Below are 72,089 nucleotides of genomic sequence, written 5' to 3'. Positions count from 1 at the left end.
TTACTGAGCGTTGTGCGTGGAATCGGCATCGATATCGATTGTTTCTTCCATTTTGTTTACCTCGCGGATGGTGCGGGCTTGTGGAAACCTGGTTCCAATTGTGCCCGAACGCGCCATCCGAGTGACGCAAATGATACTTACGCAATGGGTTCGATTTATCTATTAAAAAACCCGTCCCACATCGAAATCGCTATCGATCGCACCGTGATGGAAATTGTGGTGAGAAATACAAATTGATTTCCGAAAATAATCATCCTTGAATTGCCTCATTGCAGCAGGATTTGTTTGATTCAGAAATGTGTGTATCATGTTCATAAGGTCTATGGCATTTAATGTTTGAAGAATGATTTTAAAGTTTTCTATTTATGATTCACATAAAACTCCAAAATAAAATCTCTTTTCGTTTTGTTTATAACAATATTATTACTAATCAAAAGTATAATGAAGTAAGTAAAATAATTTAAACATCGTCCATAACATGTTAAGAAAAAATGCTTTGAGTTCAATCAATTTCTCATTAAGTATTCTTAAAGATTCTTTGAAACGTAATAAATACCATCGATGGTACGGCATGAACTCTGACTCATCAAAGCATTGTTCCACGTTGCCTTTCAATCATCTTGGGAATCTTATTCTTTTTATGAGCGGGAAACAATGACTCAATTAGCAATTGATATAATTTCCTTTTTTCCCACTCCTCCGAACAACGCCCCTCGGACACTTCCCTTTTCCTTCTTCATCGATGCGCTGACGTTGGCTCTATATTTTGCTACCTCTCGAGCGAACCAATTTGGAAGGAAAAAGAAAATGGGCATCGTAAACCGAAGCGCCCGGAAAAGTCTCGTACGGTGTATCGATACAACAACGGATAATTTATGCCAATCACACAAACTCAGACACATTTCTTTCGCCTCGCGAGGGCGGAAGGAGGCGAAAAAAAAAGTTCTCTTTTGTCCACTTTGTCCAACCGCACTCCCCCTGTCCTTCCCTCCTCCGTCTGGTGGAGCCGAATTTTCTTCGTCGATCCGAAAAACGATTAGTGATAAGTGAAGCGTTTCAGCACCAATCAAATGGCGACCTATTGAAAAGATGGGCAACCCGCGGAAAATGGGCGACGGAAAGGAAGCGCAAGCAAAATGAAATAAAGTAATGCACATCAAGACGGGAAAATGCTTCGGCGAAAAACCTTCCACCACTGATGGGAAGGGAGAGGTGGCAGAATGAGAGGGAGAAACAAGTATGGCAAGAAATCAAACATGAAGCAACGCTAATGGGCACCCTTTTCAATCATTTTCTCAATTGCGACACTAATTTCGATCCCATCGATCCAATTGGCAAGTGGAGCTGGAAGTGGGAAACTCGGCGAGGCCAAATGGATGTATAATGCGCTGCTCGCCGGTGGCAATAGGTGACTACGCGCGCACACAGTGACAGGGCCATTCGGACGAAGGAAAGGAGGTAATCTTGGGGAGGAGAGGACGAGTTTTCATCGATTGGTAACGATCGATCGGGGAAAAGGCATCTCGGAAAATCGGGGAAAAAACACCACCACCACGAGCATCACGCAGTAAATGTTGCCAGGGGGTAAGTAACGTCCATGGCTTTTCTTCCATTTTCCGTCCTCTCGAGAAAAAATGATGTACAAGGAACGCTTAAGACGTCTGCCAAAAGCACACTCGACGCCGTCACTCTCAAGACCGTCGTGTCGTGGCACCGAGAGACAATTTTCATCAATTTCCACCCTCTGAGCGGCCTCTTACCGAGCTCGATCGAGGGGGAACAGCGTGAGCGCGATGAAAATGGAAACTTTCCTCCAAGAGGACGCTGGTTGTGGCAAATAAATCCCACTGTGGGGTAGAAAATTACATACATTTTCCTTGCACCTTGCACGAGATACATTTTATCCGCCCTCTACCGATTCTAGTTTCCATTCGTTCTTTGGACGATTTCCTGCTTCCACGAAGAGATCGTCCTTCGCTTCCGGAGAAAGCTGCTCTTCGAGTGTGACAGTGGATAATTTTGCTTTCATTCTCTGGGGAACGAGAGGCGTATTTTTTTGTGATTTCGGAACTTCCTTCACTATGTTCGATGATTTTCTGTCGTAATATTGACTATCTATCTCTTTGATTTTCCAACGCGCAGTTTTTCTTTTTCTATTTATATTTATTTTCAATGGTCTAAATATTTCAGAATCAAACATTTGAGACTGTTAGAGAATAAAACACACAAACAGATTGCTGTGAATAGTTGTAAAACATAATTTTATAAAAAAAACCCTTTCTTCACGTCCTCAAACAGAGAGTAGTTTATTAATTTGATTGTTCATGAAAAAAGCAAAATCGTTATAGAACGTAAGTTTTAGCCTTTTTATTAATTCAAAGTTTTAAACCTCAATGTTAACTACTTTCTGCAAACTTGACAAATAATCGATTTAAACGTGATAAGTTTAACGCTTTTCTTTTAATCATATGATTAACTTCCTTTCGTTCAATTTAAAATCATATCATCATCGAAATGGAGCCTCATGGTTCTAATTTACATGCGTTTTCATCTGAAAAAACTGTCGAACGACTTTTGCTCATCAAAAAGCAACACCATCACCAACACCAACATCATCGTCGGGATCGTTGCTTGATCTTTGTGCCAAACGAAAACACTGCCAGTTTTCCACTTCTACGCGTCGCGGATCGTTCGCGATCGTAATTGCGCTCGTAAAGCGTGAGGAAGCATTTTCTAATTGCACCTAACGAGCTCCTACCCCCGCCATACTCGCTCCCCTCGTCACCAGCCATCATCCCGATCGGCCATAATTTTAGTGAGGAAACAATTGAAAGTGACTTAAGACGGTACTTGTAAATATTTACAGTGGAGCATTTTATTAATATTTTCCTAAATGGCGGACGCGCCCGTCCAGCGCGTTTTCCGACCGTTCTCCACCGCCCTTTACGCGGAGTCTCTCCCGCCTGGTTCGTCCGGCCAAAGTCCATCATCATAATTCATTCACTTAAGCGCAAATTTTAGAGGAGGATGTGTCTGTTGAAACTAGCTGTCTGCCGTCGCTGGTTTGCGCAACGGCGGAGTGGCCACGGTTTTGGGAGGAAAACGCTCAACGCTGACCGGAAGCGTGCTCGTTGGGAAACATTTCCATCCCCGGCCGAGACCATCGAGGGAGGGGGGATTTTCGGGCCCACTCAAACCCATTTTCGGATCGATGAGAAGGTCACAGCAGCACGTAGGAGCACACGCCATGCCAATCTGCATTCGGTTGGGGTCGGTGTTTTACACGCGAAAATCCCCTTTCGATAGAAATGGAATTTTTTCACGGGACGGAAAATTAAGCCGAAGATGTTTTCGTCTAGATGATGGTAGGGTTAGAATGGCGGAAAAAAGTGAAGAGAATTTAACCGAAAACCTACACGGCGGTAAAAATGCTACACCGAGTGTCGCTTGTGAAAACATTGGAAAATCCTTCCGAGTGATGGGAGTTTAGATTTTCCTTTCGCGGGTTGATGATACCTCACGTTGAACAATTGACTTTTCGCGGCTTCATCATGTCTCATCCTCCTCCTTTTCCCCCTTTCATCACCTTGACCCACATGGTCCACCCGACGGTCGCGCGATGTTGACTTTTCCACATGCCCGCTGCGTAAACAAACACCATTATTTTCCCGTGTTGTTCCCGTTCCATTCCCCCCTTGGGTGTACGGGTCGTTTCGGAGCAAAACTGCCATTTAACTACGCGTTCACTTGACTGTAATAATAGGATCCTGTACACCATCCCCCGCTCACCCACACACACACACACACACACATACCGCACCTGTAACAAGTGAAAATTGGAATGGAATTGGTTGGGGCACGGGCCGCGGGAAAGGTGTAAGTATTTTCTTTACCCAAGAGACTCGATCGCCGCTCGCTCCACTCACGAACGTGAAATAGTAAACGGAACGGGGAGTGTTTGAAAATGGCTTTTTCATGGTGGTGGCCTCCGTTTTCCCCCGTACCTCACCGACCGTTCGCGATCGCGGTGCCAAAGAGCGTCCGAGAAAGGCTTAGCAGCAGTCGGTGGAAAACTCAGCGCGCTGTCTCCCTGCCTAAGGGGGTTTCCGGGGACGTGCGGTAAAAGCACCAATTACGCCCGGGTGAAACCCGAAAGGCCCCGGGTACCATCATCACACATGGCTGCTTCTTAGAACAACATTTCGGGTTTTCGAGTCCATCAAAATTCTTCGACTTCGACACTCGTCACATCCGTCCGCCGCGAGCGGAGATGCGCTTTTTGTTTACACGATTGTTTTCTTGTAAAACGGCATAAAACAAGCAACGCCGGCTCGCTTCTCCCTGGCCCCCGCCCGTGTTCCTCACACCGGTCGACACAGGAAGCGAGGTTCTAGTGTGAAAAAGTGGGTGAAAAATCCGAGCTCCGCTTTCGTGCGCGGTCGTGAGTAAATATTTCGAAATTATTGATGAGCTAATTTTGACGCTGCACTCGCGGGTTTTGCGGTTTTGCATGAAGCGATCGAGAGTCTGCGGTTCCGATTTGTATTTGTGGGAGTAGTGCTTAGTCAGATTCCAGTGCACACACTTGCGCACTGTCGCCGACCCTTTGAACGCACACGACACTTGAGCTCACGGATCGAAATCACGCCGAGCTGATGATCGACGATCGATTTATGAACCCGTTTAGCGAGCACCGATTATAAATATTAATTGTTTACCATATCCCGCGCCGTAACCAAACAAACATTCCCCGCGTGGAAACACGATGCCAGTGGGGGGAAAAAGAACACGGAAAAGCCGCCAAAGTGTAGCTCTTGCTTGACAGACAGGCGGAGAGCGAAGGCTTCTATCCGCGTTCAAAGTGATCGTGGATTTTATTTTCCCGTTCGGCTTGGCTTAAAAATGCTCATTGCTCTTCGGTTCACACTTCATTGCGATCATCATAACCGGCTCGCTTAATGCGCTTTAATTATGTTCGATCTTTCGTCGGGCGGCTGGCCATAAAACTCCGTTGGGAGCGTCGGGCGTGATCTGATATCTGGAATCCCTGACGATCGACAAACAAAGCAGATCAATCGATGAGCTCTTTAAACAGGTTCAAAGGGAAAAGTGCGTTTCCATGATTGAGATGTGTGCTGTAAACAGGGAGGAAATATTTAATTGAACCATAATAAATATAAGGAGATGATTATGATCATACAGCGATGATGAACGCGATAGATCACACAGAGATTGTATATAAATAATCAAAACGGAATCTTTTAACGGTATCACATATCAAGTTTGATAAATAAAAGCAAATCTGTAGGTTTTACATAGCCAAAATCAGATGCAACATACATTTTCAGCCTTCGTCTTAACGTACTTTTTCTTGGTATTTATTACTTTTAGTTTAATATTCTTTCTATCGTTTTTGGTAGCTGTTTATTTTGAAAAAGAACATTTCGTCCTACAATAAGTTCTATTTCAAGTGCTTCAACGTTTTCCGAAAAAAATGTCACCAACTTCACGAGATTTGAGAACGATCTGTTAAATGTCCACACCCACCAGTCCAAACAATCTCTCCAAGCCTCTCTTATGGTGGTCCCTGCGTGAAGTGTCACAGACTAAACAAAAACGGCACAAAATTCCAGTGTCTCCGCGCGAACCGATCGGAGCTCGTCTTGGGTCAATTTTCCGGTGGCGAAAAGCGAAGAATGTCATGCACTGGTGATGCGATCAAAACCTACTCCTGACTCCGACGACGACGACGGTCGGGATAAACAATCGGGATTTAAGCCTCCGTCCGGCACTCGGAGCTGCCGCTTGGGACCACTGCCAAAAACCGTTAAGTTCGCTTCTCAAGATCTCGTTCACCAGAACGTAAACAAATGCCGTTTACCATTGGCCCAGCGGAGGTTTTTCCTCCCGTTCGCTCGTTTTTCGGGCTGTTTTTATTTTCCTATCCTGTTGGACGGCCAGTTTTTAAGGAGAAAAACTACTCCGGCTAACCAGCTTTTCCCGCTAGCGCACGAGGGAAACATGAGGTACGAAGAAAATTGGTATATTGAATTACAGGAAACCCTTTCTTCGGAGCGATTACATTTTAGTGAGTGCACGACGTGCCCAGTGCCCAGAAGCAGGCAAGCCCGGGTCGGGCTTCGGGATGGGTAAATATTTACATATATATATTTTCCCGTACCGCCTTTCCCTCCCCTCGCAACCAACGGAGTGCTCGGCACTTTCCTATCCAACGCGGTGTCGATTTTCATTGTGGCCGCGGCCCCGACACCGACGCCGAACTCGCCGAGCTCCTGGAACCGCCCGGCTGCAGACGGTAGCAGACAAGTGTAATTAAAGGATAACTTCGCCATTAACCTTTCGGGCCGTAGCTACTGTTGCTCGGGAATCGGAATGGAACCGTGGTTAGAAACCGGGTTGTAAAGTACGGTTCCGTGAGCGCGGAGTGAGGTGTGGAGGGCCGTATACTTACCGATGCGAATGAAATTCCATCTAGTTCTGGCACCCGGAGCTGCCAGTGTCGAAGAGTATTTTAAGCACTGTACACTCCTTGCCTTGCCATCGCGAAAATTCCAACACATTTTCCTTGACGTTGGGGCGCGCAATGAATTATAAACGATGCTGTTTTATTTTCAAAAAAAAAAATTCACTCTTTTCCGTAAACAAACTTGTTGTTCATAGTGTATTAAGAGAGAATGGTTTGGTCTTCCTATATGACTGTATCATTTTTAAATCATTACCATTCAAATTTAAACTATTCCATTTCATCCACACTAGATTTTATTCCGCCTTAAAAGCATAATTTAAAACAGATGCCTTTATTTTCATCAAGTTCAACAATCAAGAGAACCTTTTTGGAAGCAAAATCCATAAGAATCCTCAAATTGTTGTTCCCACTCACTCAGTGCACCGAGCTTATCAAAACACTGAAGCACTTGTCACGATTTTCCATCCCTCTAATGATTGCTTAGTCGAAAGGGTTCCGATTCATTAGAAACCACCACCATGATGATGTCCTTTTCTAGTGAAAGTCCCATTTACAAGTAATTAAACCACTTCAAGACAACCGCACGCATTATGAGAAATTTCTTTCTCTTCGCTGGGAAATGCTGGCTGTCTGTCGGAAAAATCCAAAGTGGGCGATCGAGGCTCAAGAGTTTCGTGGGGAATGTCACAGCGGCGATTTTAATTTGTTAACTGATAACGTACACTGACTGGTAGCACTTAATTGCTTACAAGTGGTGCAACGATCATCAGAATCTTCCCACGGATAGATTCCAACAAATCTATGCTTGATATCATGGCGTGCGATCCCAATTGGAATTGGTAAAATCATCCGTGTAAATTAACAATAAAACCTTCAAAATTTTGCAAACATTTTTCCATTCGAAAAAGCTAAGTGATTGAGCTATTTCAGTGGCGTTAAAGAACGAATAATCTCTTGATTCGATTTCGGTACAGACCCCTTCTGTTCGTTTTCAGGAAATTCTATTGAAAATCGATTGGCGTTGTCACATATGGTTGGCGCGAAAGGGAAATGCGAGTTTTGTTGTTTTGTTTATATTATGTTTCGGGATGTTTGGCTCTAGCAACGTTTTATCTTCTCTTCGTCGATCATGCTTTGACCTTGTTCATGCTTGTGCTGAAGTATCTGAAAAAGAACCATAGGAGCCAGTATTTGATTCGCTTTTTAATGATTATGAAATTTATTTGAAAAATATAACAGAAAATTAACAGAAAAATGAAAAAAAACATTCTGAAGTTTAAAACTAGTAGTTTAAAATTATATTTGCTCGGTTCTCTTAATTTGTACAACAAATTTAAACAATACTTTAGATTAAAAGTGTAAATCGCATTGCTCTTTGAATTGCATGATTTAGATCCGACTGAAAAATGATAACTTTTGTTAATGGTCCGGAAAAAAATAAAAAGTATGCTTTATTCAATCACCATTTTGTAAATATGCTGTATTAAAACCGCAACAGATCAACGCTTGAATATGAAATGAAATGAAATAACAGTCTTACAAAAGGAATAAACATTCTATCCTTCGATTTGCATAAAATAATTTGATTTAACATTGAAAACCAAGAAATAATCTATGAAGTTTTCATTAATTTTTTATAAATTATTATCAAGCGAAACCTTCAACGATTGATCTTGTGCCAAACATGCGCTTGGATATGCCACACAATCCCCAAGAAAGTAGTTCAATCCTTTTCGTACTATTCCGCTCTAACCTCCCCATTTCGAGTGGACCCCACATCCCCCGCGTCTGCCAACAGCATCCTTCTTCCAACTAACGTCTGAAATTTCCGCCAAACGGGCCGCAACGATTGAAGCTGTTATCTCCTCAAAACGTGCTCTAATTCCATTTCGTCCACTCGTCCACAACTTCGCGGTCCTTCCGCATCGACAACCGACCAGTTCTCGGTGGTCTCGGGTTTTTGCAAAACTACCAGCCCAGAGTGGCCTCACGGGTGGGGTTCTCCTCCTCCGCACAAACGCTCGTGCCCAGGGCCAGGAGCCGTTTGCCAGATCGCATTCGAAAATCCACTTCTAAGTGTTCCACTAATCTACATTCCCTCTTGACCCTGTTGCTGCTCTACATTGCCACCGGTCTGTACGCGGACGGGAGCACAGGCTTTCCCTGGGGTGGGTAGGATATCATCGAAATCCACTTCATGAGATGTTGCGTCTTTTCCACGGACTCTTCGGTGCGTTGTTGCGCTTTCCCTTCGACAGGAACACACACTCAGCTACGCAAAAGTGAGCGAATGTTAATGACGCTTCTAAGTCCATTGCTTCCATCGTGCACGATCCATCGAGCACGGGAAGCCGTTTACGCGATTTTAAGTCGGGCCGCATGGCGAACGGCTTTACGTAACGGGTTGGTGAAAAGTCTGACATCGTAAGCTGATTTATGGCCTCGTTCTGCTCAGAATTCTCGGAAGTATTTAAATGATACATTTTAACTGCTCCATTTCAGTTTTGCTTATTGCAATCAAATTTAAATTACGATGATGAGTTTAAAAAAATAGAAATTCGAACCCGCTAAGGCCCACCTTGAAGAAGCCACAGATGTCGACGTCGTGTAAACAAGCGTCAGGACATTCTCAAGGGTCCCGGCGTCCGACAGCACAATGGCGCCGACGGGACACACGTGTTTTACAACACAGCGGACATTGGGAAGCTGTCCCTTAGGGTTCGTAAATTTGCCCTACCATCGTGTCGAGTGTCGTGCGTGCGCTCGACGATTTATGCGTGAACTACTGATCTACACTTGACCACGAAACCATCTCGAATAAGTTTTTTATTTCATGACGACCTTAAGGAGCCAGGAGAAGAACGTGGGTGGTTTATGTTTTGACAAGCTGAAGTAGTGCAGTAGTTGAATGTGCACTGGACATTCTTGAGGTTGTTTGGCGTTGGTGGTCAAAACATATAAACTTCCAAAATAAATGTAGTAATATTTATGGATTTTCTATACTCCTGTTGGAATGCTAGAAACTACTAAAATTCCAGAGAAACATGAGCAGCAAAACAGTAATACGCTTTGGTGGGGACGATGTTATTGATTCTGTTGTTGACTTGCAGCACTGCAACTGGTTGTTTAATTTGTGCCTTCTTTTGAAAACCATCACACAAGCGTTTTTTGATAAAACGATGTTATTAAATTTGCCATCGTAATTCTAATGTGCTGTAAACGGAAAATTCAAAAGTAGTTTAACATCACCCGGAAACGGAAATCATAACATCACCAAGGGAAATATTTCATGAAAAATTTCGGATAAACATGTCGACATTCAAAAGCGCCATCTATACCTATGTCGACTTAACGAAGCCGATATTCGATTTAAAATATTCAACGGTTTATCAAATCTTTTACGTTACGAACAAGCAGGAAAAATGCAAGTTAACACAAAAATCCCACGTATTGTTATCGTTGATAAAATTTGAAAATCTGAAAAGAATAGGCTGAAATAATTGTCGAAGGACAGCTCGACGAAATTTTCGAATGATTTTTTTATGTTCCTGTATTCTCTGCAACATGTGATTGGTTTCATGTTGCAATACTTCCTTCTGGCTCTTATTTTCTTGCTTTTCAAAACAAGTAGATTGTCGTTGAAGTGATGGAGTTTTTAACGGCCTGCGCCATTACTTTTCCACCATTTCCTCATATTTATTTCATTAGTGGAACCCTACTTTTGCTTGCTTTTTATTACATCCTCTGCTACGTGTTTCGTTTGAGCGAAATGGCTAAGGAAAAGGGAAAATCAACCAGCGCTAAAAAGATAACAAACCCATCCGGTTAGGTTACTGATGTAAAGCGAGTTCCGAGAGGGCAAGCGCAACTCCGCGCAGAACTCGATATCGAATGGTGGCGTGTTTCCGCGACGATGGATGGGTTTTAAATAATTAATTTTCTGATTGATGTTTACGATGTGGTGATTCGCGCAAGCGTGCTCTCTCACACTTCCGTCTCTCAGACACACACAAATAAGACCTCAGGCAGCGAAGGAGCTTCGAGATCACTTTCCAAAAGGCAGCTTACCCACAGCAGAGTTCAGCGGGGCGATAATATTGACTGGCGGAGTTGCGGTTTGGCCATTTCGTGTCACACACACCCGGTCCCGGGATTCTCGGGTCATTGTCAAACCACCATCAGTAGTTCGCCAGCCAACATCGTCCGTTACTATGTTGCCTTTGCCGACCCCAATGCCAATGCCCTTCTCGCGAAAGCAAAGAAAAAGCTGCCACTACAATGGCGTCGTTAATTACGAATGTCGCCGAAATGGGACGCGTTCAAGCTCCAACTCGATTCTCGATTGGTCATGGTGTTCACGGTTGCTGTAAAGGAGGGCAGAAGAACTTGGGCAAATGGAGGAACAATCATCAGCCTGCAATACTTAGCGTTTGAATTCGTTTTTACACGGGCCATTGTCAAGTACAGTTATTCGACTTTACATTAAGAAATTAAAACAATGCACGTAGTCCTACAACTCTCAACCTTTAAGGGGAAATTTTTTTAATCTTGATGTATGTTTGTTGTTTAAAAAGACCGTTAAATGAAATGATCCTATAGCTGCTTCAATTACATTTTCTTCGTTGGAAAACCTTTTTATCATTCAGAAAACATATGGAAATATAATTCAAACTGTTTTGCCTTAGATTTATACCAGAAAAGTCCGTTTTATGCATGTGTAATTTTCATTACAAGAACAAAATTGCAATGTAAAAAAGTATGAAACAATTAAAATATATTATCGGTAGCTTTGCTTTTTCGAATAGATTCTATTAGTAAATACATTACAAGCAAACCTTCCAAGAAGGCATTTAATTTGTTTTTGATCATAGTTTAGCATTCGATTTATATTTTAAAATGGTTTATTGATATGTTGAAAAAATTATACCTTTCAGGATCTTTAGCATCTTCATGGATCCTGATATATTAGCAACTTTCATTTGATTTACAAACGATAAAAGCCAGATCGTCGTAAAGAAAAACGAGAGTTTGTCCCTCGAACTGCAACCGGCTTCTGTTTAGATACTTTATTTTCATTGAAACACATTCATTAGAAACAACAAAATGTCCACTCGAGCGGCTTACCCAGCGGGTCCCGGGTACGGTAAACAAACCCCCCGAAATCCCATTAGATCGTTATCCTGCCCTAATAGACGGCGTCCTTTGGCGGTGTAATTTTCCCCAGTAAACATTAATCCTTAAAAGATTAATCATAACAACGCTGGGTTGCGGTTTAGGTTTTTGACAAATCATTCCGAGGGCTGCGCGCGGTCGGGAGGAAAATAATGAAAAGGAAACTCAAACAACAATGCCACCCGAGGCCCGAGCCTGCAATTAGTTCACACTTTGCGGCGCTCGAAACCGAGGACCTTTTGGCCGCCACAGCCGATCGGCTGTGCTGGCCACAAAAGGACGGCTCGTAGGGCTATTAATTAAATCGCCAATCGCCGAGGAAAGATCCTTTTGGGATCACCTGTTCGGGCGGTGGCGGGTGCGTCATCAAACGCGATGTTTCCGAGCGAAGGATTTTATGAGCGGAAGGCTAAAACGAGCCGCAACCAACGACCGATCCGATACGGAAGCTTTGCTCATTGTTTTTTCCGAAGGTTTGTTAGGCAGTCCTTTTTCATTCAATTTATTTTTCTATTTTGAAAGCAGAGTTGAAAGTTGGTAAGTTTTTCGTTTTCCCCTTTATAATAATTTTCTCTTGCTCAAAATTTTATTTTGTCAAAATTCAAACATTTTCCCATCCACCCAAATTGGCCGCCTTTAATAAAACATTAATGATATTGTATCTGCTCGATGCGAGCTTCTTTGTCCAACATTAAAATACTGCACAGTCGTTTAGGCCAGAGGAGCCTTTAATTGTACCCTTGACTTCTGGCGCCTCGTCCAGAATGGAAGGCTGAAATTGGCGACTTCGAAGTGCTGCAAGCAAACCCCTCCACATCTTGACAGACTACGCTACGGAGTGGCAACACATCCAAGCTCTACGGGATGTTGCAGTGCATCATTTAAATAATTCGTCGATTAATATCGCTGATAAGGGCGCGTCACTCCTTACGCCCCTGTTGGCACCCACTAATTATGATCATTTTGGGAGTGCTGACTCCGTGGTTGTTGTTGTTTTTCCACTGCGGCTTTTCTTTTTGTCTTTGTTTGCACCAGGAAGCCCAGTTTTAGCTTGTTTTTTTTTTGTATGTTTCGAATCGCCCACCGGTTCTATTCGGTTGTCGGGGGTTTGTTTTTTTTTTGCTACATTTTTCTTTCATTTATCCTCACGGGCGTCGGTCATTCGGTTTGCTGGTATTATTTGGGTAATTTGTTACGGTTTGCTGTTTTAAAGGGTCTTTGTCAGTTTTTCTACCCAAAGGTTCCAAAAAAGGTACGCCGGGTCCGTACTTGAGTGCTGTTTGGTTTTTCTTTCCCGCCCTAAGAGGTTTCTTTGTGGCAGGTGATCCACTTGAGATTATCTACGGGTGTTTGCTAATTACAAGCAAGACCAACCAAAGGTCTGTTTGAAGTATTCTGCAAGGAACGTATAATCTAAAATAGTTACGGGGGTAATTTATTCCACCACTGCCTTATTTATTAAAGGTATAATGTATGTTCGACCCATACAAGCATAACAGTTTATATTAGGAAGACACATTTTGATGCTTCAAACGATTATCTTCACTATTCTTTCAGAAAGCTTATTTGCATTGCAAGCATTTGCATGATTTTTTTGATAAAAAGACACATTGTATTTACATACCTTCTATAAAAACGAAACGAATTCATTCCTTGAAGAAGATGTCATCAACATGTTCACCTTCTGTCATATTGGTTTGGTCTGTCTTTTGACGAAACAGAGGGGAAAAACCTCAGCAGGCCATGATCCATTGAACCACCAGCAACCCCACACTGAAGCCAATAATTTTCTGGAAGATTTCGGGAGGACACTCTCGACCCGTTCCGTTCCCTCTTCCGTTCCGACCAAATGGTTAATTAATTTCAAAACGGTTCCATCAAATAACCGGAATTAATATGGAACCCGGTGGACTTTCTGGCCTCTTAGAGAAGGGGGAGATGGGTAGTTTAACCAGAAAAGTGAACACAACCGCACTAAATAACGTCATCACGACACGACGACCCCTTTCGTCGGGAGAATCCCTTTTTACGTCGAATGTGTTCTTTAATGACATTTTTCTTGCACCAAAATGGTGCCATCGTTCGGAACGGGGTGGAAAAACGAAGGGATCGTCCAGGGAAAGCCCGCATACACTGCGAACGCCATGTTTGTTTTCGTATTCTTTTTTTTCTGCCGGCCTTGCTCTGCTCCTCTCTCCCGGGTGATTCTTCTTAATGATGACATTTGTTTGGAAAATTCGTTACCAGCTGTCAACGGAATGGGATGACTGAAGGGTGGGGAGGGGCGAGGAATGAAACCGATGGATGTTATTCCAGCGTGCAGCAAGCGAACGCATACACACACGACATCGGTTTGCAGTGGAAATGGAGTGAAAGGCCGTACAATAAATCCGGTGCGAGAGTACATGCGTTTCATGTTGGCGTGAAATCAAATGTAAACAGTCGGCTTCTTGGCTGGCGGGAGATTTAACTCGCTCGTTTGCCACCTCTCGGAACGATTTGCGGTGCAACGAGGCGCCGAAAAGTGATGAAGCTTGCGCTTAACTCACACCACGAAGCATACGGTGGACATTATAAGCATACAGCTAATTAAGCTGCTAAAAACTTACAACTTTCGATAACACACTAATTTGCCTATCATTGGAATTCTTTCACGACCGTTAATGAACACCTTCCCCGGGCCACGATGAAGAGCAGGCAAGAGCAATCGAAATGAAATGCGAAAAACACCATCAACTTTTCGAAGCGGTAGAAGCGAACCAATTTCCTTCGCCACCCGTTGGCGATCGATGTAACGGGAAACCGGGAGTGTCGGGATGGGAAGTCGGCAATAAATTAAACCATAAGCAAATTACATTTCCGAAAAACTCATTTACTGAATGACAAGATGGTTGGAAGGACGGTGGTTGGGGAGGTAGCGAAACGAGTTTGTATTTTCCTCGACATCAATTAGTATCGACGTTCGATGTTAGAGACCCACAAGGAAGCAAAAACAGAGCTGACAAATATGGCTTTTCACCAAATTGCATACCTTATTTTTCCAGATAAAATGAGTATAAAATATTCTTTAAACAGCCCTATTAACATATACATTTAAAGCCTTTTAATAAATTTGTACCAAGGACTTATCGTATGAAATTTCTTTTAAAAACAAACCATAAGTACGCTTTTTCTTCACTTCTGTTTTTCTTTCGATTTCCCAAACGGTAATATGGGCGTGTTTTGTTGCTGTGGAGGTCGCTGAATCGGTAATGGGAAAAGCAGTGACTCCGCCTACCAACATAAAACGCTCTGCAATGGTGTGTGTGCCACCATGGACCGGTTTTCCTCGATTTTTCTTTTATGCTCTTGATGCTACTGTGATTTCTTTCACTCTAATTTAGCATACACGGTCTCTTTCTTCCGTTCCTCTCAACCAACCCCATCTTCCTTTTCACTCGGACCCTGGGTGGTTTAGGAAATCGTTTTTCTTTGCAGTCTTGCGGAGGATTCGTTGAAGGTGTTCGAACGAGGGAAGTTAAGTGGCGGTGAAGCTCGTGGATTTGAGTTTCAATTAAATTAAAAGTGGAATTTATCGTTCGTTTCGTTAGCTTTCGCCGCCGAACGTGATACGAATGGAGGCAAACCTCTCCTCTTCCTGCCCGCCGTCACCGTTTCCTTCCGCCGGACTCTATTCCGCGCGGAACAGTTTTGCATTTTCGCGAGTTTTCTCGCACGGTTATCCTATTTCGTCTTAATAATCTCCGGTGCCCGCCCGTTGATACGTGATGAGCGATGCACCCAGGACCCATCCTTTCCTCCGGGCGGTCCAGGATTTGCAAATTCGCAGTCGACGCGATCGTCATTAAAAATTAACCAAGCTCATTCCGCAAACGATTCCGACAACGGTTCGGTGAGAGGGGTTTTTTTTTCTATCGATTTTTAAAACCCTACCTCTCCGTCCGGCTGACAGTTCTGGTGCAGGTGCTTGTCAGGCTCATCCCCATCGTAACGTTTCGCCGTCAAATGGGCGATTCATTCCGGATTCAAGGTTAATTTAGTTGCAGCTCGAGACGCCCGGAGACAGTGGCTAAGCGAAGGATGACTCAAGCTGATGAGCCGTTTGATCGTCCTTCCGCTGAAGGTGGCAGCTGCTTTTCCCAATTTGTGTTTTTTCGGTTGGTGGAAAACGTCCCTGATGACATAAATACAATAGGTACCTGTGAGTAGGTTAGTTCATTACATATGTTTATTAATTAAGTACAAATACTGACCACTTATAAGTTAATGTGTTCGACTACAAGGAATACAAAATTCAATTCTGTTTTATGAAATTTTTATCAATTTTAATGCAGCGGAACAAATTTCCACACTCCAGACATGCCTCTCTCTTCCCTCTGTTACGATAATCTTTATTATTTGCCCTCTAAACACAATTGCTGGTTGTTCAGCTAGGAATGCTCATTGAAAATCGTTGTAATTAAATTCAATGGGTGCTTAAAAAGGGAGCAAAAATATAGATTTTCATGAACAAGACCCTCGTTCCTCTTGACGTGAGCTTAACGAAATTGAAGTCAAACATGAAAGCCTGCAAGACGACATAAGGAATGCACTTACCATGGATAATTGTCGGTTGTAAATAGAATAATTGTCACGCTTCGTGTAGGTGCACCCCTGGCAAGAAACTTCCAATGTAAAGAACCATTAAGGAGTTTAGTACAAAATGTGATAAAAATAAATTCGTCCTATGTCAGCTTAGTTTTGTAAACTGTGAATTAGAAAACATTATATCACGTTGCATAACTTCATTTTATTTCATGTTTGATATTGGATAGCAATGAACGCTGTTTCTATATTCAAAACAACTCAAAACAAATGCATTTGTCTGCATAAAACAGTGTCCAATCATTTCCATCATTAGGCAAACGATTCCTTCGCCGTACCGCAAACTAACGTTAATGGGAAAAGGTGATACAAATTTGGACCGTCGCAAACAAAACTCAATTTTACGCTTTCGCTGGTTCTGCGGAAAATTGTCCCTCACTGGATACACCATCAGATCGGTGCTAAAAACCTCAAAACTAATTCAACGTCACCACCGAATGGTGTACGGAACGTTTTAACCTCCTATCAACCGTTTCGTTTTCGTGATCCTGCTCCCCTTCCTGTCTCCAAAAACCCGACCAAATTAAGCTTCTGCCCCGTTATCGATCCTTTTTGCGACGGCGCTGAGTCCTACAGCCCCACATTGCCGAGCGAATCCCCGGAAAGTCACCAATCTCATCATCCTATTTCCATCACGCGAATCCAATTTTCCTCTTAGCGAACGATCAATTTTCAGCTTGACAAAATGCCTTTTCCAGCGCTTTCCGCCCGCATTTTCTCCCTGGCGCCCAAACACCCGACCAATAATGGAACCGGCATTCGGTGAACGTTCCGAAAATTGTCATCCCCAAGTCGGGGTGTAACCGGTCTGCTTTTGGGGTGAGAAAACTGTCAAATCACCACCGAACATAATGGCGCTAAACATTGTAAACTTACCGGCAAACTTTTCTGTACCGTCATCCAGCGCTCGGCTGGAAAACGTTCCTTTAAGGTGCCCTCCCTCGAACTCGAGGGCTTCGGGCTTTGGCTCTGATACACTCCAACACCTTCCAAAGGGGGAGTTGGTACCACCAGCGAGGCCACCAGCAAGCGTTTAGTGTCTCGGGGCGTGCTCCAGTTGGAATCACCCTCCGAGGGGAACAACAATACACCCTCGAACACCAACGACCACTCAACCGTATCCGTTCACAAACGCACAGAGACGAGAGAGAGAGAGAGAGAGAAGGACACCCTCCAACGTGGGGACATTCCGGACGCTTTTCGGCCAAAATTGTCCATAAAAAGGTTGAGAAGAAAATGGGAAAACGGAAAATGTGCACTCACTTGGAAAATCAACTTCTTGCATCCGTCGTCCAACAATCTCAAACGAGAGGGGAACAGGCCTGGGGGGATGGGGCGCCGGAGAACTTTGGCAAGACCGTGATGGGCTTCTGTGAGCCCATTATCTGTGAGATTGACAAATTCTTGGTCCAGAGATTTCATGGTTCTGAGAACGGAACGGTTTGTCCGGCGTTGGTTGGAGGGTAAAAGGAGGATGTCCTTACGATTATCTGTTAGTGTTGTATTTCGTTTGACTGATGCCTTTTCAAAGTTGATACAGTGACAAACAAAAAGAGTGCTACCATAATAATAAATAATGTCTCGATTTTATAAAAAATTTGGTGGTCAACGAATTACTTTTCTAGACGGAAATACGATGTCCTTGAAGCGACAAGTAGAAGAAAACGAATTGTTCAAAGTTTTATATATGATTGTCATTTTATACTTTAGGGTTTGCTTAAATCAATTCTATTAAATTATAGCAGGAGTTTTTCCAATATTTAAAAAAATAATTAGATCAAATATCGCTTTTTTCATGATTCAAACTGCGGCAATTCGAAGCCAGATTGAACAATGTAACAATTAGAAGACTAAATTACAAAGACAAAATCTGCACCACATAATACGAGAATCCTTCCCCAACACCCTGAAACTCACGATATCAAACCGAAAATGCGCAATGCTTCCTTACAGCGCGCCCTCCGGTTCGGGGGTTTTCGTTTGTCGTCACGCATTCCAGGCGATTGGGCACGCCGCAACGAATCAACCCATCACGCCGGCAACCTTCCCAAGGCAATCCGTGCGGAATTTGGCACCGAAAGACAGCGCGCAGAAGGAGAAAGAAGCACACGGAACCGAACAGGAAAATCTGCAAACCCGCGTTAACCGAATGACCAAAACGAAGGACGACGGAGGGCGAAAAGGCCCTCGCGATGATGAACCCCGAGGCGCACAACGACAAACCGGAGGGAGGGAGTTTCTCCACGGTCCAGGACACGGCTGACGCTATGAACGCTCGGAGAGATCGCGAGTCCGGACTGGAGTGTGCGAGGCGTTGGCTGAGTCATTTTTCGGGACTCTGAGAGCCCACGAAGAGATGCTGCGGTTCCTTTTGCTTCTGCCTCAGCCCCCCACTTCGCTCGAATGGAGCAGCTCCGGCGAGCCTCCGAAACCGAGACGGGCGGTCCCGATCGAGCCAGGGCCGGGCCGGACTTCCATCATCTTTTTTAAGTGGTCAAAGGAAGCCGCGGCCTTAGGTGTCGGTTAAGCTAATTGGTAGAAGATCAAAGGCGCCGACGATGTGTTTAAGTACGATATAATACGGTAAAAGGGTTGGGGATGAAAAGAGGAGGAGAAGGAGGAGAAGGCGGGGGGTAAGGGGTGCTGGCCACGACCACGGACCACTTGCCGCTCTCAACAGGTAATAACTCTATCTCACTCATCGCGCACCAAACTGGGCGGCCTGAGCCCCGGCCGAGTAGGAGCCTCCAAATCTGGACCAGCGAACTCCGAGGCACTCCGGTTCGAGCGGTTTTTCTCGCTTTAGGGAGGGTGGGGAGGAAATAGTGAATACGCATCATAATGAAAATTAAAGTCAGAATGGATTGAAATATGTTATTAAAGAGCGAGCCCACGCCGCTCGAATCGGTGGCGAACCATGTGGTTCCGGTGCGTGGAATGCAAAACTTTGGCGTTCTTTGGAAAGTTATCCCAAGTATATCCCAAGTTATGGATAACTGTTGCTCCGGGAATCTACTAACGAAATTTATAAAATTTAATTTAATTTTGAACCAGTACAATGTAGACAAGGTGTTTAAAACGTCACTTCCAAATGCGAAAGTGTGAATAAGGTCAATTCCTTTTTTTACCCCATCATACAGCCTTCATTAATTAGATCCATATCGTTAAATAATGGTTTACTCGCTGGCTGACTACGCGCGTAGCTGTAAAGCGCCAACCGATTCTGCCCAAATTAAAGAACGGGATGAAGCCGACTGCCCCGGCGCGCACTGAACGGTTCTTAATTTCAACAATCAAATTTTTCCTTTTTAATTGCCCGACTTATTTTGCATGCCCACCGATTTGCCGGATCGTTTGGTGCGGATTGAACCGCGAACCATAATCCTTTCGCCGATCTGGTTCGCTGTGAGCGTGGGCTGCATGTGTGGTTGTACCCGTGTGTGTGTGTGTGTTAGCAGTCGATCCATCCATCTTCTTCGGGGGCAGCACAACAGGCCAGTTTCGGGCTACCAGGTCCGTGCGCCGGAGCTCTTCTGGCTAACATTTTCAGCATCATCAGCATAAATGGATAATGAATGAGCGGCATCACGAAATGAGCCCCTTTCTGCCGTCATCTTTTACACTTCCTACCTGATGTTTCCGTGGGGTTTGCCTTTTTTTTTTGTTTTTTGTTCCGTGTGTAAGGCTGAACTGATTTTCGTGCGAGTGGTGGTCGCACCGAGCCCACCGAGTGAGAAAAATCGTGCTCGTTTTCGGGTGGCCGGCGGAGGGCGCAAACGGTAAGAAGAAAAACAATCGCCAATGTTCGATAGCGAATCTGGAACGTTGATGGAAAATGTAGCATTATTTACTGGCCCCGCGAGCTACCGAAAGAGAGGAAGGAAAATCAACTGAGTTGATCCTTTAGTTTTGGTGTTTTTTGGGGAAAATATAGTTCTCACTTGATGTTGTTTATATCAACCGCTTCTGTTTGTTTTAATACTATCAGTTGTCTGTTTTAGTTTATTATTTAAGTGTTAAAATTGAATAACACAAGGTATTCAGGTTTCTTTATGATTTTCCTTATCATTTTTCCCATGATGGTCGCGCTAAAGTGTAAACAGTTTTTCTATGAGATAACGCTTTCGTTTTATTACTTTTTGAAATAATCATCGTGTCCAAGTAACGTAAAAGTCAATTATGTTCGATAGCATATCTGCAACAGTTCACTCTACATGAAAAAAAAATGACGATAGATTCCTTTGACATCGACCGAACCTGTTTCGTTTTCATGCGTAAAGCAAGTCGCGATGAAAAATAGTCGTAAGCGACTTAATTAAATTCCTCATAGGCAAACAATCGTAACAAACAAACGGGTGAAGATAAATTATCACCCATCATCAAGCCTTATCGCCTTGGTCTGCCTATCGCCCTGGTTGGTACCGAAATCGACTCTCCGTTGCTTCTGGTGCTGGAAAAGCGAAGGACCACCATGCGAAGGGAGGGGAGAAAAAATCTCAGCACAAGTGTCCGTAACAGATTCACCGATTTGCTCTGGCAACGCCTCCAGCAGGGAAGTGATAAGAATTTATCATCAAAAACAAACCAACGCCACTTTTTTTCCGGGGCCAAGAACAGGGAGGGTGCAAGGTTCGCGTCGGAACAACAAGTGCCCCGTCATTGGAGTGTCACGAATTTTCCCGGACTGCAGCCGGGCATTGGAATGGGTGAGATTGGAGGCAATTTTTGATGGTCGATTTCACGCCGGCTTTTTATGAGCTGCTGAAATGAAGTGCCCGGCCTATCGCGTAGCCGAAAGGGTGTTTTTATGAGCAACGCGGCGCATAAATCTCCCCGCCATCGGCTACCGGCTTGGCAGCGACAGTGCATTTTCTCGCCTCGGCCCCGGCGAGTCGTTACGCTCGCGATAGGAGCGTGAAGCTGTGGAAAGCCGATGCCGTGTCTCACGTTTTCCCCTGTAGGATCCTCGTGAAAACGGATCGCCTCGTAACGGCGCATGTGGGATCGTGAGCCAACACTTAGCAGGACGGACCACACAGCTATATTAATAGAAAAAAATTACAGACGCTGTTGGAGAGCGATCATGTTCCCTGTCGTTTGAACTGTCTACATACAGGTTAGAATGTTATGCTACAAACGACATTTAAGATTCCGTATACATGTATTCAAATCAACATCATGCGATCTTTGGGATAGCTTACTCGAACTTCAAAGTGCTTGTTATTGGAAATTCACAAGAAACGTAATAAATATTCCAAATAAATAACGAATGCTACTGTTGGCGAGAACTTCAGCCTTCGATAATTATTGAGCGCATTCCGAATGCATCCCAAATAAGCAAAAACAGATCCTTTTGAAACAACATCAACAATATCTTTTCAGCTGAACTCCTCCGGACTTGCCACTTTTTCCATGCTCGGTTACGGTAGCGACGATGTTTTACATCATTAAATAGTTGAACAAATAAATAAATCAGCTTGCCAAGCTGATCCGGTTGTCGCCACCGTGTTCCGTGATTCTGCACAAGGGTGAAAAATCTCCGCCCAATTGGAACTGGATGGATAGAAAAAGGTAGCTTGAGCTTCCGAAAATAGGGACTTTTATACTTGTGCTAGAATGGACCGTTTTCTTTATGTAGTCCGTTCGTAGTTGATACCTTTACCCTATTTCGCCGTGTGAAGGAGTTGCTCAATTTTTTTTTATTTTGAAAAACTAAATTTGTTTGGATATTAACAACCTGAGCATATTAATTTAAAAAAAAACCAACACTAGTGTTTTTATTAAATTAATAGAATGGGGAATGAAAAAGCATCATTCAAAAGTAACATCTGAGGGGACACCATGCACCATTCAACAGAGATGAGACACAGTTCATGCTTGTTTTTCGCATAATTACAGCATTCCCCTCCCGTGCAACATAGGAGAAAAGAAACCATTCTACAAAGTTCTGACACTAAAATAGAGATAGCCATTCTGGATATTCTGATTAATTTCAATTACCAAAATGCAGTTTTTTATGATCTCATCTATTTCCTATAAGTTAGAATAACAAGACTTAATCAATAATAATCGAAATAACGCTTGTTGACTACAAGTTTTAACTCCAGTTATTTAGATTATTTTTTACTATTTATTTTTTAATCGATAGCGGCTTACCATTTCCCTCTTACTTTCTCCCGTGAGCTGTATTAAATAAATACACCAAATAGAAAACAAATAATTAAGATCAAAATCTTTAATTAACGATCGCTTCCACCGGGAAAACAAGGAAAACGCACACTTGCCGCTGCTAATCGAACCGCACCGTGCTTCAGCGGCAGCTCGGAGCTGATCGTTGGAAATTGGATTCCGTGGTCTATGCTTCCGATCAAACCTGACGGACCGGGTATGCCACCGTCTGGCGCGACCGGCTGTTGTCGGGGTTTTCGGTGCGCATTATTTGTCGAATTTTCTCTCCGATATCGCCATCATCCTGTCGGGCTGCGGCTGATGATGATCATCGCACCAAACGATCACCGCTAAACGAAAGCAATTACCGACGATCGACAGCGAGCGGTGGCCGAGGTTTTATAGAACAGACATCAGATGCCGATGAGGTTGCGATCGTAGTTGTTTTAATTTTTTTTTTTTTCCTGAAGGGAAAGCTACATCGAACGTTATGGGTTTTGCGGCGGCGATTTTATCGATTGCCGACGAAAGTAGAAGCTCATTTGCCATCCTAGAGCTTCCAGCGGGAACAGGTGAACGGAGGGAAAATCCGTCCGGAATCGCGGTGGCGCGGAAGCGATATTAAACATATTTTCGGCAATTAATGAACTATGTACGAACGTTCGTGGTTCGTTGATCGGGGCGAAATGAGCACAGATAAATACGGTGAATAATTGAGATTTCGAGGGTCCTACTTTGGGCGAAGCGATCGTTCGGTAGAATCAACAAACCCAATCGCGCAACCAATCTCTAATTAATGCTTGTCTATTACGCTAATTTACCAGTGGCTCCATTTTTCATCCTTCGTCATTACTCATGCGCATGCTCGTTTTATTAAGATTGTTTTTATTGCTATATAAATTCATTTTATAAATATTTAGAATATATTTATTTGCACGATATATTCATTTAAATATAGTTCTTCAGGTTTAGTACATCAGTTTTGGACGGCGATGATCGATTTCTGTGCAGATTTTCTCAACAACATATGAGTACCGTAACCCAACTCCACGTACGCCGATGATGAATGAAGTTTTAATGAACACCTGACCAACGCCATCGAACCAATCGGTCCACCAACGACCACGAACACAACAAGGAGCAAAACGACAAGTACGTTCACTCGCGCGGGTAAACGCAACGAGATACTAATTATGCTAAAACATACCGATATTCCTGCCACCATTAATCGTCCCGCATTAATTAAAGGGCCGCGCGGGGTTGCGTGCTCCAGCTTCGGGCGGCACAGCCTTCTTGTTGTCGGCTTGACAGCTGTCAACTCGTCATTCGATTTTTGCCGGATGACAATGGACGCTACACCTGCGGCAGACTCGCGTCCTGCCCGGCCACTACTTACCAGAACTCGCAACTGTTTAGTTCACGTCGTTAGTATGAAGGTGAACGGATATACGTATACGTACTCGGATACGTACGGTGATGTTTGCCGGTGAAGAAAAATCATTAAAATGAATTATTCCTTAGGCAACATCGTACGGAAAAAATATCGATTTACTAATTGGAATTGAATATTCTTTTACCTAACGTTTCATTTACCTGGCTCCCCAGTGGTAACTCCTTCGAGGAGGAAAATCAACTTGGAACAAAGTTTGTTTGCCAGTGTGTGTACGTGTGTATGTTTGTAGAAGAAGAAAAAACAATCTGAAAAAACATCAAATTAATTCCGATATAACATGCACTCAGTCAATATTTTACATATTTAACGAAGCAGCAAACACAAGGAAGAGCCTTGCTTCACCAACGCCATGGCATGGTTAGTTCCCATATCAATTTCCATCTCGACTTTCCCCCTTCGCCCACCCAGCGATTCCCAACCGTTCGTCTTGGATTTTTTGTAATTCTTCCGAGCAAACCGAAGTTACGTCGTGTTCCGAAAAGGGGTTTGGATAATTTTTCAATAATAAGGCACCGGTGGTCGACCGCCGCTTCCGTCGCCCCTGCGTGCGGTTATTATTTTTTTGTGAAAACAGTTTTTCACACAAACAAACAAGGTAGGTTTGCATGGGTTTGATAACGTTGCTGTCTTTTCTGTTTTTTTTCCGAAAACACGGACGGATCCGACGAAAACTGGAGCAGCTTGAGTTAACAAGGAATCACTAATGGAGCGCAAGTGAGAGAGAGAGAGCATGCTGGGAGTGAGAGTGAGATGCCGAACCGAGGAGACACGTGGCCCCCAGCGGGACGCAGCAGAAGACGAAACGTGAGCCGGCCTCGAGCGGAGGTGCGCGAATTAATTAAGGACCTTCGGTCTCGCTCTCGCTCCTTCCGGCCCGGCTCCTGTTGACGCAAATATCGCTAATTTGTGACCCGGCCCGGTGGCGATTGGCCACATGCCAATCTTGTTGCCAACGCGCTCCATGATCCATGGTGGTAGCGTGCCTGGATGAGAAGAGTTTTCTGTTCGGGCTTTCCCGCTTTTCCGCTCTCCCAGGCCCAACCGGACGCCGGCGGAGCAATGTTTTAATTAAAAGCCGAACATCAAACACACTACGCCCCGAATACCGGCGCAGAGCCGGGCCCGGAGCTCGAGCGACGCACCGGAAGCCGAAAGGGCCGTTCATCACGTGCGCCAAACTCCCACCGGGGAGTCCATAAATAATCGCATCTACATAACAGATCGTGTGACTAAGATGGTGTTTAAAAGGCAGTTTGTCTTTATTTATGGCAAAACGCAGCGCACTGGAAATCACGCCAAGCTGCGCCACTCTCCCCACCTCACACCGTCCGCCCTAGTTTCTTACCACCCTCGAGCCAAAGTCGGAAGCGGAAGGATTTCGATCGGGCACAAAAAGACAAAACGAGCCCGCGCAAGTCCACCCAAAGACAACAAAGTAATTCGCCGGAAAGGTGGAAAGTTGTGTGATTGAAATTGATTTGGCAAACAAATAAATCCGACCGCTCCTGGCGGCCCTTTTGTCGGTCACTTTTCCGCACTCTACTTCAAGCCCTCGGTCGGCTCTCGTGGAAGGGATGATTTGTTACGTATTAGTCACGGCTGGCTGGGTGGAGTTCGTGCAAAGGGATGGAAATGAATCATCCGGAGCGGATCTAAACCAATACTCACGGTTTCGGTGTGCCTTTCGTCAAAAAGGACAAGCTTTTTCGCCCGCAACGCTTCTATAAGACAAATGATTGTTTGCCTAATTTATCGCCAGCGCACCGATCGGAACACGACTGGATGCGTGGGGTAATAAATTTTCATCTCATGGGGATATCATTAGACGTCCGTAACACTTTTGCTTCCGTATTCAGTACCAGAATGCTTTGGAGATGTAATGTCGGTTGGAAATAAGCATCGAAATAGTTCCACGCACTCAGACGTGACGTAAGCAGATAACAAATATCAATACAATATCTTTAAGCCCTTCGGCTTTAAAGATTAATTTAATAAACAAAAACAAACATAGCACTGGAAAGAAAAAGTCACGTGATCTTGTAACGAGTTGAAGTATTTCAGAAATAGGTAAAACTACATCGCTTTTAAAGACATTTTCTGATGAAATTTTACTACACCAAGGATCATCGATTGCTGCAAAATTTGTTTTATTTCAGGTTTTGCGTCTTTAGTGAACATTCTCCCATTATTGAATATTTTTTGGTAAATTATCTCATTGTTTTCACCGGTCCTATAGAAATTGAATAATTATTTATTTCCGAATCTTATGCGGACACGGTCATAAAATACAATGTTTACATAAATATGTAAAAGACCCAATAAATAACTTGTTGATTAGTGAATATTCATTGAGCGCCGCTAAATAAAAACACGATAAACACACATTGTAGTCGATGCAAATCTATGTAAATTCACTCCATCTTTTATTTCGCTTTATTCGGATATTTATGCAAACTTTCGTGAGCAATAAAGCTTGGTGAATGGGAAATATAGTTATTTCACCAACTGACGCTTCGTTTCCTTTCGATACGGAAACCATCACTTAACGACATTTACTTTCCTTGTGCTTGGGATCCACCGACCGCATATACAAGAGTGTTTTACCCCGTAATTATTGCACTATTGAACCGTCGAATGCATCTTCATTTGTGGTTGAGGAAAAAGAGGTTAAAAGTGTCCCCACCGAAAACGAAAACAACCAAACACCATTAAAACGATCCATGCATTCGGATTGGTTTTTGAGGGACCGGGTTGGCTGTTTTCCAGCATACGATACCCTCATGACCCCGAGCGATAAAACCGATTATTTGCTAAACATAAATTAAAAACACGTCCTCTCCAGCCCTCGCCCTGGTATCACATTGCCTCCGTTTCGTTCAGTGGGTTTCCAATTCGAAATTATCGAAGCATTTCGTCCCTCCTATGTGTGGCCACAACGTTGTTGTTGTCTTCCGGCCGTGTCTCTGCGGCTGCGGCCGGCGAATTATAGGGGTCACGTAATAAAAAATATACAAACACCATTTTGAATCGATTCCGGGGGCTTACCGCAATCACACGAGTGAAAAGCAAACAGCGTCCATTCGTTGCTCCTTTTTGACCTTTTCGGCTGGAGAAGGGGTGACGGGGGCGAGGCTTTGTTTGGATGAATGGATTAAGTGTAAAAACGATGAAATTGGTTCAATTTGCTCTCGTTCGCTGCCACCAGCACCAGCTGGTCGCTTTCCCCGGGGAAGAAAGGGAAGAGTTTCCACGCTGGGCGCAAGGAAGCTCCATATAGATTTATTATAATTTTTCCGCCTGTTATTGCTCAACGAAAGCGAAACGGTAAGGAAAGGATGCGCGTTGTTTAAGTCGGCGGTGGCCAAGCAATGGTGTCGACCGAGGGCGTTTCGATTAATAACAACTTCAGGACTCCTTCGCGCTTCTTCCCTTTTTCTCCCGAATCGGCCGTGTACCGGGAACATTTTCACTCCCGTCAATCCGTGGACACCGCCGGCGAAGGAATCGTGTGTAACGAATTGTTATTAAATTTGATAATTTTCTCAGTTCACGTTTTTTCCTGCCAGCTCTAGCGAACCGCGTGTGGTCTCCCGAAAACTCAACCCTTCGCGTTTGGAACGCGTTCTCTCAAAACACGCTTAGAACAGCCCAAAAGACGCGAGGCAGAGAGAAGAAGCACGCACCCAGTTGGATGCCAACCGCACAAGCGAGCACCAGGTCGAGGATCGTTTTTCAAACCCATTACCCAAAGGGCGGCTCCGACTCAATTATTTAATAAAGCCATCATAATCCACCCCGGCGGTTTGGTGGGTTTTGTTTTCGAATATCATCCTCAACAACATCATCTCGGCCCCGGTCCCGGTCTCGTCATCGCCAAGGTGCCGGCTTTGGTATTGCGCTTGCCAACGCCACACCGGGCGGCCGCCGAGTTTCCGCCCGCTTTCCCGCGGTGCACCGTGGAGGTGTGCTTTCGACCACGCCGCGGTAGGATAATAAGCATTCATTACGACCGAGAGGCTCATTTTCCCGAGGAGCGTGTTTGGGGTTAAGCAGCTGGTTGCTGCCAGCGCACGGATTGGGAAAATGTCAGCTGGCCGATGGCGATGCCGCGGTCCTTTGGGAAACCCGACACTCCTGGATCCCTTCCATTGCGAGGGGGGGATTGATGCTTCCTGGTGTTTTGTTTTTCCCGACCGAGCCGTCCTTAAACGAACGAGTTAATTGAGATCATAACCGGACGGTTGATTGGATAAACAGGGAGAAAACCAACGCGATGGGTGGGAAGTTGAGTTATCTATAAAGGTCAGTTCAAAGGAGCTAATTCCTAGCTAGGGATATTATTTTTCACTCAAAAAGTAATTACTTTTTTGTTCAGTGAAAAGTTTCCCAGTGACAAGATACTTCATTTATGTATCCTCAAATTATATCCATTCAATATGATCTCGTTATCTTCAAAGTAAACAACTCATTTCACAAGCTTATGCCTATTTTCGATGATAAAAACATGCTTCACGACGGATTCTAAATAGAAGAGTAGATTTTCTCCAACCTTTCACCACTTTAAAATTATCTAGAGCTCATAAAAGTCGCATCATTTAACACTCTCTTCATAAAACCGAAATAGAAATGTGGTCACGATTAACAATTAATAAAACGATTCCCGAAACAGAACCTCACATTATTTATGGAGAGAAATGGTGCTCGACGGAGCGGAGGTGTGATTTCCAAGGACACGCCTGAGCCCTAATTGCGACAAATTGTGAACAAACACCCCGGGCGTAATCCACCAAGAGGGAAATCGGATCTATTCGGATCCTGCCCCGAACCCCTCACAACGGACGAGTACATTGTCATAAATCTCAAGACTACATGCTCAGAGCACTAAATGAACGTCTCACTTTTTCGTTCGACCGCAGCGGACCCGATATTTGTCATCACTTCATTACTTTCTTTCGAGAACGCTGCTTTTTCTTTCACACTACGGGGGTTTTCCGCTGGGAAAACGCCCAAAATTATCCCACTTCCCCTGTCCCGTTTCGGCGGTGAATAACGCAACAACACACAAGGGAATTTAAGATTTCAGAGCAATACTCTTCAGTGTTCTTTGCGTATGTATTTCTCCGGTTTTGTTTTCTTTTCTAGTTTTACCTCCATGTGCCCACACAAGACGTGCACGTGCATGGGATGGAAACAATTTGTATGCAGTTTTTCCAGTTTTTCCCAAATTTCCATCCACGTTGCGTCTTCCGGTGGCATTGCTTAACACTAAATTAAATGTACAATCACGAGATACACTGGGTTAGAAGAGGAATCGTTGGACGTTTTCGCTAGCGTTAGTTTTGTCGGTTGCTTATTTCTTCACGATAGCTTTTCGTTCTACGTTTTACTAGTGCACGAGTCTTACGAATCGATTTTTTGGCCCGATTTATTCATTTGCGTGCGCTCGCGACGGTGGCCATTACATTCTTTGCGTCCGACACGTCCCTCCTGTCCTCGACGACGCGCCGTCGTCGTCTTGCAAGTCATATCTAAGGGTGATATTACAAGGTGTAGGTGTTATTTACTTCGGTTTTGCAAAAGAATATATGTACATCACGTCCTATCGGTCCTACGCCTGTGCTACATTCTAGAATGATATTTGCTAGCTTCGTCGCTACCTTCATAGAAAAAAGGTCTACATGTGGATAAGAGCTGGTACCCCTAGTTTTCGTTTGCGTTCGCATTATCGAATACGAAAAACATACAAAAGATTCAACAACGTACGCTCTCTTTACCTTCAAATAATAATAATACTTTTCTTTTACTATTCATCTTTGAACGGGTGTCCGCCGGTGCACGGCGAATATTACACATTGAGTCACTTTCTTACTTGCTTCAGCTTCTCAGACAGAACATCACATCGTGTTTTTTAATGAGCTATATTTACAAAACGAATGAGAAGTGAAAATCACTGAAAAAGCCCTATCCCAAGCCTCCTTATTCCCGGTGAGGTGAGCATATACACACACGGAAAAATACGTTTTTGGCAGAAAACCATCGATCGCGTTATCCGAGCGCGGAAAAGCTAATAGAAACCGTGCCTAATTGCCTTATTTCCTTCTGCGCGCTTTTCCTCAGTTTTCAGCACCGTTTCGCGAGGGTTTTTTTTCGGGTAAACGCGCGCCCTTAAACTATCAGTTTAAATCAAATATTGCCACATTAGCCACGCTTGAGGCTACTACCGTCGTTTTCTCGCTCTCCTCAAGCAACACCTTTGCGGCCCGAACCTGTACCACTACAAGCATCTTCTTTTCCACGGTGTGAAAAAGAAAGGACCACGACTCGAAGGGTGCTCGAAGCGGGAAAACGTGAAGATGCGTTTGATTTTCGGCTTTATGTTTTGCGAGGAAAAACTCTACACCCGTCCCGTATTGCTTCCGGTCGCCTCCCTGCCTACTTCTACTTCTGCGGACTGCCGCCATCGTCGTGCATGATCTTTTTCTTGAGAATGTTCATATCGTTGACATTCTCCAGGAACGTTTTGTGTGCCGACAGTACCTTAACAGTCTCGACGTCCTTCTTCAGCTCCTCCATGTCGCGCTTCAGCTTGGCCCGTCGGTTCTGGAACCACGTGATGACCTGTTCGGAAAAGCCGCGAAAGGATGTTTATTAGTGATTGTCCTATTTGAAACCCCTTTTTCGACAAACAATCCCTTCGAATTAAATTGCTGATCCTTACCTGCGCGTTGGAAAGTCCCAGGGCGGCCGCAATCTCGTCCCGATCCGACGGCGACAGGTACTTCTGGTAGAGGAACCGCTTTTCCAGCTCGAAGATCTGATGGTTGGTGAACGCCGTGCGGGATTTCCTCTTCTTCTTTGGCTGCGGTCGGTTGGCGAACAGGTTTAAATGCGATTGCTCTGCAAAATGCGTGCGAAAAAGGGAGGGGGAGGAAACGAATAAGTAAACGAAGCGGTAAGAGGCAAAAGGTCAGCACATTAGTACGGTTCGTTAATTGCAACGCTAAAAACCCGAAGGCAAACAGTAACCGACAGAGGCCCCCGGACGGATATCCATCGCGGTGGCGATGGCTTCTGCAGGAAAAAACGGCTCCCAATCAAAGGCCCTGCGCCGCCGATTATGGTCCGATCGAAGATTGATCCTCCGACGTTCGTTACCCCTTCCCTAGCCCCGACCCCTCGGGCGGTTGGCGGTTTAATGTTATTTTTGCTTTCGCTCCTGTTTAACGCGGTGCAATAAATCGATAAAGTTTTATTGAGATTTAATTTCATCCGCATGCGGACACCCTAGCGTGGCTTGAAATGTTTGTGAGTGTGTGCGTGTGATTGAACAACAAACGCCTGGGCTCACTTTCTTCGAACCGGCCCTTTGTGTGTTGCCTTTTCCGAGGCAGCAAATATTAATCTCCAATTAACAATCAATCTTGCCGCTTGTACCGAAGTGTTTGAAGGCGCCGAGGACAAATAACCAGGCATTAAGAAATGCAAGAAAGTTGCCTCAGAAGGAAACAAAAACTACATTGACTTCGGGGAAACAACGACCGATGGAATATGTCTAATGCGGTAGCATTTTCCCAGCAGCCCGCATCGGAGGATTGATGAAATAATGATATACATCGTGACAACGGCCAGCATAGTTTAGAAGGGGTACATGGTCGAAAAAGAAGAAGAAAAAAAAATGAAAAAGCTAGAAAGACATATTGACACGTAAAACTCCCGGCCGAAAAACGACAACGACACTAATTAACATCCGAGTGCGAAACGAATCGATGCCAACGGGGCCCAAAAGGCTCGCAGCGTAACGGTTGCGTCCTGGCGTCTCACCCGCCACGTAACGTCACCCGGCGCAGAGCCCGGGAAGAAATATTAAATTAAATGATAACATATTACGGCACGGCGTTACTTTTTTTGGTTGTTTCCTCCACCCGTTTTCGACCACATTTCGGGCGGATTCGGATCTCCGGAGGCTTAGAGGCGCTCTTTTAGTTAGCCGCAACAAGCCGCCAGCCACATCCGTGCGGCGGATATGAAAGGCCAACGCCGCATGGTGAGGGGGGGAGCGAACGAGGGTGGAGAGGAGCGCCAAAACCGCGCACCGCGAAGTGCCCCGTTTTCCATTAACGGTCGGATGCTCCTCGAGCCCGGGACCCGGGCTTATTATTGCTTGCCCCTCTTTTTTTCCCCGGTGTGTCTTTTTTATTTCTTCGTTGGTTATGTTTTATTTCGCCCAAGCCGTGCATCCTCTCCGCTTACCCCCCCCTCCCCGGTGTCGGTTCGGTGCTCGTTCGCGAGGCAATAAAATTATTAAAATTAAAATGAAGAGAATGATTTTTCGGACGAGAAAGAGAAAAAGGTACCGCGGCCTCCAAGCCGCGGAGCGGAATGGGGAGAAAGAAAAGACGGTTCCAGAAAGGGAGTCTTTCACTTCTTTTCGGCAAAATTTATCCACCGTCGGGGATGTGTCCCCCGGGTCGGCGAAAAGGGACAGCACCGGTGTTGTGCAATTCTTTTGCATGTTCAGCTGAGATATTTCAATACATGCCTGCTTCTTCGAAAGCTGGTGCGTGTTTATAGCTCCCAACCCTACCTCCTTTCCCTTTCCGATGATCGAAAGAAGGCACAAAACCTGGGAGGGCAATAAAGTTGTCAAAAGATGAGAGAATTCCTTCAAGGCGTTCGTCATTCGTCTCCCACCGCGTGCACCGAGACGAGGCGCATTATTTTGACAGATAATTAGCAGGCATTGCAAGCCGAAGGGGAGGCAATGGAGCCAGGGGCTGCAGGCGTGCACGATAATTGGCACCCTCGGAGGGTGTCGTTGCGTTTTGATTGGGAAATCAGGCCAGTTGTTGATGCCCGTCGATTGTCACGTCGGTTGCGCCGTTACGTTCGCATACGGTGGTAACGCTGTTTTCGGCGCGTTTGCGATGCAGGACTTTCATTTTCATCCTCCTACACTCGCAGAAATAAAAGGAAAATTATCGCTCGCAACGGATCCTAAAATTAATTAAGAAACATCATTATGATTTAGCGGCCAACTAAAACACTTTGATGAATGTGCGCGCGCCGCCGCATCGTAAAAAGGCGGCTTCGGCAAAAAGGGGGGACCCGTTTCGGACACTTGCAACATTCGAGCATAATTGCGAGCGACAAAATGCAAACGACGTGGAAAGAATGCATTTTGCGGTGGGAATGGATGGATGCAATCGCACGAAGTCATTCCCAAATCGATTCCGTCGCAAATTGACCGCGCAGCGACGCGCGAGTCCGAGGCTAATTAGACTCGCACCCAAGGGTCCGGGGGGTTCGAACTTCGTCACTTCTCGGAAAGCGTGTGTGTGTGTGTGCGCACACGGTGCCGATTTATTTTTTCTCGCTTTTCCTCGCGCCCCACAAGAACTCGCCGCCCGATTTGCTGGAATCGGCGAACGGGGCGAAGGGCGGTTAATTGCCTTCATGCTGGATGCGGCATTCTGTTCCCGTTAAATGAACCGATTAACTGCGAGACGAGCACGACGGGAGAGCAAAACCCCCAACCAGAGGAGGGGGGGGGGGGGCATGGTGGAGCACCCTAAGCAAGCCTTTGATCCGGACCGCAACCATCGAAGGAAAGCGAGCAGCGACACCCGGCTTAAGCCCTCCCGGCTTTTTTGTCAATAAACTTGTCAAGAGGCCCCCCACACAACCAGGAACACACACTCTCACACACGCAAACACATTCTTACACATTTAGACACACTTTTCGGATACTGTGGAGGATCCCTTCCCTTTCTCGGACCGCATGCCGAATTAGCTGAAGACGTTGGCACGTTAGATTAGAATCGGTCCGATTGTTAGCAACATCATCTCCAACGGGGCGTCGAGTTCTTCGGTAGCGACCCGAACGCTTTGTCCGTCGAGGCGGTCCACCAGCGATATTCCCGGGAACGGGGCATAAAATCGACCATAACTTATGAGCTTCAATAATTAGCGTCGGTGTTAGTTCATCCGAAACCCTTCACCGAAACGCGGACTCCTTGGATGACTCAGAGTTGCAAAACGATGTAGAGGGTAGCAAGCAAAAAGGGGGTGGGTAGAAAACACCATTCTGAAGCTGACCAGCGTCATCGAGAGGTCATAAAAGCGGTGTCCGGAAGCCGGCGGACGATGTTTTTCGATTGGAAGGAGTCCTAATTTTGGCGTTTCTTTCCGCGAGCTATCGACGGTTGGAAGGTGAATTTAGACAAAAAAAACAAACAGCACACATTTATTTTGATGTAAGGATTTTGAGACCAAGGTGGCTCTTTATGGAAAATGCTAGACAAACACGGGAGCGAGAGGTAAAGTAAACCTGAAAACCCAGGCACCGAGTAATGGCGTCGACCGCGGATCGATGGCGTTACGCGTCACCGAACACCGTGGGGTCGCAAGTTTTCCCGACGTCTCCGGCACTACCACACATCCACCAAGCACGTCACGGAGCGGACATTGGCTCGAAGAGCGTAAAACAAACAACTCAACCACCCCCAAACGGGGTGGGCGAGGGTCCACCACCCCCTCCGGAGGTGCGTAGGAAGGCAAAAGCTGCTCGGGAAACTGGTCGACTTGCGGCTTGCTGTTTGTATTTGTGTAGTCACCGTCCAAATAAGAGGGAAAGAGAGACAGTCGAAGCAGAAAGCATTCAAAACAACACACCGAAAAAAGTGCTCGCATTTACGCGACGCGCCTGCGCTTCCAATGCGCACCCCTTCCCGTTGCTCCCCCGCCCGCTTTCCCAACGACCAAAGGGGATGAAGTTGATAAATTGATCGAGTGCGAAGGCTCGCGGGGCCCGAAAAACGACAGAGAAAGCAGCCAAGGCGAACCAGTCGAAGCGTGGTCGGAAAAGGAAGCGAACGAATTCGAGCGCCGGAAAGAGAAATACCGATGCCGACTTTGATGTTTGGAAACATTCGGACCATTGGAAAAACCACGCCCCAGCATGGTGGAGATGGCGCCCGTAGCTGTTTGTATTGTGCTGTTTGTTGTTTGGTGGTGTTTCCCTTTTGCTGGTGTGTGTGTTTTTCATCCTTCCAGCGAACCTTTGTTTGGCTTCGGCTCCGGGGCAAGTGCCGTACGCACTTACACTTTGCCTTCGGTCGGTGTTTACTCGTGAGGATGGCAGTATTTTTCACACCACAGCAACCGCTTGCTATAAAGTATTCGCGATGGTTGATTGAAAAGTTCCCGCCGCTGGAGACAAAGTGGTAAAAAAAAGCGATGTCTATAAATAAGCCAGTATTGTTTTTGCCGCGGATAGTTACCGTCACTTTTTTGCCTCAAAATTGGCTTCAAAATAGCCTGCAAGGTTAACAGCCAAGTCAGACAACAAAAACCATACGCTGCTATACGAGCAAAGCCCTCCTCCCGGGGGGGGTTAACTTTACTACACACACCATTAACCGGCTCGATTGGCCGTTTGACTGGCCCCAATAAAACCATAATTGGAACCAGCTTGACTCTGGCAATTTGCAATATTTTTCGAACCACGTTACGTATCTTTTTTTATCTGTTGTCTTTGACTCGTTGAGTGGAAAAGAAAAACACCAGCGAAACCAATTTTGAGCGTGAATTTGATTTCTGTTCGAAAAATTTGAACGAAGTGATCGTGTGAAGGGAGGTGGGAAGGGTTTCGCGCGGGGTGAGGTTGCTGGTGTTCTGGTAGGTAGAAGGCAATTACGAAGCTTGGCATTCGATCTTTGGATGACGCAATTTTTGCCCCCCTCCCCTCCTACCATCACTCGGCCTCCACTCATGTTTTGCTAACGATTGTGCATCTAATTAATCAATTAATTATGGACAGTATATTGGTTGGCCAGGATCGGCTCTGTATTGTTTGCTATTTCGCTCCCTGTCTTTCTTCAGCTCAACTTTATCTCGTTTTTTTTATTTTTACACTCACACACGCGTAGACCCACACACACACCCTTTGTGCCGTCCTTCAAAGGCCTGCTGTTCAGCTGTTATCGTGCATACAAATGATGAATGACATACGCCAAGTAGTCTCCCCTTACCTCTCCCCGCACCCGCCCCCAACTAGCAGGGTGTGCCCGGGTGTCCATTATTTTTCTATCAAACGCCCCATACGCTAACGATGAACTCCATCGTGGCAACCGGGAGGACTGAACGAAGGGGTTGTCTAGCCGGACGCCGGGAGTTCTCGATCGTACGGCACACCCCGTTCATGTCACATCCACTGGTAAATTGGTGCTCGTCAAAGCAAAACGGTACCCCACCGACCCGGGTGGAGCTTCGGGTTCTAACTATAATGATAGCGTTTTCCATCCGCCCCGTCCCGGGAGTGTAGGTTTCTCCATAACTAGAAACAAATGACGGACCTCCGGGAGACCGGCTCTAAAGGAGGAAAAAAAAACTGAACTCAATCGGAGACAAAGACTACCCATTAGGATAATAAGTTTGCCCGTACGGTGAGAATCCTTAGTTAGTGACACGCACGTGCGGTCCACTTATGAGCACGTTCGCCCACCGAAACTAGGTTGACCTATTAGCAATGGGAGCAATTTAATTAGTGCTGATACGCAGCTTTAATCAAACCAACTCCGGGAATGATGGAAGGAAAAACAAACCAGGCCAACAGTCCAATTACGGTTTAAGGAGAATTATCGATTATTTCTGCGTTCGTGACTTGGTGAAGTAATTGGCCCTACTGTGTTTGTTATTTGTGCAAAGGAAAACGATTGCAAACCGTTGGTTAATTTGTTAGCTAACAAGCCGCTTTCCATGAGCTAATCTTTGGAAAATTAGATGAATCGGAAAATAATCCATTTGAATATATTTAATTACGCTGTGAAGGAAAGACACAAACACATATTTAACAACCCACGAGTTAGGTTGAGGGAAATTTTCAACACGAAAAAGTTTTTCCACCGTCTCGATTTTCCCTGTTTTTTTATCACTCGCCGCTACTCACACGGAATCGGTAGCTAATCAATTACCGTCACAAAAGCGGCGAAACACCTTCGCCACGATGCGGCGCAGACAATGACTAAGCATGGCACACAAACGCGCACACCTCAAACAATGATCAATTAACGCTGCAATTAAACCGGACTTTCCACGGATCGAGACTTGTTTAATTTTTCCGTCGGCGAAAACACCCGCGACCGTCTTGTCCCGCGGGTGCTTTTCCCGCCGAGCGAAGTTCCTCGCCGCTGGGGGTGATTGGGCATTTTTCCGACAAAGGTGGAAAAGGTGCAAAGAAAACTGGTCCCTCAGCCGGGCGCGGTGCAGCGGGTTGCAAGGGGGACTGTGAAGGGTAATTATTTTTATGACACGCCGAAATGCGCCCCGAACGACGCAAACACGGCCACGACCCTTGCGTGAATGTCGCTCGTTTTCGAAGTGACGTTTTCGAGCTCGCGTTCGCGGACCTCCCCCCTTCTGGCCAAACAAGCCGGGATTGCCTGCCGTCGATTTTTCCTACCGACCCCCGAAAGGATTGAATCGATTTTTCCTTCTTGCGATCCCACCTCGCTCGTCTTCCCGAAGGCACGAACGGGGGAACGTTTTTCAAATCAGATCGTGACTGGCACTTTTAACGAGCCTCCACGTCTCGCAGCGACGGGCCGCTACTTCCGCTCGTGACACGGAACCTACACAAAGTACGTGGTTGGCTCGATTGGGCGCTAATTTTCAATAAATACCCCAGGCAGCGAACACCAAAGAACAACAAGACCTTAAAACTGACGCCTCACAGCGGAGCTCCGGGTCGGGTTTAGAATTAATCGAGGAAATTGAGGAGGGAAAAACAATGGAAGGTAAACTCTTGAAACCCCATTTGGAGAACGGGGGAAAAACTGGGCGTAGAGGAGCATCTTAGAAGCTTGGGAAATATGCTCGATCGATCGAGAACGCCGCGAGAGCACCGACTTCTGGGCGGTCTGCTCCGCCGGCGGTCCGCTTGACCACCACCGATGATGGGTCCGGATCAGGAAACAGTTGTTTCGCATGTACCATCCCATGTCGGTGCAATTCGATCCAACGTACCGCTATTAAGAGAAACAAGCCAAACCCCCGGGGGGAGAAAAATTCCTCCAAAGAAAGTGAACGAAAGCGACGAAAAAATCACCTCCGGCGATCGAACCGAGGAGAGGATCGAATATCAACGTTGCGTTGTCGTGTCGAACGCTGACAAAATATTGCTCCGCTAGAACAACCGCTCGCTGTCAAAACAGGACACTTTGCAGGATGCTGCAGGTTTAATGGTTTGCCCGCAATGTTTCCTCACTTTTTCTTCGCGCTCGCTTCACTTTCAACTCCACTGCCCTTCTTCCTCGGTGTTTTTCGTTGGGTGAAAGTTACGAGAGAGAGAAAAAAAAGGAAAACCGATGTCGAGGAAAGAAAAGGTCGGTCCTTTGGGAGAGCAATAAATTAGGGGTGAGTGCAAGGGTCATAAATTTTCTTCCACGCCCTTCTTCCCCACACTCTTCCGGGGTTCTTTCCCTCGGTTCTGATGGCGCGCGGATTTCTGCTCGAAGGCGGAAAAAAACCGAAATCTTTCTCCCAAGCCCTTCGGAAACGCGTATGCAAATGGAAATGGCTTCGGACGCAACATCGCCGGAAGCACGCGGCGGGGCATCGAACATTTTCCGAGGCGAGCGGAGCGTTTTATATTCCTCTCTCAAGTGGAATCACTCAGCGCAAACCGAGTTTCAACTGGGAAATGTGTACAAGCGTGTGTGTATGTGTGTGTGTGTGTGTGTGTGTGCATGGGCCGCTATCTAATCGACCATGGGTTACGGGTCCTGCCAAAACGACCAGCTCGGCCTTTGCTACGCCACAAAACACCGTGTGAGGAATTGCTTTCCTAATGGGCATGCGGTTATCATCGTGCTCGTTTGGCGTGGGAGAAGGTTTCCCTCGCGAGTTCGGCCACTTTGAATCCCAGCGTCGAAGGTTAGCTAGCATGATTTATTCCTCCTGGGAAAACGGGATCATCTCGCCAGCGTTCGGTGGTGATTAATTTGTCATGTTTCTGAGTTGAGCCAACAAAGATTGCTAAACAGTGAAGCGAGGTATATTGGATTTTAAGTTTATTCGATCCTTGAAATGGTCTCCGAATATTTGAAATGTTCAATACACACAAAATCAGACGAGTCGTAAAATCTGTTAAGCTTAATTGTGTAATTAAAATCACCCGTAAATATTTGCAAACAAATTAATAATCCTACCAACGAATTCCGTTCCCTGGGAACGTAACTAAATTGGTATTATTTTCCCTCGTTTTATTTTTTCGCATTTTCTGGGTGGCCGGTTTTTGGCAAAACAACGGAGCTGCATTTAACTTTAAAACCTTTGCCCATTCTAGCCATCGTTAAAATCGTCATAATTCGAACGCAGACGAACGAAATTCGGGTGTGTGTGTGTGTGTCGTTCCAGAAACGATTTCCACCCAAACAGACCATCGACGTGAGGCGTAAAATTTTGCAGAAATTGATTGAACGATTTATTCGCCAAGCGTATCGGCAATCCGGGAGCTTTACAAGAAAAAGCAAAACATCCGTTGAGCAGTAAAATCAAGGGAAACCCATTATCAGACTCCCCTTTTCCACCGGGTTGGAGCTGAAGGAATCCCGTTCTGCAGTTGCCGCACCCAGCGTTCCCACTTCGCGGCCTCGCGGAGGCTCATAAAAGTCAAGCCAAATGTGCTCCAATGCAGTCGAATTCGAAAGCATTAACACCGCCGCAATGAATCATCTTCGGGCCGCCCGTGGCACCAAACGGCACCGGGAAGAAGAATCTTTGTTTTCGCTCCGAAGCGCCCAAGCTTGCTCCTCCGCTGGTGTCATAAATCCTTCGCCGGTTCGAGCTTCTCGTTGTGCATGCAAATCAATGCCCTCGAAGCCTCTCCGCGGCTTCCCTCCGATGACTCCGATCCGCAGAAACTGTGGCGTTGATAGAACGGAACCGTAACGAAGTGATGCGCTTAAGACCCTCCAGCTCGTGGCACCGTGGCTCGGGCGGGAGTCGGAACGTTACGTTCTGCACCATGTTGGTCCTTCGCTGGACGCAAGATCTCGTGAATTCGCGTCATCCGCTCGTCAGTTGGACGCGGGCCGCATAAAGATTTACCACGATCGCTTCACATTTGACTCGCTAACGCATCGAAAATGTCTAAATGTGTGCTGGCTCGGGAAGGAAAACAAAGGGAAAATCCCTGCCTCGCCGAGTTAACCGGGCTTTCAAAGAAGGCTTGAAGCGGAGGCTTGAAGAATCCGTTCCAGCGCCAACACCGCTTCGGTTTTCGCTTCGTGGAGTGAATATGATTGCGAACGGATGGAAAGCGGGGCTCACAACATAAAGCGAAGCCGACAGCGGCAGTCATAAATGCTAATATTAAGCATCAATTTACTATCGTTTAAAAGCCATAAAATTAATAAAAAAAATCATTTCACCGACGGCGGCTGCGGAACCCGGACAGCTCGGGCATCATTTCGATAGAAAGAATTCCGAGCCCGAGTTGAAGTGCCACGCCGACGAGGAGACACTCTGCGGTGGAAAGTTTTGTGTACGTTTGTGTCAGTTCTGGAACGGGTATCGGGGAAAAACTGAGCCGAAACTGAAATAATAGCACTGGAAAACCCCCAACCAGAGACTCTTAAGCGACGCACTGCTACTTAAGATAGCGCTGAAAGAAGAAAGCCTCTTCGCAAATGGGCTCCGGCTGCGTTTCGCCGATAAGTAGACGGTAATTATGATTGTTTGAGCAGAAACATAAACATTTGACTCACTCTCTTGAACCACTCGAGCCGGGGTTCGCGTGAGGGTAAGAGTTTCCCTCGGGCGGTTTCCATCCCAGAGGGACGACGGGGTGGGGCAGAAAGATTTGAAATCTTCCAGGTGCAGCGGGCGGCAGCGGCTAGATCATCCCCGGTGCAGGGTGCATCCATCGCTCACCCGATTGCACACGCGCATCGGATAGTATGACGAGAAATGATTAATTCACTTTCTTCAACCGTCGTGCCTTGGCGCAACCCTTGGCCAGCGCAACCGTCGGGACGTGATGAGGGTAATTTTTGTCGGTCATTATCGAGCAGGGGAGGGGGCAAGCAAGGGGCAGAGCAATGCAGGAGGCAAGTGAAGAAAAACCCTCGCAAAGCCGCAGCAGCTTGGCTTTGAGGTTTATTAATTTAAAAAATCATTTATTCTTCGTAAAAGTGTTACCGTTCAACGTCGTCATCGTTCAGTTCCGTTCCGAGCCCCGAGGGAACGCTTCGGTGTTCGTTTCGCTTCAAGTGGTTGAGGGCTCGAAGCGAAGATAAAACTCCCCGCGAGTGTGAGAGCGAGAGCGAACGAATCGTAACGGGCCGGGCGGTGAACGGGGAGCTCTCCTCGGAAGGATTGATGATCGACGGATCGTTCCCGAAAGGACTATCGGGAGCAGAAAAGGGACGGAAGGCGGCACAAAAACGGGCGAGCAGTTTACAGATCAGATGCTCGTTCATTATTGCCATTATGGTGATTGTATGATGATGATAATGTTGAGAGAATGCACCGGCCACCGAATGCACACGGCGTTTCGGTGACGTACGCACACGTAAGCCATCACTCCCGACGGAACTGTGCAGCCCAAGCCAGACCCTCGGCTTACGGAGGGGGAGCTGCTCTCCGATATTGTGATTCGTTTGCGGGGCACCCTTTGGTGGTGGTCGTTGGCCAAGGTTCTCGAGGCCGGGGCCCTGGAAGAAAACAGGAAAATTTGCCCCAAAGCGCTGCTCACTTTTTCTCCATCTTGCCTTTGATCTTTCGCCGACGAATTCTCCTCCGAAGCGGGCGGGCGATATGAAGAAAGAAACCGCCCGACGACGACGACGACGACATCGAAACACGCCGGAAGAAACCAGAGTCAAAGAACGTAAAGATGTTGTTTTGTTAAGCTTTGTCTTTCTTTCATAGTTCCTGGTGTATTTTCAGCCATTTGGTGTAAGAAGGTGTCACTCGCTACGTACCAATCCTTTGACTGGTATGAAAAATCTTTCAGCAAAATTTTCCTCCAAAATCAAAGGCAATTGGCATTGGTAAGAATGCTTTGATCCCACTGCAGGTCCATTCAATTGTTTGTTCAGGTTGCTCGGGAAATGCAACGCGAAAACCCGGTGAAGCGCAACGTCTGCCGGCTAGACGTCGTGTTTGTTTTGCGGAACACTAAAGATCGGTTTCACATCTTCTCGCAAGCAGACGAAATCTGCCGGTGTTAGGAAAATAGTTCATTTTTTTTTGTTCCGTTTAGCAACATCCGTCCTCAAGGCATATGTTTCGAGTCTACCAGCGTGTGGTTCGAACGAATAAAATGGAACGCTTGGCAGTCAAAACAAATGGTTTCGCAAAACCGAAGACTGAATGACCTCGATTTTTTGTTTCGCTCGACAGGAAATGTTTCGAGCAAAACGATTGATCTTCTGTTGTTGGTTTAGTTTTGGTTAACTGTTTTCGTAAGAAATAGCGCAGGAATTAATGCCGATCTTAAACCTACCACGCCACGAGATGATGTTTTATTTTATGATACGAGCAGGAACTGATACAGATTCGTGGTAAACCAATGATTTGTTATTCAATGTTATCAAAGGCATTAATTATTTTAAATCAATCTTCCCTTCATGACGCCCGTTTGTCTACCAGATTAAGTCTAACAAGCTAAACGCACAGCACACAACAAATCCAACCGCAAATGTAGCGAAACCGAGTTTATAGTTTTGTTTGCAGCAGCAACCAGCACAAAATGGTTTTCTCGCCCCTAATCTCAAATTAGTCAATTTCTACCACTCGACAGTTCGTAACGACGCGTTGATAAAAACCAAAAAACGAAAAACCCCAAGTCATTGGAGCAGGAAAGAGGAGGCGAAAAACAAGGGAAGGCAAGATTGATTAAACGAACTCGTGTCGTTGCTGAACGGAGCGATTAGAAGCAGCGCTAGCTGTATGCGTTTTGTCGCCGTCGAAAAGCGTTTATGGTCTCGGAGGCGCACAGGAAATTGAAATGACGCCAAGCGTGTAAAAAGGGACGCGGGTCCAAAATGTCCAAACCGCGCGGAACCACCATCGAGGCGCGCGAGGCGGACGACGGGGAAAAACAAACTAAAAGCCATTTATAAAATTAATCGAAAAACGGACGATGGACGCGGCAAACGCAATGCTCTCATTCGTCCTATCGCGCGCGTTCCGTCGTTTCTTAATAGGATTGTCGCGATCGTAAGATGGCGATCGTTTTACGGACAACGAGGCGATCCCGCGCGGAAGGAGGGATTGTCGTTGGTTTTCTTTCATTCTCTCCGCGTCCCATTCGACGAGCGTGCGGTGGGTTTTTCGGGGTGCGTCTTTTTTGTCAACCACTGGAGCATGTCCAATGGAACCGCGACCCCAGCCGAAGGTGTCCACCGTCGGCGGCATCTGTCCAGGGTGCTGGGTGTTTTTCTTTTTCCTCCCCCCTTCTCCCCTTTTGCCGCGCGCATTAGTCGGACCTTTCTCTCCCTTTCGTCACGTAGATTTCACTAATGCGACCAATTGCACCGGAGTTTGCTTTGGCCTTTGTGTTGGCGTTCGGGAGCCACCAACCAGCATTTCCACGCTTCGGTTGGCGTCAGGTGTGGGTTGGTGTGTATGGGAAAACCCCTCCACCGAATGACGGGCGACGAAAACGAACCACCGACCGCTCAATCCACTGGGTCGCCAATCGAACGGAAAATGGTAGCCAGTTTCACGCACGCTAAACATGTCCAGACATCCCCCTGCGACACGGCTGGGTTGGTCGGCTTCGAAACGGCGGAAAAGCAAGTTGGTGGGCAAAGATTTCTACCCATCGAAGCATCAAACCATACCCAATTGAAAAGTGCTGCCCAAGAGACTAGCAGATCTTCTCGGGATGTCGGTTGGAAAAGGAGGAAATAAACGTCTGAGAAAATTAAGCAGATGGTCTCGCCCGGAGGTGGGCCTTTGCCTCTAACACTCGAGACTCGGTTTTGGCCTGATCTCCGGACCTCCGACGTTGCCGGCGGTAGTTTGCGCTTTTTGCCAAATATGCTTCTTCATTTCTCCTCCTCAAGCCGCTCCACGCTCGGTAGTCAGGTTCGGTCGTGGAGGCTGTGCGATGACTTATGCTCCAGTTTTCGCTTTTCGCCCCACTGAAAGCGTGCAGCCGCCGGGGGAGGGGAAATTGATTGGAAAACCGACCCGCATTGGGTTGGCGAGACGGAACGTCTGGGTGGCCCGTGTTCGTGGATTGCATCTGTTTGGAAGCACTCATATTTTGACAAGCTCACGCTTGAAGCATTCCAGAAGCAGTCAAACAGAAATTTCGTCGAAAAAGGGGGAGAGAAAAGAAAATAGAAATCAAACTAGACGAATGTATAGAAAATCGTTCAAAATAGTTTGACTTTTAAAGACGATTATCAAACGATCAACCTAAACAGATAAATTTTGATGGAAACTTAACCTGTAAAGCAATCTGGTAGTCATCGTCCAAGTAATGGAGGTAGCTATAAAACGGCCATCACTCTATCATCTGTCAAATTAAATTCACCACAGTGTGTGCCGCCGTCGATTCGACATTCGGAGGACGTGGGATGGTGATGCTACTAAAACATGTCAACAAGCGCCGGCCAAGTCCCCGTCGCCAAACAATCGTCCCCAAACAAGCGCGGGGCGCTGAGCGGGAACTTGTGGAAGGATGAGGCATCCCTTTCCACGTCGCACATACACAAACACACACACATGCTCGCCGGTGGAATGAAGAATAATCACCCGACCATAAATCACATCGCTTCAGGGTGTTGTGTTCGTGTCGCCCGGCATCTTTTGCGCCAACTCCGGTGCTGATCACGAAGGTGGACCCTCTCGGAGGCCGTTCAATGACTTTCCGGGAGGAAGGTGAAGGGGAGCGGCACGGTCGTAAAGCAAGCGGCATTTATTGCCTCGCAACACGCCAGCAACACGGGAAGTCGGAACGGAACGGGAACGTTGCCTTTTGGGCTTCCGTATGACGGTTTGCCGAGTGTCAAGTGTTGTTTACATTGGGGATTAATCGAAACAATCGCTATCACTTCGCCCGCGGGAAGGAACAAAGCACCGATTTCGATTACATCCTGGGGATGGCAGCAAACGGGAAAGAAGTGAGAAAGCAGCAAGTGAAAAAAGATCCAGCTTCATGTCCGCCAGGGCTTGATTTATGGGGCTTCGATACGCCCGAAGGATCGATTACCAATCGGTCGCTCCTGGTTGGTGACGCTTTCCACCGTCGGGAGAAGTCACCGTTCCTGGCCAGATTGTTTGATTAATTAGCCAATAATCGACCGATCTGGGAGACTTGTTTGCTTTTCCGTTTCTTCTGTCCGCCAGCGGCCTACAGAATTCCCTGTAGCCAGGGAAAACAGGTTCGCTCACTCACTTTCACGCAGTTTTCCCTGTTATTTCGTTTCGTGTGTTTACACTAAAAATCATCACTTCACACACCGTGCTCAATTTGTCATCGGCAGTGCCGACCGGAACCGGGGAACCACGCCGACGGCTTTTCCCACCTTCCCACCCTGGGCCGGGCAAGTGGTAATAGTTTAATGAAGCATCCGAACGCAACAGGCTCTCAACAGTTGGCCAGCTCGGTGCAGCTTCGGCCGACTTTAGCCGCCGTCGACCTTTTCGTAGCTGCTTCCGTAGTCAAAACGGCCCCCGAAAGGCCGGCTCGACGATGGCCACATGTGGTTTTCACTTCGCTTTGTTTCTCCGTTTCTAACGCTTTTCCTCGTGTTCTTCCGTTTGCCCGATTTTGCTGCCTGCTTTTTACAGTTCCTTTATGCCGCTCCGACGGCACAAGCAGTGCTCTTATTTGCATAACAATGTTCAATGGTAAGTGATCATAAATAAACATAATTACGGTTTCACCTTTTTTCTCTCTCCTTTGAGAAAAATACAAATTTTCCTTTGTTGTTTCATTTGTTTTTTGACTGTTGTTACACTTTTATCCTCTCCTTTTGCTTAGTTCTGTAAGAGATTCACCTTCGTGACGCATTCCAGATCATTTTTCACGCTTCTTTTTTGAGCTTGTATGTTATTGTTCCTTGATTTGATTGCATTTTCTGCATTCTTGCGTGTTTCGTTTGAACACCTCCAGCGGTTCGGAGGGTTCGCGAAAAAGAAAAATTGATACAATCGATCGATGAAGTACAAGTCCTGTGAGATTCGCCGACTTGACGTTTCAATTCGCGTGTGGTTCGGACGTCCCAGCAAACATGTGTTTGGGGGCATCATCACGAATCTCACTTTAGAGTTATCTCTGGGTTCGGGCCTTTGTTGTTTTCGGTGGCCGGATGGAAGGTGTTAGAATTGATCAGCACTAACTCGCGGGCGCGGGCTGCTGAGGCTAATATTTTAGAACAAGGGTGTCGAAGAAACGGGCTGAACGGGGCGCGGTGGCCGGAGGATGGCCAGAAAATCCCACAGCTTCCTTCGGGCCGGGTTCGATAATTACAGGGCACGCATTTGCCGCCACTATCGAATTAAGGGCGCTCCGGACTTTGTTCTCTCACTTGCTCTCTCACTGTTTTCATACTTCCTCTCTCTCTCTTTTCTCCCCCTCCGTCGCCCACTAAAACGGGCGGAATAGATCGAATGGGGAGGCCGTTGGAAGTATCAGAACGAGGCGGTACCTTTTTTGTTTTCCGCGGGAGGAAGCACCCGAAGATCAAAGACAAACGGGCCGCCACGGTAATGATGATACTTGCGGTCAATCACTGTAGACGCTTTTAAGGAGATGACCACCGCCCACACTCCCCACCCCACCCGGTTGGCGGAAATCAATTAACAAATCAATAATTGCTGCCCATTCATGACCGCTTGGACGTTACGCGCCACTGGGACATTCGAAACCACATTCGTTCTTTCTCTCCTTCTCTCCTTTGCGTCTCGTGTGTGAAAATTGATTTCGGAAAAAGCGGCCTGGGAGATAAAGGGCGTGATAAAAGGGATACACTCACGCCGGACACACGATATGAAATCCACTTTGATGCGTCAAAGATGTGGTAGATCCCACGACGAAACCGTGTAACCTGTCGCTGGCCGACTCTTTCACACCTGACGCTTCTCCCGGCGAGCCGCTGAATGGAACACGATCGCGAACAGCAAGGCGAAGGAAGGTGATTTAATTTGACAGCTGAGTGAGTGCCGGGCTCGTTACGGAGCGTCGGGGATTAGCGGCCCGGGAGGATGCAAAGCCGATCCGATCCAATCCGATCCGAATGTCCGGTGCTGAGGGAGGCATGTTCGCACTTGGGCGCTTTCCCTTCCCGCACCCCACCGTGCAGCGGAACCGACGATCACAAGTGCTTCGGCGATCCGTCTTTGTTGTGATTGTCGGTTGTCAGGCAGTGACAACGCAACACACAAAAAAAAAGAAACGGCCTTTCCTTTCGGTAGGAAAGGTGAATCAAACATAACCAAAACAGTACCAAACAAGATTAAATGAAAAGGTAATCTGATGCCTGACCAGGAGAGTCGGTAGGAGTTGGGAGAGCAAGTAGGAAGGCTCGATTTCAGGTCAAACCAGTTGAAGACTTAATTGGATGCGAATCCTCTTACTGACACGCAAGATGGCGTAAAGTGCGATGTTGTGAAACCAGTTGACGTCGGTTGGCGTTGGCAACTGCCAGCCGGTGCTAAAAGTAAACCGATGGATTAATAATGTCTTAAACATTCCCTCGTTGACGAGAGTACTTCCTTAATATCTGCCATATCCGTACCACATTGAACGGCCATTAATAGTATCTCGTTTTTTTTATCCACTCGATTTAACTTTCAAATAAAAACATTACATCGCATCATTAAGAAATCTGAATGGACTGAAGGTAAAAAAACCATATTCAGCCTACAACTGAGGCGGAAAATCTTTCTCATCAGATGCTAATTAATACCAGCGCCGGGCATAAATTAGTCATTATGGTCCATTCGTTTTCCTTCCTCCTACAGGTTCACACCGAATATGCCAGCCTTTCCTTGATATGGGTCGCTCATTCAAAGGCCAAAAACAAAAACGGATCAAACCCGAACGAGACATGAAAACAACCAGCCCGCCACACAACAAAGACCTCCATGATCGTTACCATGGTTTGGATCGTTTAGCGAAAATCTAAAATTAATTGAAACACAGTTGCGTTCGCTGGGCATAACATTTCTGCTCACATGTGTGTGTGTATGTGTGTAATGTTTCTTTTCCTTTATTTGATTGGGCACTCGTCTCCCATCCTTCAGGGGTGTTTTTCCGAGGCTTGTGCCTCTGGATGGAAAGCTTCTACCCAAACACTCCGTGCATAACGCTGTAATCGACCGGCCCGGTATGTGCGAGTGCGCACAATAGCACCAACAAAGCAACGCATAGCTAAACAAGATACACACAGACACGGTGGAAAGCTCATTCGGGCCTCCCAGGCAGAGGTCCGGGGCGCACGAGATAGAGTTATTACCGGCATCGATCTCCCGCACAAATTGTGGACGGAAAAAGCATCAAAACACCTAAAGCTCAACCCCGGTCTTCGGCGGGGATGAAGAAAAATCAAAACGGACACACACTCGCAAGTGGTAAAACACTGCGCACCGAAGGAAATGCTGATCCGGTTTACCAGAAAGGAAGAGAGCGAGAGAAAGAGTGTGAAAGACAAAGCAAAAACTGAGTATGCTCGGCGAAGATGGCAACGAATCTGGGCAGATCGAGTAGCCACCAAAGTATCCCCGCTCCCAGCCCTCCTGTTGTGATGCTGTCATCTTTCCTTTCTCACCTTTCGAAGCCCACGAAGACACCACCAAAGAAGAGAGAGTGAGAGAGAGAGAGAGAGATAGAGGGTGAGCAAAAGAGCGAATGAAAAAGCTCCGTGTGGCTCATTGTGCGGCGGCCTCCTTTGATCTTCTTCCAATTAGCCCAGCCGACACCTTTGGGCTCGGTCGGCATCGGCCTTTGATCACCTTGTTGCTGCTTCCACCATTTATCCCTGGAGGCCCCTTGCCACACACAGGCAAGCATCATCATCATCATCATCAACATCATCCTCCTCCTCGGCGTCATCGTCATTGACAGCCTCCGCAGCGAGCGTTCCGAGCGAGATGGCACGAGGTTCCCTTACGGGCAACCGACCTAACCTGGCCGTTGTTCGCTCATCAACACCAGGCTCAAAGGGTTAATGGAAGACCTGGGTGCGAAGGCAGGGGGAGGGTGGGGATCGAGTGTGATCGAGAGCAGAATTACTCCCGCGAGGCGGATCGCGCGATTCGAACGAATCTGGACAGGAAGGTGGTCTTGGAAAAGGTAGCGGAGGGTTGTAAAGAAGGAGCCCGAAAAGGTGAGCAATCTTGCCGGCGCACACTTGCTGCAGACAATCCGTCTTAAGAGGATATTAGTTAGCACTTACATCGAAAGCCAGCGGGATAGAAATAAAGAGAAGGAGGGAGAATTCATAGTGAAGGCTTCCTACACAAAAGCGCGCTTCGGAGTGATGTGGATGTAGGGGAAAGCGTTCTTATATGTACCATGGAATCTATTTATGAGGGTCAATTGATTGGGGAAACCAATTGCTGAAGGATATTTTGTTAGTTACAAACTATACAAATATTTCTATAGCAAACCACATCAAACTTTTTTAATAATGCAATGGAAACTGTTGAGATCCAGCAAAATTTCTTCCCGAAAATATATCAAAAAGTAAAACAAGAAACTATCCTCATGATATACTAGTAACCAACCCAAGACATAACGCAAAAAATAATCTAAACCTAGACAATTAAAATAGTAAATACGCTATTTGATTCAGTATCAATTGTTACTTCTATAGTTGTTCATAAAATCTGCAAAATTGATGTTTATCTGTTTAAGCAAAACATATGTAGAATAGTCAACAGTACATCTTAGAACACTTTCCCCTAAGTACACTTGCAAATGTGGCGCATGCTGGCATGAATCGTGTGTTTCTAGCGTTTTTGAGCTCATAACCCCTTAAAGGCTTCCCCACCGAATCATCATTCCCAGCCCCCGATCCCCTCCCCAGCCTATACTCATACCTCCAATCCGATCGTTTCCGCTGGCATACATTCAAATCTCGTTTGATTCGCTTGATTTCCCCTCCCAGTGTCTGCTAATCCTTCCCGATCTTCGCTTCTTCGCGTCTCGATCAACCTCATCACATGTGTGTTTGTGTGTGAGTGTGTGTGTTTATGTGCGTGCTTCGATCGGTCGCCCCGTTGTTGGCTTATTATGACTTTTATTGTTGTTTCTAATAGTTGAATGAGTTATGCTGTTCATCGGGTTCCTTCGTCATGCCCTCCCCTTCCAATGTCCTTCCCACTGTCCACCCAATTCAGCTGAGGCGGCATTGTTTGATGCTGTGGCTGGTGCGTTTTTTTTTCTCTTCATCCTTTACCGACTTTTTGTTCACCCGAAACCCTCGAAACAAGGTGAATGTGTCAAACGACACGGTATGGATGGAAAACCTGTTCGATCCGTGGATCTCACACTGAGCGCTGGGCGGTACGGAGCTCCTCTCCGACCCCGATTCAGCATCCAGTGGCCATTAAGGCGATGATTTAGATCTTGAGCGCGGAATTATCAATGGCTAATAGCTATTAACAGCTTTCGGTTGTTCTTGCCTTGTCCACCGTAATCCCGCGCGATCGGATGTGGTCGTCGGATGTCAAATCGGAATGGAATTGAGACTAAGCGGCGCTAATTGGAGCAAACCTCGGGGACGGGAACAGGTTTCAAGAGCCGTTCGTTCTTTTCACCGCAATGCAGAGAGATCAAATGGCCGAGCTATATGAAATGCATGAAACGTTTGCAAAACATAAAACGGTGCAAACGCAAAATGAAAAGTAAGGTAAATAAAACAATACGCAAAAAAATGGTGAAAAAACAATCTTCCCTTTCGAGATCGAGATCAAACGCAATCGCGAAAGAAAATAGAACCACAAAGGTAGACCAGCTAAACACACATTCGTCCAGTGCACGGCATATGGTGCCGATTGCGTGCATAATTCCACCTAAGACGGTGCCGACTGGAAGACGGGCGCGAGCGAATGGTTCGTTTTTAATGAGAGGTTTCTGCAAATCTTTCGCGCGTGTTAAAATTACTGCCAATTTTGACAGCATTTCACATGTTTTTATCTGCGATTTGGCAAGAAAGAAAAAAAAAACAACACCACCCTCCCTGTGTCGGGCCTGACCGTTTCGAACCGCAGACTTTGCACATCGGTAAACACAAGTGCATTTGCCTTCCTTGTCCGATGTGGTGCTTGTGTTGGTACCTGCATACACACGCACACGCGTACAATGCAGCATGTGTGTGTGTGTGTGAGTATACAACGAATAACAAGGAGATCGAGAGCCGAAAACTGTAATCAACCGGTACTAAAGTGATTAAGTCAATCAATGAAAAATTGATGATCTGTCGGCGCGCGGCCTTTGATGTCGAACGAACATTTTGTATTCCAAACCATCCCCAAACCGGCGGCGGCAACAGCAGAAGCCGCAGCCGGCAAGTCCTCCGTGCGCCATCGGTTGAGGAGTCTTATACCGAATCGATTGTGAACCGGATCGATTGAGCTCGAGCTCGAGCTCCTTCGATGGCTTGGCCGTCGCGCACGCCAAACCGCCTCCCTTCCGTGTATCGCGAGGGGAGCGGGGGGACAGCGAAGAGGGCCGCGGAGGGGCTAAGTAGAAGAACAAGCGCTAATAAGCTTCTCCACGGACCGGCGGGTTTCCTCTCGCGTCGACTGAAAAGCCTCCACGCTTATGTCCGGCGTTGGAAGAACCGAACGGACGGACGGATGGACGGACGGGTGTGGGGAGGGTCGAAGTGTCGATGTCGAGCGGAGGTCGAACGGTTCGTAGGAAAATTTGCTCCTTCGGTGCTACGATCAATTATGAAATGGATCCATTTCAGTGCGGATGTATTGATTTTCTACGGGGCCCCGCGAATGAGCGCCGGAGTGAAAGCGATACATTATCGGAGTAAGTTTTCCAGCCAGCTCCGCCATGTTCTGATCGGTTTTATGGTTGATGGCGAGAAAATTATGGAAGATAAAAGTTGAATGGGGCGAATTGATTTTACTTGCCTTTGCGATAACAGTACCTGTCCGGGGTATTTCCTTTCACAAACGGTGCTTCCTTTTCGATTAATTTTTATAAGTAGAGAGCATGATCTGAACTAGAAGGTTTCTCAACGATGATGGATTTGAAACTAGTTTGGTTTAATTTACAATGGATTGGCTTTGAAACTGCAAACCAATAAATTGTATTGGGAACAAATTACCTCCCGTTATCTCCCGTACCGAAGGCCAGAAAAACGTGGAAACTCACAACGGGCGATAGTGAAATTGATATTCCAGCTTTTCCAATATTTACCCACTCGGAACTCTTCGGCCCAGCGAAGATCAAAGAGCACCTAACCGTCCGAACGGACGCTCGTCAGCGAAACGCCAAATTTGCATCCCGAGCGACGCATATAAATAAAAAGCTTAAAAGAAGTGTAGCCGAAATTAAAAGGATGCGCGTTGATTTGGCCGCCGTTGAGGGAAACGGTTGCCGACGGGGAAAACAATTAAAGCGACAGCGGCTTGGCTTCGAATGGGTGTTTGTGTGTGTGTATGCTGGACGCTATTAGTGTCAGTGCTGGAAAGCGAAATTTAAGGGCCGACCGAAGCCGGTTTCGGGCTGCAGTTTGGCTGGAGTTTGGAAGAGCCCGCTGCAATAGGGGAGCTCGCATCTTGACATCCGGAACGTGATAATTTAAAGTGGCACTTTGGCAAGAGAGCCTTTTTCTCGAGTTCGGGCCGTTTAGTCGAGCCGCGCTGATGGCTGTCAGCTGCCAGCCCGTGTGCACGGGTCTTTCCTGGTGACACTGAATGTGTATGTGTGACTATGCGTTAGCGATCCGTCAGGACCTGTGTGCGCGCAGAGGTAACCTTCGATTCGTTCCGACGGCGAAAAAGTCGAACCCGTTGCGGCAGGTTGGCTGCGCCATGACGAATTCGATCGATTCATCACGCACTCGCGCCGCGGACGATTTTCGGCGATCGCCAACCTGCCCCCGGGGCCGGAACCGGGCTCACCTGGACGCAAGCTTCGCCCGAGACGCGGGACAGGATGCACCTGATTAGTGTTTTCGGCACGGCGACCCAAGACCAAGAGATGGAATGGATAAAGTCGAACGAACCTCCGCCGACAACGACGAAGGAATCCCGAAAAGAGTGACCCGAAAAGGAAGGAATGAAACCCATACCAAACAAGAAAAAAACACAACGCTTCCAACCCGACAATAACATAATTGTTGGATCAATCTAAATCGGGTGTATCCAATTGGATGTAACGTGTTATTTTCTCTCACTTCCAGTAACACTTGGTTTTTTTCTTCCCTTTACGGACCTTTGGTTCTCGGTTAGAAGTCGTCGGGAAGCCGACCGACGAAAATAAAAAGGCACAAGAAATGTCTAATGGAATTCTTAGATCTTCTGCACCGTCCTTTTGGTGCCCGATAGCGTTATCCTTTTGTTGTGCTCCCTATAAAAAATATACAAGGTTCCTCTTTTATTCTGGAAGGTCGCGAGAGAACCCAACCTATCAAAAAATGTTCACCATTCCCACGCACCCAAGTTCGCACGGCGTTGTCCATCGCGAAACCGCACAACACGTCGATAGCTCATCTGGATGCAATTTTTCCCCAGGATCACTTTGGCCGACCGGCCAACCATTACGCATAATCACTTGCGCCATCTCGGTTGCGGTAGCGATCGATTTGATCTTGCGGCGAATCCTTTCGGGGCGAAACCGGAGGCCGTACCCGGTTCCATTCTACCTGCCACCGGGTCGAGGAAGGAGTTTCGGTAATTGGATATTGATTTATTGCTCGCACCCTCGTACACACCGAGCCGCGCCAGGGCGGCTACTACTGGTGGCAATTTTGGCAATTTACGATCGGCTTCCCACGTCTCAAGTAAACCTCCTGGTGAAACCATAAACTCGATTAAATCACGATCGGGTCAGGTTTATTTTTCCATTTATTTTCGGGGGTGTCCAGTTGGTTCTTGTGGTTCGATGCATGAGAACAGCGGCAAACTGGGAGATGATTGAACGAAGGTAAATCATTCTCATCCAGACACGTCTCAACGACGACCCGAACAGAAGTCGGCTGGCAACAAGGTAACCAGAATCGAGTAGCTAGTTGCTTAAAGGTCGAATTGGTAAACCACCACCGGTCCGGTACGATCATCATCCATGAGGTAAAGTAACCTGTAGCTTGAGGCAAAAACAATCCGCTGGATGAATCACAACTCGGAGCACTCTTCGGGGGGGGTTTTACAGTTTCCTTTTTGTAATTCCATAGCGAAACGGAGCCGGATAATAATTCGCGGAAATTATGATGATTTATGGCCGCTGCCTAAACGATTAGGCTGGACCGGGTCGTTGCGAGACGGTAACAGCTCTACCGACACCGAAAAAACACGGTTCCACTTCGCCGGTGTTTATTAGCGGACGTTCAAAGCGCAACTACTCAGCTCCAAAAGACATTCTAGGCCCGCTTTATCGGCGTGAAATTCAGCCCGGACCAGCTGAAGTGAGAAGAGCAACTGCAAATTATCGAGCGACGAGCAGCAAAAATGCAAATACCAGCGCAATCCAGGCGTACGAGCGTAATTAACCCCGAGTGAGCGACGTGTCGAGACGGACGATCGTGCCTCGATTAAGCAGCATCTCGTTAGTTAATCAGTCTGCAGCTCCTCGAAAATGGCGATCTTCACGATAGGCTTCCAAGTGCGGCGGGAGTGGGGGGAGCCACCCCGTGGGCCTCCTCGGTGGGTCAACCGTCGATGAAAATTGCTCGTTAGCTTAACAAACGAGTCCGAGAGTTTGCTGTACAAGTGAAAAAAAAGGAAACACCTCACTGGGAAGCTCGGCGGAACTACTCCCCGCGTTACCATGCATTAATGCGCGCGCACACTGCACCGTCAGCGGAAAACGGAGCAAAACAATGGACAATCCTACCTCCTGCCCCACACCACTCCATCCTTAGACCCTTGTTTAACCCGTTTTCCGCCGACAAAACACGACATGCGTTGTCTATTGCGTTTAATCGCGTTACAATCGCGCCCGCAAACCAACGAACCAAAAGTCGCATAATGGCGGCCCCCGAGGAGCTGGGCACGATGGTACAAACGCGAGCGGCAAAAACAACAAAGTCTAAAACAACGCGAACACGAACACCGGTTCACGCGGGCGGGCCAAGGGATGGTCGGGGGCTGGAAGAAAATGATAATCGGATCTCATTTGTAAGTCTTGCTAATCTAATTTTAATTCCAACCGATTGGTGGGGGGAAGAGGAAAGTGTTGGTGCAGGTGGGTAAGGTGAGCGACTAACGTTACGGGCGCGCACCGGTTCGTTGGTTTCCAAGCCCGGAGTGGTTATCATGAAAGTTGCATGAGCAGATTTAATAAATTTTCCGACACTTTCCAGCGTGGCTTTCCAAGTTGGCTCGGTTGAGGAAAACAACCATTTGAAACAGGGGCCCAGTGGAAACATAAAAAAATGGGTGCTGAATACTGGGATCTAGCCAATCTTCATATTGTTCCAGAGTGCAGTGCCTTGAGAAAATAAGTTAAAATATATTTCTTGTCTATGTAAAGTATTCTTCATTATTTACCGAGAATATTCAATAGAAGAAGATAGGTAAAAATACTAGAGAACTTTCTACTTTTCGAATTTCTTTTTAAAATTGGTTTGTGAATATTTTCCTTCAAATATAAATTTTATTTTAAATTTCAAATCAAATCATCAAATGAAACAAATTATTTTATTTCATGTACAAAGTTTAAACAACGCGGCAACTTTTTTGGAATGTTAAAACCACACCAATTGGCTCCTCCTAGTGTCAATCCATTGGGAAACCAATTACAAGCGAAAAGTTACCCCAAGACGCAGCTGTCCTTTCAAGAGCAAACACACTCCCAGCCGATGGTTTTTCTGCACACCACCGGGAGCCATTACTAACCGGTCTTGTTGGCATTGTTCTTCGGCTCATGTCCTCGGGCGCTGCGGGAAATTCCCTCACGACCGGCGATGGTCAAACATGGACTATCGACAAACATCCGAAAGCAAACACCGAGCCGGCTTGAAAAGGAAGTGTGAAAATTGCCGCTCTTTGCACTCGGTACGCACTCAGGTGAAGGTCGTCATTTAAGGTCCACCACAGAAAACGGCAAGACTGGTTTTGCCAAATCGAGCGGGTTGAACAGCCGTGAGTTCCAAGAGCATTCAATTTATTAATTTATGAGCCCATCCATTTGATGAACCATCCTGAATTTTAAATAGAAGTTATTGGTGAGCACAATTGGCGGTTTGAGTTGAAAGATCGTCTCTGTCTTTCTGCTTGACGTTTGCTACTGATGTCTTGAGATGACAAACCACGTCATAAGACCATAATTGGGAGTTCATAAGACGACCAGTTTCTTGAATTAAAAGAATGTTTAGTTCCAACGGAACGTACGTTAAAACTTTTGAATCAGTGAGGCGTAAGAGTAGCGAGAAAAACTAAGATTTTGTCCCTCAAAATATCCACACTGGGAAATCATAATATTTTCCAAGAGTTGGGAAACTTACCACCATCATCATTGGCTTCGTCGAAGTTCTTGTTGGTCATCTGAAAGAGGGCATCGAGGGGCGTCCCGTTCGGTGCCGTCTTCCCACCACCTCCCTTGCCACCGCCCGAACCCCGCTCACCGTTCGCTCCACCTCGCCCATCGCCGGAACCCGCACCCGTCCCACTTCCACCGCCCACGCCCGACGAGGACGACTGCGACGACTGGTGGCTCTGGTGGTCCGAGCCGCGTCCGATTTCCGGCGAACAGCAATCACTGGCGGCCGAGCTGGACCGCTCCGATCCGCTCTCCGACGGGATAATGTCCATGCTCATGTGCCGCAGCAGCTGAGCCTGCGCCCGGAAGTGTTCCTGCAGCTGCTGGTGGTAGTCCAGCGCTAACCGATGCTCGTAGTGCAGCAGGGCGGGTGGCAGGAACGGTCGCACGGGAATCGGCCCGCGGAGATGGTCCCAGGGTCGCACGATCTTGCTGGCAGCCTGCTGGAGCGTACTTCCACTGTGCGGATGATGCGGGTGGTGGGGATGATGGACCGCGAGGTGAGCCGCGGGATGGTGCGCCGACAGGTGATGCAGGTGGTGCGGATGGTGCAGACTAGCGGCGGCCGGTGGAGGACTCGGCTCCCGCCCACTGTTCGCCTCAGCATCCCTGCCCAGAATGTCGGCGATCGAGAAGGACTTGACTCCTTCGGCCGCCGTCGAGCCGGCGGACGATTTGGTAGTGCTGTTGGTAGTGGTGGTGGTGGTGGTATTGGTGGAACCGGTAGTGTGCGGCGTAGTACTGCTATGGGTGGAGGTGTTGGTGCTACCGGAGTGGCAGGTAATCGGCGTGGTAGGACTCGAGCCCCGGCTCGTCGACAGCTCCTTAGGACTTCCGCTCGGTGGACTCGCTGGTTCCGGCCCGCTGCCTCCCTCCGACATCCGGAGACGCTTGAGAGGTGTGAAGTAGTCCTCGGCCCGCGCCTGCAGCGCACCGGCGACGGCGGCATGTGCCTGCAGCGCCGGGTGGTGCGGATGATGCGGATGAACGAGCGGATGGTGATGATGGTGATGGTTGTGGTGATGGTGGTGGGCGGCGGCTGCAGCATGCACCAGATGTGTCACGGCCAGGGGGTGCGGGTGGACCAGGTGGTGCGCCGGATGAGAGCCATCGCTGCCGATGGGCGGAGGGCTCGGGGAACCCACGGAGATCTCGGAACCAGCCGGACTCGCACTGGGCGGCGGAGGGCTACTCGTTCGGCACAGCATCTTTCCCGTCCTCAGTTCCGCTTCTTCCAGCATTCGGAGGCAGTTTTGCTCGAAGTCACAAATAACCAGATAGGGCACACAAACTAACTAAAGGGTGGAGATCACTTGAGGCGGCTGAGATCGCTAGAGGAATTTGGAACCAATGTTACCGAAAGCTCACTTGAAACGACAGTGTTTCATTTCGTCTGTGCACGTGCGCACGTTTCTCTCGTCAGATGCTTCTTCACCACACTGCTGCTACTTCTTCCCCTTCTCTCCACAGCACACTGGCAACCGTTCGAACCGTGCTACGAGCTTCTTTTCCCGATCGAATCTGGCACCGTACGGCCAACTTATCATTTCACCCTCGATTGTTACATCACACAAATGGCGATCAATTTTCCCACTTTCCAATTCCACTCGAGCACATTGATCTCACATACGGTGGCACAAACACACAACACAAGCGGGGCGCGGACTCGACAATCACACACACGGGATGGAACACGCCGGACACGACGGAACTCCAGCGAGGAAAAGCGCGATCGATGTTCGCTCGGCCGACTCGAAACTAGTTCTGTCTGCCAGAAACGCCTGCAGCTCGGTCGGCAGTGCCACACCGAACCACGGTGAGCGTTTTGTGTTGGTAGTGGTAGCATGTGCACGCCAGGACGATTAAACCGCGTGCGCGAAAGGGGCGGGTCCAAGCAAGACGCGAACAGCCAATCGAAGACGAGCTACTCTGCTTTGTTGCCTCTTTGTTCGCATAAGAAAAAATGTCGGCATCGCGAAGCGCTGAATTCACTGCTCTCTCTCTTTCCTCTTTCTCTTTCTTTTTCCTCTACGCGGAGGCTAATTTGTTAGGTTAGTTAATTGACTTTTGAGCGCATATTGTTAGGAGACTAAGTGTAAAAGTATTTTAGAAGTTAAATGTATTATTTATGGCGCATGGTGGTGGGTTTGTTACTGCTTCTCCCTCTAACCACCACCCAATGTGCCGGATTGGTGTTGATCTTTCTTTTCCTGCAATCTTAAAGCGCTTTCGCCCCTGGTTTTGCCTATTGTCTCTCTTCTCGCCTTGCTGTATTTGCCGGGCGGTTTTAGTTCTCGCATTGCATCTTTTCTTCGTTTTCGCCTTTCTCGTTGAGCATCAACATCCTGCCACCAAACCGAACTCTAAAGAGGATGTCCGTGCCCCCGGGAAATTTGACGAGCTCGTCATTCGTACTTGCTCAGTCTTAGCTGGATGTCTTACGTGCGTGTGTGTGTGTACCGTTTGCTTGCCTTTCTTTTTTCTTCCCTTGTTCGTTACAGCTGGTCTACTCGCTCCGCTCAGACGATTTCCACTATTTATCGTTCCTGGTTTTCGCACATCGCAACCCCCCCTCACGCCCAGGATGTATTTGCTTTCGCCTGCGTAGTGCAGTGTTCCCTTGTATTGTTTTCATTCCTTTTTTCGGAATTTCATCCTCGTAAATCAATGTGGGTGTCACTCACGTCCCAAAGGAGAAACAAATTAGCGATGGTTGAACGCGCACCAGTTTCCTTCTGGAAACAGTCATTTTTCAAACAAAATACGTTTTCGCTGCGATTTACTGTCTGATTTTTGTGAATCTCCCACTTGTTTATGGAAACTATAGTTTCTGTATTTTTTTCATATAGATATACATTCTGTGCCAACGACATTTTTCGAAAGCTTATTATTGAAACGTGACTAAATCTTGCTAGAATATCTACCATCTGTATCCTTTTATATCGCTTAAGCTTCGAATGTAATAACGCATCATCCTGTTTTGTTTTTCGATGTTAATTTTCCATCACATGATGTCCATCATTAGTCAAACACACAAAAACGGGCATCTGTCGAAGCGTTTTGGAAAGAGATAATAATCCACACCGCAACGAGGTGTGTGTCGTTGGTTATAGCTAGCACCAGAAAATGATGTTTCCAACCGCAACAGGCAACAGTTGGTGAAATGTGATATCTAGAAAAGAGTTTAGGCAGCTGCCGCTTCCGTGGGAAAAGGGCATATACTTGTTGGAGCCCAGCGTAGTCCGGTATGCCACATTGCGGCTGAGGTGACTGACACAAATCAGCTTGTAGAAGCAATATTTCGAAGGTAAACCGTCATCACAGTCCGCTAATTACCAAATCAACGGTAACGTGCACGAGAAGCGATGGACGGAAATGACTTTATAATCACTTCACGTAGGAAATGGAGAGAAAGAGGCGGAAAGAGAGAAAGGCACTGTTAGTTCAAACTTCTACCATCTGCGGCCATTTTGTACGATCGTGATCGACGGGGCGACGATCATCATGTTGCTAATTGATACTTCACGTGAGTAAAAGTTACAGCAAACATCCGGTAACATAAATGTTGAATAAACAATCATCATAATTTTATAAAGAAATAACAAAAAATATGAGTAAACATGTCCGGGAAAAGCAACTAAAAAAATCATTAGCTATGTGTCAGTGGAGCTGAAGATTAACTCAATATTTCCATTTCATCTAACAATTTTATAGATTGTGCTGTCATAGACAACAAAGTATGTTAGCGTTGATTATAAATAATAACTTCATATCCATCAGAGTCAGCAATAGCTTCAGACTCCAAGCTGCAAAGCCACTGTCAAAGGCAACGACGATTATCATTTACCGTGGTAATCGACTAGAATCGAGCTCGGTTTGACAGTAGTCAATTTTGTGTCATTCAATTAATTCTCCGACCCGCTTGCGTCCCGCAGCCGCCCCGCTTATGATGTATCGCCTGCGAAAGCAGTCACTCCCATCAAGATTCAAATTAGCGATAGCTCCAATGTCCTCCGACGATTCCCGAACACGGCGCGTTCAACCAATACCTATGATTACGCCGGTGACACTCGAAATCCGGCTAGGCAGTCATTTGAAAGCCATGCTAACGCCATCAAAACTGGAGCGATGGTGGAGGTGGTTTTGGAGGTGGCGATTAAAAAACTACCCCGTGTGTATCAAATGGTTCAAAATAAAGCCCCTAAGCAACAGGAGGTTGTAATTAATTCGCCCACCACCAGTTCGGTTCTGTCGCATGAAACTGACGAACCGACCAGTAGGGAGGGATGAGAAAAATGGCTGCGACCTCAATCGGCGGGCAGATAGTATCGTGGAGCAATTTCCGGCCGCGAGCTAACCATCGTCGGCAACAATCAGGCAGATTGAAAAATTGAAACACTGAAATAAATACTCCCGCCCAGCTCGCGCAGCTCCGACCTCCGGGAAAACGGAATGATACAAATGACCAATCATCAATTATTGAAGAGGACAAATGGTGCGTTGTGTAGTAATTTGTGTTATCTTTGGGTGAGCCCGGGGTTTGTACAGATTCCCCGATGGCTGGCTCGTTGATAACAGACGTTAAGCTCATCCAGGTGTATTCAATGTCGACATTGAATGCTGGCCATCGGATTGAAAATCATTCAATTAGTTGATTAAAAAACGTATTTCTTTAAATTTATTATATTGTACTAAAAATGACGTTCCCATATATATTTTACAGGTGCACAAGAAATGAAATATAAGCCACATATCACACCGTCAAGATGCTAAAAAAATACTGCTTCATACTTTTGCATACTTCTCGATTTTCAATGTATTTATTTACAAAAAAATATAGCTAATGAAATGCTATGCAAAGGCAAAGAAATAAGGTAAAACCGTACAAAACAACACACGTTTCAATAAGGTTCGCATAAGGTAAAAACCGTACAACACAACAACATTTATAAAAAAAAATAATGACCTAAAATTGAACTCGTGCTCCATTTATTTTTGAAGACGATCATGCTTACCTTTTAAGAACCGAGAAGGTATGTTTATGTTTTGCTTCCGGTCTGTTGCAATCACACTAATGCCAAATCATGTATGTTGGTATAAGCAAAAACCGTCTTGCTTCGATTAAAAGCAGAGAAAACACGATCAGCAAAATCAAACTACAATGTGTTAGCCATGTGTTTTTGATCTAAGAGAACTAGTCGATCAATGAAAGACGACGCATAAGTCGACAAATTTAGCATTTTGAATCGACTTAATTTTTCAGCCTTCCAGCAAATAGTGTCACTCGATCGATAAGTGGAGTCTTCGGGCAGGAAGGAAGCAGCTGCAAACGCATCGTTTGATCGATTCTACCGTTCCCAGCGTGGCCACCCGGAGGAAGCAGAAGAATGTGGCCGATGACAGTAATTTGGAGAAACAGATTTGTAAATTTAATGGAATGAAAAGTGCTCCGGAGTGCCAATCACGGCTGGACGAAGCGGCGCCGCTGTCCAGAACCATGATTTATCGCACCGGCCATTAGCGGACGAATTACTGGTTGATTGAGTGATGCAGTGTGTTGCGATCGGCACCGGTGGTCATCCCTTCCGCGACATCCTCCCAGCGCGCATCCGGTTTGATAACGGAAGAAAGGCTGCCACTCGTGTTACATGAGCAATCGTCCGGAGGGAGGGAAAAGGCACATTTCCATACTTTCCATCTGCTATCACCAAGGGGGGGCTACTGTTACGCGAGTGACCACCCAACAGCAGCACCGACTGAACGGATGATACCGAAGATATCGCTTAATTAAATTGACCACTTCACTCTTCACTTACGTGTCCGGAGAAAATTGCGATTAGGCTCGGGAAAATCGCACCACAAAAACACCCTCCGAAAGGTGTATGAAAATGGAGAAAAACAATGTCCGATTGTGGGGCTGTGGAAAATCACATTTAATGCCCTGGGTCATTTGTGCATGTGTGCCAGCGTTTCACACTGTTCGGACCGATTGAAATGAATTATATGTTTTATTGAAACGTGTGCATTGAGGGTGCATCAGGAAAAATTGCTTAGATGGCTTCACAAAACCATTAAGTGGGCTGGCCTGAAGTGAAGGAAATTACTGATCAATTTTAATGAAATTAAACATGAATGTACTTTGTTCATTACAGTCGATGAAGGTACAAGGTAATGCATTTCAACATGAATAGCTTCCTTTCTGTTCAAGAAGGGTTTATTGTTTATGCAATACAAAATAAAAACTTCATTTAAACTTCGATTCTATAAAGCGATCACTTTATTCAGTTTTGTTTTTGTTAGATAGAAGTTTAAACATCCGCAGTTCTATCAATAATTGATAATCATTAACGATTCTCTAATGCTTCAGAGCTGCATCGAGACAATCATCAAATCAATTACTTTTTCGAGCTCCCTTTTAGCAATGAATTGTAATTTATATACTACTCATCCATTCACTGGCACAACCGTTGCTGTTTTGTTTGAAATGTTAAATTTGCCACTTTCGGCCTACAAAAAAACCCCACAGCCGTCATCAATCATGCCGATGTCGGTGTCGTTGCTTAGCATCGTTTTTCGGGACATTCGTTTTCGCGTCACGACTGCAAGCTGAGCCGAAAATCACCAATTGATGAAGCTTTCCTCGGTCGGCGAGGCCCAATTTGATGCAAGGCCCATCATGACGCCTCGTCAGTTACGCTCGATAATAAAGCTGGTTGACAAAGTCGTTGCTGCGTCGCTGTTGAGTGGCTATTTCGAAGTAGTTTGCCTCGGTAATCGGGTGCCCCGGGCTGAATGTCGATCTAATTGCGAATCGGTTCCGGTCGGGTGCGAGTACGAGCCCTCATGGAAAATGATCGAAAGCCCGTGGCTAATTCTAATACAACGGACGCACTCAAAGGCCTCTCTCCTTTTCTCTAGCTCCGATCTGGCTCCTGATGGTCGCTCCTGCGGTTTGATGATGAAGTTGTCCTACCGTCCGGTTCTTTCGTTCCGCATGCCTAATGAAGTCATTCTGCTGCCGAAAAGTGAGACTGATCTCCAATCGATGAAACCCTCAGCCCTTTCAGCCGGTGCCCTTTTGGGTATGCTGCTACGTTTCTGATTAGACGAACAATTCGCCCGGGAGGAATTTCCCGGGAAACCCATGTTCCGGGCATGTCGCTCAGCATTCGATTCAACATCATCATCATCGACGAATCACCTGGAGTGAAAGAAACAAGATTCAATCTAATCGTTACCGGTATCATTTTGTAGAAACAACTACAAGGATTCGTCTCAAGTAGTGTTTTAAATTAACCATCCCTTTTCTTCCGTTGTCGCTACACTTCATGCATTCTTGATTCACGCTTCATGCATTTCAGCGATCGTTCAGGTAGTTCCAGTTGGATGAAAATGGAGGAAATGGGATCTAAAACAAGACACGCATCAGAGCTATTTCCGTCATTCTGATGCTTTCTTAATGAATTCTCTTATTACTATATCGTTTGTTACATGATTTAAGTACAACTCTGAAACATAACTTTTGTAGTACAACATGCATAAGCCACCGAATGAAAGAAAACTCCTTCAGCCAAAGGCATAAGAAGACCTCCTTCGAATTTGCAGCCATTACTGCCGCAGGGATCTCACGGTTCCACGGGCCCAGACGACGCTCCCTACGCCCAGGAAGCGAGGCATCGCCAAGAACAAAGGCTTGCCGACCGCGTTACGCCCGGTTACACCCGTTTACACCAGGGTAATGATTAGAAAATCGTTTCCCTATTGGCCAGCGCTACCGTTTCGGGGCTTTGATTTGGCTTTTATTGAGTACCGCCGATGCCGCCACCCGGGACCCGAACGAGCCCGCGTCGATGGCTTCATTTGGCTTCACCTTTTCCTCCGAATCGGTGTCTCCCGTCTCCGTCGACGTCAATCAGCCCGCCGGACGCGACCCTCGCCGAAGAGTTCTAGCCACTGGCCAGCCACCGAAACGGAAGCTGCTGCGGATGCTAATTGAAAGTAGTTGGTGGCAGAAAGGCAAATAGCTCGGTGCTCCGAGGGCTTCCCGGGCTGCCCGGGTCGGACCGGACGGACCCGCTCGAAAGCCGGCATGGTTAACCCGTTTAATGAGACCGCTCGGTAGCGGTCCGTTTTTTCCTTCGGAGTTTTGTTTGCTCTGCCGGCCCTTTTCCCGGGATCCTCGGCGCGCCCACAAGTCGCACACGGCGGGTCGAGCGGCACGGATCGACTTTTATTGGAAGGCACGTGAGAATAGTGCTAAGTGAACCACCAACAATGCTACCGTTTCGTTTCGGGACCCAAAGGATCCGAAACGGCTTCTGGTGTTTTTGTACCCCTCCCACTCCGAGCTGCTTATTGCAAACACTTTTTTTTTGTGTGCATACTCCAATAAACTTTCATTGGAAAAGGTTCGGTGCGAGGTGGTAAACGATTTTTCCCGAAAATATTACTAAACAAACCGGAAAACGCTCTTTTTCATTTATGGCAGTAGATACATAAACTAATGAGAATAGTAATGGTCGACATGTTTGTTTCCCAAATATTAAATGTTTTCAAGAGAATCGAAAGAAGACAGGAGAAACCAATTCAACTCGGTCGATACAGTAAAAAAAGAGCGTAGAACCAAGTTAAAGCTTCTAGCTAGCTTGTATTACATTTAATAAGTTGAATATCACAAGATTTCATATTCTGTTCCAAGCCCAATGATGCTTTTATAATTTTATAATGTTTAAAAGGAAATAACACTTTTTCATCGGAAGGATACTTCTACTTAGACAAATAATATGAGATTTAAAGGGGTATGTAGTTTTCAAAATACATGTCTCAATTGAACAACATCAAAACAGAGTCATCATGTGATTAAATACAAATTTGTGTCTTCCATTTCTTGTTCCTATTTGAAGAAAAATGGGTCAAAGTATTCAATTAAATGCCTTGTGACGCACTTCATATATCATAAACATTACTTTGGGCTATTGTTTAAGGAATCTAGAGAATATTCGTGGGCAGAAACACATTTTCACATGCACTAAATTAGTTTACCGTTAGCCATGCATTTATTGTGCATTGTTTTAAAACTAGTTCAACGAATACCCTGTTTTCAATCACCAAATTTTCTCACAAAGCTACTTGAAACAATTACGTACTTGACGAACCATTGTTGAATTTCTTTGGGACAACCATTCGATTTGTCATAGAACAAATTAAGCGTCAAGGCTCTTGCTCGGTTTTCGACCGCCGTCCGTTTCTGCATCCGATGGTTTCCAACCATCCAGGTTTTACTTAGGCTGCCAACCGTGACACTTGCCCAACGCACGCCGCCCGACCCGAATCCGGCCACATGAGAGTGGAAAATAAACGAGAACTTAACATCCGTAGCCGATACCAGTGCTCGGCAAAACGAGCAGCGATTCAAACAGCGCCACGCCACAAACTCAGCTGTCAAATGATGACTTTACGAATTCTGCAGGAGGAAAATGCGACCTTAGGGTAGGCTGGACTACAGGGCAAGATGGAGAGAGAGAGAAAAGGATCACTCCCGGGGCGCTGGATGCCGTTGCAAATACCGATGCGAGTGGTTTCGAATGGGAAAAGGGGGAAAGGTGGCGATTTCGGAGGAAGCGCAGAAAGGGGCAAACAATGGACCGCAACTAATTAAAGTGAATAAGTAATTGAACAATTTCCATTGGCACTTCGACACTCTCCTCCACTCCGGCCAATTCGGTTTGGCCAACTGGGGCCATTGTTGTGCACAGTGTCTTCACCGGCATCTTTTTCACCTACCCGGTCCTTTCTTTCGTCCCCTCGAGCAGGCCGTGTGCAGTTTGATTTGTGCATACCTCCATGGCAACCAGCTTGCTCTGTTTCCTCCGAAGGGCTTTTAAAATTCCAACAAACCGCTTTTCCAGGTGTATCGTTTTCAGTAGGCGATTCAAAACAGACCCGAAAATTCGTTCGGTGTGGTCCTTCTATCGGTTTCCCGGAAAAGATTTTCCAGTGGGCTTCCAGTAGGACGCCACGGGAACAAATGCTGTATTTATGATGCCTGTGTGTGTGTGTGCGTTTTATACGTGCGATGTCGTTAATTAACCTCTCACAGGCCTCCGATCGCTCGATCGATCAGGGCTCGCTTAGCGACGTCAACAGTCTGTTGAGCGCAGAATGGCGGACCCGCATCCTCAATTACTAGCCTGTTGGCTCGAAGGAGCGGTTTCTGGTGTGTGCGTGTGCGAACGCAAAGAAGGTGGCCGAAGAAGCGGACGGGAATGGGCTGCAAAAATAAGCAGGGAAACAAAATTGGAAAGGTGTGAAACGTCTCGAACGTGGTGTGTGGCGTAATTTTAGCTGCGTACTCAAGCGAAGGAAAGCCGAACAGTTGGACCTCGCATTGCAATACAATCGAAACCATCCCGAACGGAACCGACGGCGGGACACCCGTTCTAATTATGTTATTTAAATTGAGCAAATCAAAGGCAGTGTTGCGCTTTGTCATCATCGAATTGTGCCGCGTCGACGACTTTTGTGGTCGGTAAAGATGAAGGAAGAGGCTTGGAACACGTGTCTTTGTTTTTGCAGTCTTTTCATTGCGTCTTTTGGCGGTTCCAAGTGACACACTTGTCAAAATGAGGATGCTTTTGGAGATGTTGCGTGTTATTATTTTCGCATTGCCTCGATCTGGAGAAAGGATGCAATTTCAAAGCGATTGTACTTTTTTATGTGAAGGGATTTTAACAAAAAAATTCCTAAGACACTTGAAGAAACTTCTATTTTAATTATTTAGTCATAAAAATTCATCTCTTAAAGTTAAAATTATTCGCTCCAGAATCATATTTATGAGTTATGGATAGCTAGAAATGATTGCAATGCTCTCAGTATCTCCAGTTCTCAAAGAAAACATCAAAGCTACTCGGGAAGAACGTTCTACAATCCCTCGATCGGGACGGACTCTTCCAGTTCGCTGCAATGAGCCCGTTTTTAAAATCGCCCCGTTCCAGCGACTCATTCGTCCACTGGAACCGTTTGTGTCTCCTGCAAAACACCCCGAAGAACCGTCGACCGATTGCCCGAATTGCGTCCCATTTTCTGCAACATCATTACGATGATCTCTCCGCCTCGGCCCGCCAGGGAACGCGCCTTCGCCCCGGAACGAAGGCCCGCGAGCTGGAAAGCGCTGGAAATGAAGGTGTGTTACAGCATTAACTACAAACGGGGCTGCCCGATCATTCCGCGGCGATCGGTTTCCCTTTGATCTTTGCCGACACCACACCGGGCCGGGCGTTGAGAAGGCAAAGTATCGATTTTTAACCAGACAAAACGCGTCTACGCCGGCCTTTCCCATGGGGCAAGGGGAAGATGCTGGGTGCTGGGCAGAAATTCCGGCGGAGCAACGACTCCGGCCAACCGCAGAGAAAGAGAGAGATAGAGCGATTGAGAGAAATGGGACGCGGTCGGAGCCTCGATCGCACCTTCCACTTTTCTTTTCTCCCCACCGTCGTCCCGTTGGAGTTTCGAAAGGGTTCGTTCTCCGCCGGCGCGCGCGCCAACCACTTCCTTTCGCCGACGCCGGGACATCGGGACGCATGTTGCACCTCACCCAGCGGTGGAAACTGTCGCCGTCTAATAGCTGTGTGACTTGCCACTTGCCATCCCGGGACTGAAGCGAAGACTATGCTGCATCTTCCAGTCGAAAACATCAAGCTCGCCCAGTTCTTTTTTGCCAGAACATGGACGTCGTTCTTGTCTACCGTGGAAGAAGTCCGCTCGACACTTCACATTTCCAAAAGGACGCTTTTCCTCGATTTGCAATCTTGAAAAAAAGCCCGAGAGACAGATCTTGAGGAAAATCTGAAAAGAAACGAGCAAAGAGAAAGAGAACTTATGGAAGCGAGGCAAAGCGAACTAATTAGCGATATTTTAGATTGATGTTAATTGCGAAATTGGCATTACGTGCATTAGGGCAGGTTAGGCGCCTGGATGTAATGGTGGCCCACACTGGCTGCTTCCTACCTGGGTGATTTTCTCCCCCCCCAGGACCCCTGCTTATCTCACCACCATCACGTGGAGGTTGTGCACTTTGCGCTTCGAGGGCATCGACGGCATGCGTGTGAGGATGTTTAGCAGTTCCAGCAGTTGCGCTTCTGCTCCGCTTGGTTGGATAATTTTTTCACCATTTTTCCCGGGTGGGGAGGGTTGGGATTGCGATAGGGGTTTCCGAAATCCGGTCGTTAATCGCACGAAAACCGGCTGCCTAGTTTCGTTTCGTTAGCATTGCCGACAGCTTTGCGTTTTTTGGGGGGCGGCCGTTCTTAGTTCCGCCAGCCATTTGTTTTCTTTCTCGTAGATGGGTGAGGGGGGGATTCGGGGCATACCGAGACACATATGAGGTCTTAAGCCTCAGATTGGCTGCAGTTCAATACGGAACTTTCAGCGAATCCGTCCCGCGCCCAAAACCAAATCGGAACTTTTTGATGGTTGGGGAAAAGTAATTTCTCATAATTGACTTGATTTTCTAACTGTTTTAATGGAAGCGATCGCAATCCGATTCACATTTTCACTGGCGTGCGGGTGTTATTGCTTTTCCATTCTCGAAATGTGTTAGCCTCCCGCATGCAAACGTTGCGATTATTTCATGTAAAACTGTGCTTCGTGTGAATTTCAAATCCGAACCGACGTTTACTAATCATACCTACATTCCCCTCACGATGGGTGTTGGTCTGAAAACCAAACCCAAACAGTTCGCAATTTCTTCCGTTTTCTCATGGCGGCAGATGGCCGAGGGAACCTGTGCGGGTTTTCCACAACAGGTGTTACGGCTGAGCGTGTAGGAAAACCGGATGGAAAGTTTCCGTTCTACGGCTGCAGAATGCTCATTTTGGAAATGGCTGCTGAACGGACCAATTAGCCGCAATCATTTCTAAATTGTTTGATTGGATTCATTTTACATTTTTACCGCCTCGCGTCTGGATTGTGTGTGATGTGTTTTTGTGATTTCTTATCGTCGGCTCGGTAGCTGTACCGCATCTGCCAAGAAGTGTCGATATCAAACGTGGCTGTAGAAAAGATAGTAATAATGTACGATAAGACGCTGCATGGTCTTTCTTCGATAGGTTTAATTTGGGGGTTTGAAATGAATGGTAAGTAATCAAGTGAGATCGGGTGAGCCTCATAACACGTGAGTTAAGAATAGACAATCAAACATAAGTAAACATAACTAATAACAACAGTACTTTTGCTGAAAATTTGATAATGTTCAAGTAGAATTTGGATGCTATAGTCAATAGTTATCTCCGTGAAAAACTGTAAATCAAATCAAAATTATTTTGTGGTCTTAGAAAAGTTCCTACCATTTGTTTTAAATATGTTAATTCTTTATCCCAAGTAGTTTTTGTCTGAGCTCAATTGGAAACACATATAAAACAATTGGACACACATCAAGGGTGAAAAACAACATTCACAAAATTAATATTTTACAATAGGTTTTTCAAAACCGTCGCGAAGACCAAACACTTTAAGCAGTATAAATAACTTCAATATAAAGTTAAAGTAAACAAACGGTGTTTTTTATTAGGCCAATCCTTCAGTAATACGAAACACAATGAAAGAAATCATACATAAACGCAGTCCTATGCGATAGCAAGAATTGATTAGCCACCTTAATGGTTTCGCTGCATTCGCTTCAAGTGTGGTGCGAAGATTAACATTTACACGCGATGTGGGCAAGTGTTGGGCGCAGTTTCGCCAGGACTTAGCTGCGCATTCGAAACGGATCACTGTTATTACGGGGAATAGGCTGGGAATGGCAGGAAAAAAAAGCAGTCGCTCTTTAAACGATATTAAGCTCTCCTTCCAACACACCAACAAACATCTACTTGGCACAAGCCTGTGATCACAAGAGTGATCGAGGGAGGTAAAGGAGCAGGGAGAAGGGCGGTGGGTTCGCCAATCCGATCCTCAAGTGGACGGCCGGCGTCCGCTCTACATTGTAGTGCGTTTTTCCGAGGGCAGCCCTTTTGCGCGTGACAATTAATTAGCCCATCGCTGCGCAACGCACGGCCGCAATTGAGTGGCTGCCATTCGCAGGGCAATTACCACCAGCCCCGTACTCCTTCCCGTCCTACCCCCTTCTCCGACGTACGCTTATCAACTTGCGGCTTGGGTGAGTTTGTTCTTTTTCTCTGCTCCGTCCTCGGAGTTTTGCGGAGCTGCGTTGGTTTTTCTGTTTTTATTTTCTACGAACTGATCCCGACAACAGGTCATTTATGCATCCGAAACGGGGCCCCGGGGAAGTCTCCGTTGACAAGACGAGAAATGACATCGACGTAAACGTTGGAAGCTAATTAGTAATTAATGAGATCCACTTTTGCTGTGCGCACTTTGCGTGGCGGACTTTGGGCGGATGAGTGAGGAGAAAACTAACTGCCAGCATGCGGAGCAAACAGATGAACCTCGCGTTGAACTCGAAAAGAAGAAGAAAACAATGAAACAACCAAACCTAGCAGATGCCGTACGAAACTGTCCAATCCATCCCGACCGGGCCGCATACATTCAATGGAAATCTCCGGCAGTGCGCGCGTTCCGATGCAATTGAGACATGTTCGCCGGGACGCCCGTCTTTCGGCGGAGGAAACATAACACTAATTTACTTCGTTAAATTTTCCCATATGCGGTCGGGGCCAATCTGCTCCGTTCCGTTCCGGGACGGATTTGCGGTTGACAATCGTGGGCTGGATATCGACGGAAGATTTCGTTCGCCGCCGCTCCACTCCAGGCACACACAGGTTGAAGGACCCGATGCGCCACGCACTGTTGCACGGGCGAGAGGCATAAAAGGATAATTTATTTTAATTTAATTTGCCAGCGCAGCTTCGTCACCGTCGTCGTCGTCCGGGAAACCCGCAGGGCTACAGGAAGGATGGCTCATTGGCAACAAAGCAGCGCGGTCGGGCGAACAGTTTCGGTGAATTCGGCTTCTCGGCAGTTAGCTGCTTCCTCCGATTACTTCGTTATGGAATCATATTGGGAAGACACGAGGAGGAATGGGGAGTGGAGGGAAGCGGTCCAACTCTTCTTGGAATTGCACATTTACATTGTGGCTTTCCTATGCCATTCCGAAACCAGATTGAGGAAGATCAGAAGCGATAGCAGTTTCATCAGGATAAAATTATCCTGCAATTTGGATACAATTAATTTTCGAAATCCTTAAGGGGTTGTGCCTTCCAATCAACCAAAGCTTGTCATCTTGTCGTTTCTGAAACATGTCTATTAAATGTCAATTATTTCACTTCACTACTGCCAGATATCTTTTTCCATACCTCAAGACTTTCCAGACTTGTTTGTATTGCAATAAATAAACTGATCATCAAGAAGGTGAATGAGTTAATACCAAAATGACGAAGAAGATTTACGTCTTATCTAATTTAGTTTAAATTTAACTACATGCCTAAAGGTTTCCGAGAAAATGTCACAAAATAGAAGCTCCT

At 46.5% G+C, this 72,089-nt stretch overlaps 1 protein-coding gene across 1 annotated transcript; it reads right to left on the bottom strand.

The window, feature by feature from the left end:
- Positions 1–30,362: 30,362 nt before the first annotated feature.
- Positions 30,363–57,851, bottom strand: LOC131289610 (homeobox protein B-H1-like). The gene is made up of 3 exons (XM_058318903.1): positions 56,576–57,851; positions 30,643–30,821; positions 30,363–30,542 (listed from the first exon to the last, which is right to left on the bottom strand). The coding sequence occupies exons 1-3, from the start codon at positions 57,849–57,851 to the stop codon at positions 30,363–30,365; spliced, it is 1,635 nt and encodes a 544-aa protein (XP_058174886.1).
- Between the last annotated feature and the right edge of the window lie 14,238 nt (positions 57,852–72,089).

This window comes from Anopheles ziemanni, chromosome 3 (assembly GCF_943734765.1).
Source record: "Anopheles ziemanni chromosome 3, idAnoZiCoDA_A2_x.2, whole genome shotgun sequence".
Classification (NCBI taxonomy): domain Eukaryota; kingdom Metazoa; phylum Arthropoda; class Insecta; order Diptera; family Culicidae; genus Anopheles; species Anopheles ziemanni.
The sequence above is the reverse complement of the archived record's forward strand: the minus strand, read 5'-3'. Positions and strand labels throughout refer to the sequence as shown.

What these genes read in the sequence shown, in the direction of transcription:
- LOC131289610 (XM_058318903.1), bottom strand. Translation starts at nt 57,851, where the DNA reads ATGCTGGAAGAAGCGGAACTGAGGACGGGAAAGATGCTGTGCCGAACG. An exon ending in CGAAGCCAATGATGATGGTG is followed by an intron (nt 30,822 to 56,575) that starts GTAAGTTTCCCA and finishes CGCATTTTGCAG; the next exon opens with AGCAATCGCATTTAAACCTG. An exon ending in TGGGACTTTCCAACGCGCAG is followed by an intron (nt 30,543 to 30,642) that starts GTAAGGATCAGC and finishes TTTTCCGAACAG; the next exon opens with GTCATCACGTGGTTCCAGAA.